At 47.5% G+C, this 53,648-nt stretch overlaps 3 protein-coding genes and 1 pseudogene across 3 annotated transcripts in view; all 4 read left to right on the top strand.

Moving 5' to 3' along the window:
* The first annotated feature begins 1,888 nt into the window (after nucleotides 1-1,888).
* LOC119237669 (signal-regulatory protein beta-1-like) lies at nucleotides 1,889-6,472 on the top strand. Its single transcript, XM_037501620.2, has 5 exons — nucleotides 1,889-2,285; nucleotides 4,095-4,412; nucleotides 4,956-5,285; nucleotides 5,689-5,796; nucleotides 6,359-6,472. Exons 1-5 carry the CDS (start codon nucleotides 1,889-1,891, stop codon nucleotides 6,427-6,429), a joined length of 1,224 nt encoding a protein of 407 aa, XP_037357517.1. The 3' UTR covers nucleotides 6,430-6,472.
* A 4,138-nt stretch (nucleotides 6,473-10,610) lies between these two features.
* Nucleotides 10,611-19,192, top strand: LOC119234803 (signal-regulatory protein beta-1-like). Its single transcript, XM_037497824.2, has 6 exons — nucleotides 10,611-10,694; nucleotides 14,511-14,873; nucleotides 16,670-16,987; nucleotides 17,531-17,881; nucleotides 18,281-18,373; nucleotides 19,100-19,192. The coding sequence occupies exons 1-6, from the start codon at nucleotides 10,625-10,627 to the stop codon at nucleotides 19,102-19,104; spliced, it is 1,200 nt and encodes a 399-aa protein (XP_037353721.1). The 5' UTR covers nucleotides 10,611-10,624; the 3' UTR covers nucleotides 19,105-19,192.
* Nucleotides 19,193-21,495: 2,303 nt separating this feature from the next.
* LOC119237668 (signal-regulatory protein beta-1-like) lies at nucleotides 21,496-30,253 on the top strand (annotated as a pseudogene).
* Nucleotides 30,254-42,817: 12,564 nt separating this feature from the next.
* LOC119237667 (signal-regulatory protein delta-like) overlaps nucleotides 42,818-53,648 on the top strand; it is a 10,978-nt gene continuing 147 nt past the window's right edge. The window contains exons 1-3 of the mRNA XM_037501619.2: nucleotides 42,818-43,044; nucleotides 43,848-44,010; nucleotides 49,193-49,543. Of these exons, the coding sequence (XP_037357516.1) occupies nucleotides 42,970-43,044; nucleotides 43,848-44,010; nucleotides 49,193-49,543 (589 nt within the window). The 5' untranslated portion in view covers nucleotides 42,818-42,969. The remainder of the gene's footprint in view (nucleotides 43,045-43,847; nucleotides 44,011-49,192; nucleotides 49,544-53,648) is intronic.

Below are 53,648 nucleotides of genomic sequence, written 5' to 3'. Positions count from 1 at the left end.
GACAAGGGTGTGGACCTGAGACTCTGGAAGAATAAGGGGCCTCAGGGGACTCAGACCTGTTAACTGTGAGCTGTGTTTTCCATCAAAGCACCATGTCCAGGGTGCTTTGGCTGTACAAGTCCAGCTTTCAGGGGAAAGGTTGGGCAGAGAGGAAAATGCAAGAGCCACAGAGACATGAATGACAGCTTTCCCATCCCGTGGCTCCCGCTGACTGATCTTTCCCTCCTCCATTTCTCCCTTCAGATTCATTCTTATTTCTTCCTATTTTTCTACCCCAAACCCCCCAAATCTCCTTGAAATTAACCACCTCGTCCACTATCGAGACACACTAACAGTCGCGCCCTCTACAGCCTGTGTCTCCTTAGGCGTGTTGTAACAAAGGGTGCGAGGTGGGTGGGTCTTCCCAGCTCACACTCTGCAAGGTGCAAATTTTCTTCTAAAAATTAAAAAAAATTCAGGGGATTTATTTGAGTCCAACAGCAGCTTGCTCCTCTGATTTATAGTCTTTGCCCTGCCACCTGAGCCCATGCCTGTTTAAGGACAGTTTCAACACAAAGGAATGTTCTCTCATTTCTCTGGTGTCTCCAGAAACCGGCTAGTGCAGCTGCAGTGAAGTGAACTGCAAAGTCCTGCACCTGCAGGTAGATGACCACGGGCCCCTCCTGTCCCTGAAGCTCACGACCCAGGGTCCCAACATGAGCACCCCACATGGTTCTTTTCAAACACAAGTGGAAGTTGACTCCCTCCTTGCTGTCTTGCCAGCTGGTTCCATCTCCACCTTCTAGAGCAAGTCCCCAGCCTTGAGCCACTTAGTCCAGCTCAAAGGAATGAGTCAAGGTAGTCACCTTGCCTGACCACATATTTTTTATTGTGGCAAAACATATATAACATAAAACACACCATTGAACCATTTTTTAGGTTATAATTCACATTCACAATATTTCAAACTGTTACCACGATATACTTCAGAATACTTTGAACATACTGGGAGAAAATGCTGTACCTATTAAACAATAAATTCCCTATTAATCTTCCCCAGCAGCCCAAGGTCACCCCTACACTCTACTTGTCTCTATGAATTTGCCTGTTTTAACTCCTTCCCATAATTAGAACTGTATATCAGCCCTTTCCTTTCTGGCTCATTTCAATTAGTAAAACGCTGTCAAGGTTTATCTACGTCAGAGGACATATTGTGATCTCATTACTCTTTGGGGTTGAGTACTATTCCATTATTTATGACACATTCTGTTTATGCCTTCATTTGTTAATGGAAATTTGTTATTTTAAGCCATTGACTTTTAGAAAAACATTTATAGCAGTAATAGACACTAATGTACCATCATCACGGAATTGGAAAATATTCCACACTTGAGACTGTGTTTTCCTTCTTTTTAAATACCTCGTTCATTGCACGTAGGGAACTCAACACCTCATGGTCATTCAAACACCCAGGCCAGGCAACAGCCCGTTTCAGAGCACATGATCTCTGGAAGAGGTTGCTTCACCGACAGAGTTTCTTGCAATTCAATCACATCCTACAAACACACCCATCACCTCTGCTCACAAACTGATGGTCTCAAGACTCTCATGGCCCATCAAGGTAAAAGACTGAAAATGCAACATCTCCTGAAACCCAAAGTATCCACAAAGTATCGGTTAAGCATGACCCTTCCAGAGAGGCCTCAGGCACCAAGCCTGCCGCCTCAACCTCCTCGTGCCTCAGTTTCCTCATTTGGAATCTCCCTGTACCTCAGTTTCTTCATTACAGGCTCATTGTGGGGATTCCAGGTGATGATACCCCATATACAGACCTCAGGGACCTCCAAGGGGAGCACTTGTCAGCGGGTCCTTGCAATAGTGCTTGAGAAAGCCCGCTGGGTCCCGCAGGATGAATGAGGAACCACTTTGCTTCCCTGCAGGAGCAGCCTGCGAGGAGCTGCAGGTGATCCAGCCTGACAAGTCCGTGTCGGTGGCAGCCGGAGAGACGGCCACTCTGCGCTGCACCATGACCTCCCTGCTCCCTGTGGGGCCTGTTAAGTGGTTCAGGGGGTCGGGTCTAGGCCGGCAGTTAGTCTACAGTTTCAGAGGAGGAGCAAAAGACGAAGGCCCCTTCCCCCGAGTAACCATTGTCTCAGATGTCACAATCAGAGACAACAAGGACTTTTCCATCCGCATCAGTAGCATGACCACAGCAGACACTGGGGCCTACTACTGTGTGAAGTTCCAGAAAGGGAGCCCTGACACAGAAGTGAAGTCGGGACCAGGCACGCAGGTCACCGTGAGTGGTGAGTACCATGGGGGCCCCCCGCCCGCGTGTGGCAGCAGGTCACTGTCTCGCCCTCCTTTCTGTGAGCAACAGCTAAGAGTCAGGCGTGGATGTGGGTGCTGGTCTACATGGCTTGATTCACCCCCTTCTACAGACTGGGAAAGTAGAGGTTCAAGGTTGTATGGCTAAGAAATGGGGGTGAGGTCTGGAACCTCAGACTTTCCAGTTCCACAGTTCAGGTGACTGAAGAAAAGTTGCATTTTTCCCCCTACAAGTGCTTGCTGGGCTCCTGTGTCCGTGAGCAACTTTTCTGGGTGTGCTGCTTCTGAACCCATGTGCTGGCAGCTCATGGAGGCCCTGTGAGCCCCACAGAGCTCATCTCACTGGGGTTGGAGTCCTACCCTCTGGGCCCGAGGAGGATGCCCAGGCACCCAGTTTAGGTCCCAGCTTCATTGCTGGGAAGACCTCAAACCTCTAAACAATTAAATGGGAGCTGAGGTGGCTGCCATAGGAGCTGGCATCCCCAGAGCCCTTCCGCCTGACCCCCAAGATGTCACTGAGAACGTCTGTCCCCCTTCCTTTCAAAGTGCTGCAGCTTTCAGAAAGAGAAATCTCCATGAAAACACCTTGGATCTCATTTATGTGTTGGTGTCATTCCCCAAACGGCTTCCTAGCGGGCCTGTAACAACTAGAGGCAGAGAATCACCATCGGTGGTTTCCGCTGCTTTCCTCAATGGGGTTCTTCAGAGCAGCTGCAGGACTTGCCACTTCCTTGGGTGTGTCCCCTACTGCTTCCCCCAACCCCAGACAGTCTCTGTTGGGTGGTGACCAGGACAGGGACAGCAGCCACAGGAGCTGGTTGTCAGCACCTGCTGTGAACCCGCCCATGCTGGGCACATCCTCACTCCTCTGCCCAGGTGGGGCTTTGAGCACTTTGCACAGAAACACACACGAGGCTCAAGGATGCAGAACAGAGACCAAAGTGGTCACTCACGTGGGATGTCCTGCCTGCGGCCCCCTGCACTCTGTCCTTCCCCAGGATGAGGGAGGCACTTCTACCACTTTCTAGGCCTGTGTATGTGTCTCTTATTTAAAGACCACTGAGAGATGACCCCCCACCCCCGTGGCATCCTCAGTGTAAGGGATCCTTGTTTCAAACCCAAAACGGACCCTGAGGAGACGGAGAACCCTATTCTGTGCACTCGCTTCATAATCAGAGCTGGGCACAGATGAGACCTACTTGAGAAATTGTTTAAAGAATGGAAAGTTTGGAGTAAATCCCTCCCATGGGAGGGAGAGCTGGGATATTAGGTCTTTGCTCATCATGATGTGTGTTTCTTTATCTTGTGTAACTTGCCTCCTCAGCCTGCTTCCCTCATGCACCCGGGAGCCACAGCCTGCGTCCCGCTTCACAGATGAGGAAAGGAGGTGCCCGGCCCCCTCTCCTGGGCTGGCAGCCTGGTTCCAGCCTCCACGGGGTCCCCTTTGCCCCTGCGTTCCTTCTGTGAACGCTTCTCTGACCTTGGAAAGGCTCCCGGGGTGACATGCCAGGAACAGCTATAGAGACCAAGGCCATGTTGTTCCTGAGCCCAGACTGATGGGAAATCCCCCAGAGCTAGAGAGGGGGACTCTGAACCCAGGCCTGCAACCCTTTCATACCCCCTGATCCTGTTCACCTCTGGGAAACTGGGTGTCCCTAAATGAGGGTGATGACACCCCAGCACCACTACAGACTAAACAATAATGAAGTGAAGTTATAAACAGTGTCACCCGCTTATCCTTGGTGAGAGTCACAGTCACGCTTATTGTTACAAATGCTTCTTCGTAGCCAAACCCTCTCACCCTGTGGTATCGGGACCCACAGAGAGGGCCACCCATGGACAGACGGTGACCTTCACCTGCAAGTCCCACGGCTTCTCCCCCAGAGACATCAGTCTGAAGTGGTTCAAAAATAGGAAAGAGCTGCCAGCCCCCTGGCCCAACGTGGACCCCCCAGGAGAGGCCGTTTCCTACAGCGTCTTCAGCACAGCCATGGTGCAGCTGGCGCCGGGGGACGTCCGCTCCCAGGTCATCTGCGAGGTGGCCCACGTCACCCTGCAGGGTGGCAGTCTTTGCGGGACAGCCAACTTGTCTGAGACCATCCGAGGTATGAACCCCCCCAGCCCAGCCCTGCCTGAGATCCAGAGTGCTCCTGCCCACTCGCTCCAGGCTCAGATGTCCCGGAGTCCAGTCCCGCCATCCTTGGCCATCACTAGCCCTGCATGTGCAGGTCACTCCCCCAGTCTTCCAGGCATCTGCAGGGCAGCACCTCCCACTGCCTGGCAGTGAGTAGATAGTTTCCCGAACTTTCCCCAGAGCAACCCCATGACAGGGCACGGCCTGCGTCCCTGCCCGAGGTGCTTGGGGATGGCATTTATTTGCCACAGTGATTATGATCCCACTGCTGCCTGCAGAGGTGGGACCTATTGATTTCCCATTTATTGCTCTCCAGTTCTTGTGCACCTACTGTGTGCTGGGCACTGTGCTTAGTGATCACATGAACATGCAGAGAGAGCCTCAGTGTTGGAGGCCGGCTGCCTGCCCAGCATGTCCCAGGTGACCTCCCTGCTACGGTGGGGGGGGCAAGTGATGGGGCCCTCCCCTGGGATCTGTGCCATAAGGTCAGAGCTTCTGCCCTGTGCTGTTACAGTCCCGCCCACCTTGGAGGTTTCCCAGTATCCCGCGCCAGGGAACCAGGTGATTGTCACCTGCCAGGTGAAGGAGTTCTACCCCCGGAACCTACAGCTGACCTGGTTGGAGAACGGACACGTGTCCCGAACAGAGAAGCCCTCGATTCTCCTGGAGAACAAGGATGGAACCTTCACCTACAGGAGTTGCCTCCTGGTGAACGCTTTTGCCCACAGGGGGAATGTGGTGCTCACCTGCCAGGTGGAGCATGACGGGAAGCCTGCAGTCTCCAAAGCCCTCACACTGGCGGCCTCTGCTCACCAGGGCAAGCAGGACACAGATGTAACTTCTGGTAAAGCCTGGGCTCCAACTGACCCAACCTTTTATATTTTATCTTGTTTTTATAATGTTACAGGTTACAATTCATGTTCTATTGATAATCTAGAATATATAGCTATAGACAGAATTTAAAGGAGCCGCCCCATACAATTTCCTGCACCCTGAGTGCCCACAGGTTAAGTGTCCAGAACCGAGCATTGCAGGTCATGGACGTAAGCATGAACGAGAGAAAGTGGGGGTGGGAAGTGTTGTTGCCACTCTCTATCCTGCTCTTACCATCTGCCTTAATCCCAGGAAGGATGCAGGTTTAAAGCTTCAGAGGGTTGACGGACCAGGGGAGCCCCAGTAGGTACTAGAGACCCAGGGAAGGGCTCCCGTGTGGCCCCTAATCGCACCTCCTGTGGCTTGAATTCCAGGCAAAGAGCAGTCCATGCCACTCCTCATCGCTCTCCTCCTGAGCCCCAAGGTGCTGCTGCTGGTGGGTGTCTCTGCCTCCTACATGCACAGGAAGCAAAGGCCTGACTGTAAGTCCTGGGGAGGGAGGGCAGGCCAAGGTCTGTCCTGGGAGGGGCAAGGTCAGCAGGAGGGCAGCCCCCAGGTCACACGTGGTCAGGGCCCCCGGGAAATAAGAGAAGCTGACACACCTCCCTCAACACCCTCAGGAGGCTTAGGTCCCTCTAAACATCCCAGCATCCAGAAAGTGTTTGGGGAACTGCAGAGGGTGTTCCAGAGTGACTGGGGAACCCTGAGTGCTGTGGAAGAAACAGGCAAGGGCCTGAATGGAGGCCTGAGTGGGGGGTTCCCTTGGAGACCATCTTTAGATCATTTGAACATGAGGGCTCCATGGGTGGAAAGGTTCCACAATGAGGGGAGTGTTGAGCAGTCCCAGGTTTGCTGTTCTGAGGTGTTTCTGAGGCTCTGTGTGATACGCGGAAGGGCTGGTGAGCACAAGGGAGAGAGCAAAGGCTGAGGTGCAGAGGCCTGTCTAGGGGACTGCCCAAGAGGGCAGCACCAGAGCCATGAGAGACACACAGGGAGTGCGTCCTGAGCACTAGCAGGTCATTAAATGTGACATGTCTCCCGCAGCTTCCTCCCTCCTCCCTGCTGCCTGTGCCTCCAGCTCTGCAACCTCCTCCCTTCCTGAAGGACCCGCCTAGAGGAGGAGGGACAAGAACCTCCACAGACTCTGCTCTCCAGGCTGCTCCCCCAGAGACCTGCTGCCCCCACCCCCCACCCCCACCCCGCTGTCCCTTCTCACAGGCTGACCCCAGAGCTGGCTTCATGCAGGATCCTCTCAGGAATGCACACCTGCAGAATTCCCAGTCAGCAGCTTTTGGTTCTCATCACATGGCCAAAGTGCAGTGGGATGGGAATAAGGGGCTGCTTGGAGTGAGACCCAGAGAGGGACGACGCCAGTCACTGCATCAGAGCTGGTTCCACCATCATCGGCCACAAGCCAGGGAAGAAAACGGAAAGGAGGGCAGGTCGTGCAATTTGCTCTAATGAGAAAACCACTGTACAATTCACTTGGACTCAATAACAAGCATGCCTTTATCTCATCCCGTGTAGCCCTTTAAGGACATTGTATAACTGAGGTGTGATAATTTCAAGTAAGTTGAGAATTCCTGAAGTGACATTTCAACTAGGAGCGGGTTCAAGAGGGGCCCTCTGTGTGGCTGATCCACCCGTGACTGAGGACGCATCCAAGACATTCGTAAAAAGAAGCCATCTGGCTAAAGGTGAATATTCAGAGAAAAGAAAGACTCCATGTAACATCCTCACTCACACGACAGTGGACTCTCACACGAAGTGAGCCCCACGTTAGCAGAGGGAGGGGCTGACAGGCATCAAGCAGAAATACTGAAATGAGGATTCTAGAGACATTTTCAAAATCTGTGACAAGTCTGTTCTTTAAAAGATAAAAATAATAATTAATGAAAACCTTTAACTAGACTCAACAAGAAATAGGGAGAGGACTCAAGTAACTACCATATAAATGGAAGAGGAGAAATTACAACAGGAACCACAGAAACACAGAGGCACATGGAGACTGCTATCAGCTACACATGCCACAGACTGGACAACCAAGATGAAAGAGATATATTCCTGCAAGCACACAGCCTATCTTGACTGGACTCTCAAGAAGTTTTCATACATATGTACTGAGATCACAGGTTGAATACGCATTATTCTATTCTGAAATATGTAAGGATTTCTCTATAATTATTCATGGAGTTTCTGGTCTATCTTTGCAAAATACTAATATCATGTTCTTTTTTTTTAAGATGTATTTATTAATGCATATAAGAGTTGGGTATAAGCCAGAAATGCGGGGGTGTTGAGTGGATCCACCAGAGACAGAGTGGGGAACAGAACAGGCGAAACACACTGCTGAGGGGAGCAGCTGGCGAGGCAAGAGAGGTCTGCCGCACCATGTGGGTTGCCCCTGGCCTGCTGGGGATTGAACTCATGCTGCAGAGGCTGCAGATTTCTTCATAGTGCTGTGCTTAACCCCTTGCGCCACGAGGGAGGCTCCCCAATATCGTGTTCTTTTGATCCTTTGAAGAAACACTACCCTGAATTTGGTGTTTCGTATCCTCAGATATGATTGTGCTTTTATAACATAGATACACATACTTAAGCAATATTTAATATTACGTTGCATATTCTAAATGTTTTATAAATGCAATTATCCAGTTTACAGCACTCGGGAAGTTCTCCTATAGTTTATTCCTTAACACAGTTTGTGGGATTTATTCATCTTGATACATGCAGCTCCATTGATTGATTTTTCCACTATTCTGTAGTCTTCAATAGAAGACTATGCCACACTTTATTAATTCTTCTCATTCTGGATATTGAAGCTTTACCTGGTGGTTTGAAGTACAACTTCCCAATAAGACTCTTACCTTGGTGTCCTCCCCCATCCGGGACAGCACCCCTCGCCCTTCTAGCGTGGCCTGCAGAGCTGGATGTTGTGTCATTTGGGGGCCTTGTTGTGCAGAAGAGTTTTCACTTTCTGATCAAGCGTTGCTTTTTTAATTCATGCTTTTGATCTAGCTACACTGATCCGCTGTGTGTGTGTGTGTGTGTATGCGCGTGCATGTGTTTGAGTGTGCAAGTGGTAGTCATGTTATAATTTATTACCAAGACTCACTGATCGTCACAGCCACCTTCACTTTATATCAAGTTTCCATATACTTGTGTGGTTCTTCTTTGAGATCTTTTTCCACTGAGCTACTCATCTCTTAGTCAAAGCTGCATGGACAAAAATAAGTCCACATAATAAGTTTTGAGACCATTTTGAGCAAAGTTTCCCACTTTTGTTATTTAAAACTGTCATGACACTTCAGGTCCAAGTGTTCTCAGAATCACGTTGTCAAGTTTCAAGAAAAACTCTTTTAGAGTTATTATTCGATTGCATTGAATTTACATATTATTTTAGTCAACTGACATCAATCCAGGATTGAGTTTTCCCAGTCATGATATATATCTATTTTAGTTTTGCTTTTATGACTTTTCAAGTCATAGTTCTAGAGTTTTCCCATGATGGTTTTATTAGCCTCTAGTTAGAGCTACCTTTAACAATTTCCAGGCTGTGGACATAATAAGTATTATTACTGTTCTCAATGATTCTTGAGTGTGGTTTGGGATCGTAATTGTGTTCAGAGTATTAGGGGGAAAAGGCTGTCCTGAGCTAATTCCATACAGGCTTTGTGGACCCCACTGCCACTCCAGACCAAAGCCATCAGGACATTGGGAAAGACAAATCCCATCACCACCAAAGGGAAGGTGGCTGGGACCTGAGGGTGGAGTTAAGCAGCCAGGTTGGGTATAAGACCAGACACGAGGGCCTTGGGGGGCTCCCTTTTGGCTCTCCACCAGCTTGCGGCTCTCGGCCAGCTCTCAGAGTGCCATTCGGTTTCCAAATAAGCGGATCGGGTAGGAAGCATTTACGACTTTATCTCCCTCTTTTCTCCCTGAGTTGTACATTCCCTCATTTCCCCTTCCCTTGTAAACCTTTTATTAACCTTTTGTGTGCACCTGCAGCGGAGTATTAATAAGTCCCTTTAAGCGCACGGGTGAGGACCCACAGCCAGGCAACCCATTTTATATCTGGGCTGCCTTGTAACAAGAGTATTGATCTTATATTCAGCAAGAGCACAGGACACCTACTAGTACTATTGGTATGTTTTCTTTGGGGGTAACTCTTGTAACATTAACCTAATGATCAAAAATATGTTTTTACCTACATCAAAGGCACATATGCACATGGTTTGAAAGTCAAGTAGTTCCTCAAGTTCTAATAGGAAAACTGGACTCACCTAACCTCCCACAATTTCCACCCCCTAGAAGCAACTCTTTTCAATGCTTTCAACTGAGTGTTTTAGATTTTACTGCCGTATCTCAGAGAGAATACACTTGCATTGCCATGTTTTGATTTCTCTCTTAGAAATTATTTATTGTCTCCCCTCTAGGGGTGATGAAGATACATTGTTCAGTTACCCCAACTCCATATCTCTCACATGCACACTTTTTGTCCTCATCACCCCAATATCACCCTGTTACATTTATTATGGCTCTTTTCAGTGTATTGCCTGAAGGGGTTACAATAGACCCAGTTAAAAACAGACCCCCCTGATATGATTACATTATATACCTTGAGGGGTTTTTGAATTTGTGTCAAGGGACTGAAGGGAAATTCTACTCACTGCAAGGAAATCCTCACCAAAACTTCAGTGAGCCACAAGCACATGAAACCCATGAACCTTAGCCAGTCAGCCTTGGCCAGTCCAGTCTCTCCAAGGACAGCTTGCGCTTGTCACCTGTAGTGATGACATCTCCGTGTTCTGGATGCTCAGTTACAGACCACTGCAGGCAAATGTCTTCTTAAACACCTTTCTTAGTTTCTCACTATTGTAATCCTCCCCTTGGACTGTGAGCAGCTCTTGGTGGAGGGGCACAAACTGGCTACCAGCCAGTTACATCCTAGGGCCCTGGGCATGGGCGTGTGGGGCACAGCTTCTATCCCTGTGTGTTTCTCTTTTCCTGGGGCTCCTGAATGGAAAATCACCGTGACCCGAAGAGGGGCTAACAAGCAAGTGGAAAGAGCACAGGCCCCGAGGGTGAGGCACTCTTTCTACAGGCTGCACAAGTCTCTGAACACATACGAGTAACCCCTGACCTTGAGGCTTCCCTCTCATCCCAGCTTCACAGTGGAAGTGTGTCAACACCTCATCATTTCACAGTGACGTGAGCTTCCTCTTGTATCACAGGTGGGGCTCCTCTCCACAGAGCAGAGTCTGGGCTCCCAGCACACACTTGGACAGAGCAGGCTCCTCCAGTTCCAGGATGCCTTCCCCTGCCTCCTGGACCCACCAGTCTCCTTGCCTGCTGCTGGCTTTACTGCTGGGACTCACAGGTGAGCATGGCCATGGGAAGTTTCCGCCTCCCTGCCCTGGATGCCTCTTTAACAGTGCAGTTTTAGGGCATTCAGATAAACAAGGGTAAGCCCCCTGGGGCTAGCACAGAGAGCCAAGGAATAGAAACAACTTAAGAGCACAGAATCAGGGATCTGAGCAACTTTTCTGTAGCTCTGTCACCTGCAACAGTTATCAGGGACATCAAACTGATGATGGTTTGACGAGTGTGTTAACTTGGCTGATCCTCACAGCATTAACTGTTTATAATGACAATTATTGTCCCTGCTTTGCAGAAGGGGAAACCGAGGCAGAGAACATAACTTGCCCCGTGCCATCTACCCAAGTCTGTGGAGAAGCCAGAACTCAAGTTAGGGCCAAGAACACCAGCATTCATTCTTTCTACCACATTATGCTGTTGGCTACTCAGTGGAGGCTCTTGCAGAAAAGTTAGACATATGGAGAAACAAGGGGTGTCTAGAGATAGGACAGAAAACAGGAGGTAGGATAGGATTGAAATTCTGCTGTGTGTGCTCCCAAACTTTGGTTAATGATGTGTTAGATGGTTACTATGTACCAATATTTTTATGAGCATTTACCATACACAATCCTCAAAACATACTCCTTGTATACTAGCAAGCCAGGACTTCACATGTATTTGCTAATGCATGTTGTGGTGTATGTGCATGTATGTACACATGTGAGAAGTGTGCAGACACACACGCACTCTCACTTGGGATTATTGAAAAGGTTTTTTCCATTGTTCTCTCCAATCATTCGTAGTCTGCATGAAGTGCACATTAACAAAAGTTTAGTTTTTAGAGTCTCTCTACTCTCTTCCTTCGTGTTCTACTTCTCTAAAATTTCCCTTTCTCCTTCCCTAAACTATTAGACAAAAAATTCTTCTCGCTTGAGTGTGACCCATCTCTACCCCAGGAGCTTTCTGCAGCTTCTGTGCACGGGTGGGGGAAGGGAGAGTGAGGGAAAGAGGGTTTGTGACTTTCCTCTCCTGGGTTCTTCCTCTTCCTGGAAGTTATATGTGTTTTTGACCAAGTCATCTCGATGGGAAACTCACGGGATTACCACTCAAAATAGATATTGGGGTCTCAGGAAGGTGTAGCACTGGACAGTCACATGATACAAACAATTATTGCACACCTACTATGTGTCAGAAGCTGTTACAGGAATGAGAGGTGTGTTGCTGAAGAAAAGAGACAAAGTTGTTGCCCTTTTGGAGTTATTCTTAGTGGCAGAAATGACAGCAGACAATAGACACACTAAGCACAAAATACAGTGTATTAGATAGGATCAGTGTTATGGGCAAAAAATGAATGTATTCCTAGATAAGAGAACTGCAAATATTTGAGTGGGATATATTTTAAACAAGGCAGTGTTGGTGGCATCACTGAGAGAGAAACTTGAGCAAAGGTTAAAGGTGGTGTGGGATGAGCTGGTGGATTTTGAGGGAAGAGCTTCCTGACAGGGCATGGCATGGGGAAAGGCCCTGTGGGAGGCTTTTCTGTGCTGCTCAAGGATTTGGGCTGCCCGTAAGTGGTGCCACTGCAAAGTCAAAGAAAGAAGTGATGATCTGACATTATTTTTAATCATTCTAGCCCTTGAACAGAGAAGCAACTAAAACATATAAGAGGAGATTCCATGGAGAAACAAGGAACACCGGTGCATGAGGACAGCTGCTGTAGAGACAGGAGAGGTCAGACCTTAGACATATGATGAAGCAGCAACAGATTCTCTGACCCACAGCCTTTGGATGGGAGAGAAAGAGCCCAGGGTGTGGACCTGAGCCTCTGCAAGAATAAGGTGCCTCAGGAGTCATAGAGAGACCTGTCAACTGTGAGCTGTGCTTTTCCATCCAGGCACCATGTCTGGGGTACTTTGGCCATAAAGTCCAGCTTACCGGGCAAAAGTCTGGGCAGAGATGTAAATTCAATGTACATTTACATGCAGAAAATGTTCTAGTTGCTTCTCTGTCCAGTGCTAGAATGATTAAAACTAATGTCAGATCATCACTTCTTTCTTTGACTTTGCAGTGGCAAAGAAATGAATGACAGCTTCCCCGTCCAGTGGTTCCCACTGACTATCTGACCTCCTTTCCTTGCACATCTATTTCTCCATTTCTCCCTCCAGATTCATTCATATTTCCTCTAATTGTTGTCTACCCCACACCCCCAAAATCCTCCTTGGAATTCACCACCCCCTCCATTCCCAGCATACAAAAGGACCCTCCCTCTAACAGCATGTGCCTCCTTAGGTATCCTGTCTGTGACAAAGGGTGCACGGTGGGTGGATCTTCCCAGCTCTCACTCTGCAAAGGTGAACTGCAAATTTTCTGCTAAGATATAAACAAAGAGACAGGATTTGTTTGCATCCACCAACAATGCTCCTTTGATTTATAGCCCTGCCACCTTAGCCCATGCCTGTTTTAGAACACTTTCAACACAAAGGAATGTTCTCTCATTTCTCTGGTGTCTCCAGAAGCCGGCTAGTGCTGCTGCAGTGAAGGAGAGCAAAGTCCTGCACCTGCAGGTAGATGACCACGGGCCCCTCCTGTCCCTGCAGCTCACGACCCAGGGTCACCACACCAACACCCCCGCTGCCACGGTTCTTTTCAAACACAGGCTGAAGTCGGCTCCCTCCTTGCTGTCTTGCCTGCTGGTTCCATCTCCACCTTCTAGAGCAGGGTTCTCAAGTCCCCAGCCTTGAGCCACTTAGTCCAACTCAAAGCTTGAATCAGGGTAGTCACCTTGTCTGACCACATATTTTACATTGTGGCAAAACACACATCACATAAAATGCATCATTGAACCATTTTTTTGGTTATAATTCAGTGGCACCAAGTACATTCACAGTATTTCAAACTGTCACCAAGACGCACTTCAGAATCTTCAATGCTAGGAGAAATCTCTGTACCCATTAACAGTAAATTCCCTATTAATCTCCCCCAGAAGCCCAAGATAACCCCTATGTTACTACTTGTCTCTATGAATTTGCCTATTCTAATGACTTCCTATAATTAGAACTGTATATCAGTCCTTTTCTTTCTGGTTCATTTTATTTAGCAAAATGTTTTCAAGCCTTATTTATGTTATAGGACAACTCATGATCTCATTAATCTTTAGGGCTGAGTAATATTCCATTGAATAAGCCACATTCTGTTTATGTCTTCATCTGTTAACGAAAATTTCTTATTTTAAGCATTTGACTTTCAGAAAAACATTTCTAGCAGCAATAGACACTATAATACCATGATCATGGAATTGGAAAAAATTCCCGACTTGAAACTATGTTTTCCTTCTAATTAAATCCCTCATTCATTGCATGTAGGGAACGCAACACCTATGGCCATTCAAGCACCCAGGCCAGGGAACTGCCCCTTTCATGAGCACATGACCTCTGCAAGAGGTTGCTTCACCACAGAGCTTCTTCCCATTCAGTGACATCCTACAAACACACCCATCACTTCTGCTCACAAATCCATGATCTCAAGACTCTCATGGCCCATCAAGGTAAAAGACTGAAATGCAACATCTCCTAAAACCCCAAAGTATTTCGTGAACCATGACCCTTCCGGAGAGGACTCAGGCACTAAACCTGCAACCTCAGCTCCTTTTGCCCCAGTTTCGTCATTTGGAACAGCCTCACATTACAGGTTTGTTGTAAGGGTTCCGAGTGATGATACCCCCATGTGCTGAGCTCAGGGCTCCTTGAATTGAGCACCTGTCAGCAGGTCCTTGTGATAACACTGAGAAAGCCCACAGGTTCACACAGGATAAACGAGGAACCACTTTGCTTCCCTGCAGGAGCGGCCAGCCAGGAGGAGCTGCAGGTGATCCAGCCTGACAAGTCCGTGTCGGTGGCAGCCGGAGAGACGGCCACTCTGCACTGCTCCCTGACCTCCCTGCTCCCTGTGGGGCCTGTTAAGTGGTTCAGGGGGTCGGGTCCAGGCCGGCAGTTAGCCTACAGTTTCAAAGGAGCAGGAGAAGGCCCCTTCCCCCGGGTAACCCATGTGTCAGATGTCACAATCAGAGACAACAAGGACTTTTCCATCCACATCAGTAACATCACCCCAGCAGACACTGGGGCCTACTACTGTGTGAAGTTCCAGAAAGGGAGCCCTGACACAGAAGTGAAGTCGGGACCAGGCACGCAGGTCACCGTGAGTGGTGAGTACCGTGGGGGCCCCCCGCCCGCGTGTGGCAGCAGGTCACTGTCACGCCCTCCTCTGTGAGCAACAGCTAAGAGTCAGGCGTGGATGTGGGTGCTGGTCTACATGGCTTGATTCACCCCTTCTACAGATTGGGAAAGTCTAGGCTCAAGGTTGGGTACCTCGGAAATAGGGGGTGATGTCTGGAAACTCAGACTTCCCAGTTCCACAGTTCAGGTGACTGAAGAAAAGCTGAGGTTTTTTCTCCTAACAAGTGGATCCTGGGCTGCTGTGTCCGTGAGAACAACGTTTCGGGGTGTGCTGCTTCTGAACCCATGAGCTGGCAGCTCATCGAGGCTCCGGTCGCCCCACAGAGCTCACCTCACTGGGGTTGGATTCCCACCCTCTGGGACTAAGGAAGACACTGAGACACCCTCTTTAGGTCCCAGCTTCATTGCTGAGAAAACCTCCCACCTCTGTATTTAAATGGGAGCTGAGGTGGCTGCTATAGGGGCTGGCATCCCTAGAGCCCTTCCGCCTAACCCGCAAGATGTCCCTGAGAAAGTCTGTCCTCCCTCTTTTCAAAGTCTGCAGCTTCCCATAAAGAGAAATCTCCGTGAAAACACCTTGGATCTCATTTATGTGTGGGTGTCATTCCCCAAAATGGCTTCCTAGCGGGCCTGTAACAAGAGGCAGAGAATCACCATCAGTGGTTTCTGCTGCTTTCCTCAAAGGGGTTCTTCAGAGGAACTGTAGGACTTACCAATTTCCTGGGTGTGTCCCCTACATGCTTCCCCCCACCCCAGACAGTCTCAGGTAGGTGGTGACCAGGGCTGGGGCAGCATCCACAGGAGCTGATTGTCAGCACCTGCTATGAACCCGCCCATGCTGGGCACATCCTCACTCCTCTGCCAGGGTGGGGCTTTGATCACTTTGCACAGAAACACACTCAGAGGCTCAAGGATGCAGAACAGAGACCAAAGCGGTCACTCATGAGGTCTGTCCTACATGGGGAGATGTGGGCTCTGCCCTTCCCCAGGATGAGGGAGGCACTTCTGCCTCTTTCCAGGTCTGTGTCTGAGTCTCTTGTTTAGTGACCACGAGAGATGCCCACCTTGGCTTCCTCGGGCTCAGGGATCCTTGTTTCCAACCCAAAACTGACCCCGGGAGGAGAACCCCAATTCAGCCTCCCTCTGTCCCCTCCCTCCAAAATCAGAGCTGAACACAGATGAGACCTACTTGAGAAATTGTTTAAAGAAGGAAAAATTTGGAGTAAATCCCTCCCCGCCTGCAGGGAGAGATGGGAGACCAGGCCTGGGCTCATCACTGATCTGAGTTTCTTTATCTTATGAAACTTGCCTCTGTGGCCTGCTTCCCTCATGCACATTGGAGAGAGAGCTTCCTCATCCGAGGAAGGGAGGTGCCTGGTCCCTTCCCTGGGCTGGCAGCCTGGTTCCTGCCTCCACGGGGTCCCCAGTGCTCCTGCGTTCCTTCTGTGAATGCTTCTCTGACCTTAGAAAGGCTCCCGGGGTGACAGGCCAGGAACAGCTGTAGAGACTGAGGTCATGTTGTTCCTGAGCCCAGACTGATGGGAAATCAGAAAGAAGGGGCACTCTGAACCCAGGCCTGCAATCCTGCCACCTTGCCCCTGATCCTGGTTCACCTCTGGGAAACTACGTGTCCCTAAATGAAGGTGATGACACCCCAGCACTACTAGAGACTAAAGAATAATCAGGTGAAGATATAAACAGTGTCACCCGCTTATCCTTGGTGGGAGTCACAGTCACGCTTATTGTTACAAATGCTCCTTCGTAGCCAAACCCTCTCGCCCTGTGGTATCGGGACCCGCAGAGAGGGCCACCCCTGGGCAGACGGTGACCTTCACCTGCCAGTCCCACGGCTTCTCCCCCAGAGACATCAGCCTGAAGTGGTTCATAAATGGGAATGAGCTGCCAGCCCCCCGGCCCCACGTGGACCCCCCAGGAGAGGCCGTTTCCTACAACATCTCCAGCACAGCCACGGTGCCGCTGGCGCCGGGGGACATCCGCTCCCAGGTCATCTGCGAGGTGGCCCACGTCACCCTGCAGGGCGGCCGTCTTTGCGGGACAGCCAATTTATCTGAGACCATCCGAGGTGTGAACCCCCCAGCCCAGCCCTGCCCGAGACACAGCCTGCTCCTCCCCACTTGCTCCAGGCGCTGATGTCCCGGAGTCCAGTCCCACCATCCTTGGCCATCACCAGCCCTGCATGTGCGGGTCACTCCCCCAGTCTCCCCAGCAGCTGGCAGAGCAGCACCTTGCACGTGCCTGGCAGTGAGTGGGCTGTTTCCCGAACTTTCCCCACAGCCACCCCATCACCGGGCACCCCGTACAGCCCTGCCCGAGGTGCTTGGGGATGGCATTTATTTGCCACAGTGATTGTGATCACACTACTGCCTGCAGGGGCAGGGCCTATTGATTTCCTACCTGTTGCCCTCCAGTCCTTGTGCACCTACTGTGTGCAGGGCACTGTGCTTAGTGATCACACACACATGCAGAGAAAGCCTCAGTGTTGGAGGCCGCCTGCCTGCCCAGCATGTCCCGGGTGACCCCCATGCTGAGGTGGGGGGCCAGTGACGGGGCACCTCCCCTGGGATCTGTGCCATCAGGTCAGAGCTTCTGCCCTGTGCTGTTACAGTTCCGCCCACCTTGGAGGTTTCCCAGTATCCCGCGGCAGGGAACCAGGTGAATGTCACCTGCCAGGTGAAGGAGTTCTACCCCCGGAACCTACAGCTGACCTGGTTGGAGAACGGAAACGTGTCCCGAACAGAAAAGCCCTCGAGTCTCCTGGAGAACAAGGATGGGACCTTTACCTACAGGAGCTGGCTCCTGGTGAACGCTTCTGCCCACAGGGGGAATGTGGTGCTCACCTGCCAGGTGGAGCATGACGGGCAGCCTGTGGTCTCCAAAGCCCACACCTTGGGGGCCTCAGCTTACCAGGACAAGCAGGACACAGATGTTACTTCGGATAAGGCCTCGGCTCCAACTGACCCAATCTTTTACATTTTATCTTATTTTTTTAATGTTATAGGTAACAATTCATGTTTTATTGATAATCTAGAATGTATAGCTATAGACAGCATTTAAAGGAGCCGCCTCATCTCATTTCCTCCACCCTGAGTGCCTACGGGTCAAGTGTTTAGAGCCAACCATTGCACGTCATGGACATAAGCATGAAAGAGAGAAGTGGGGAAGGGAGGTGATTCTCCCACTCTTGGTCCTGCTCTTAACATCTGCCTTAATCCCAGGAAGGACGCAGGTTCACACTTCAGAGTTTTGACAGACCAGGGGAGCCCCAGCAGCTAAGTAGTGGAGGCCCATGGAAGGGCTCTGGTGTGGCCCCTGATGGCGCCTCCTGTGGCTTGAGTTCCAGGCAAAGAGCAGTCCATGCCACTCCTCATCGCTCTGCTCCTGGGCCCCAAGGTGCTGCTGCTGGTGGGTGTCTCTGCCTCCTACATGCACAGGAAGCAGAGGCCTGACTGTAAGTCCTGGGGAGGGAGGGCAGGCCAAGGTCTGTCCCGGGAGGGGCAAGGTCAGGTGGAGGGCAGCCCCCAGGTCACACGTGGTCAGGGCCCCCGGGAAATAAGAGAAGCTGACACACCTCCCTCAACACCCTCAGGAGGCTTAGGTCCCTCTAAACATCCCAGCATCCAGAAAGTGTTTGGGGAACTGCAGAGGGTGTTCCAGAGTGACTGGGGAGCCCTGGGTGTTGTGGAAGATACAGGCAAGGGCCTGAATGGAGGGCCTGGGTGGGGGGCTCCCTTGGAGACCATCTCTAGGTCATTTGAACATAGGGACTCAGTGGGTGGAACAGAATCCACAATGAGGGGAGTGTTGAGCAGTCCCAGGTTTGCTGTTCTGAGGTGTTTCTGAGGCTCTGTGTGATGCGCTGAAGGGCTGGGCATGAGCACAAGGGCGAGAATAAAGGCTGAGGTACAGAGGCCTGTGGCAGGGACTGCCCAAGAGAGCAGCACCAGAGCCATGAGAGACACACAGGGAGTGCGTCCTGAGCACAGGCAGGTCATTAAATGTGACATGTCTCCTGCAGCTTCTTCCCTCCTCCCTGCTGCCTGTGCCTCAGCTCTGCAGCCTCCTCCCTTCCTGAAGGACCCGCCTAGAGGAGGAGGGACAAGAGCCTCCACAGACTCTGCTCCCCAGGCTGCTCCCCCAGAGATCTGCTGCCCCACCCCGCTGTCCCTCCTCACAGGCTGACCCCAGAGCTGGCTTCATCCAGGGTCCGCTCAGGAATGCACACCCGCAGAATTCCAAATCACCCACTTTCGGTTCTCATCACATGGCCAAAGTGCAGTGGGGCTGCTGGGAGTGAGACCCAGAGAGGCACGACGCCAGTCACTGCATCAGAGCTGGTTCCCCCATCGTCAGCCACAAGCCAGGGAAGAAAACAGAAACTAGGGCAGGTCGTGCGATTTGCTCTAATGAGAAAACCACATTAAAAGCCGCTTTGACTCTACAACAAGCATACCTTCATCTCATCCCGCGTAGCCCTTGAAGGATATTATATAACTGCTTTTTCCACTGCTCTGTAGTCTCCTATTGAGGAATATGCCACAATTTATTATTTCTTCTCATACTGGATATTGAAACTGTACTTGGTGCTTTGAAGTACAAATTCCCAATAAGACTCTTATCTTGGTGTTCTCCCCCCATCCAGGACAGCACCCCTCGCCCTTCTAGCGTGGCCTGCAGAGCTGCATGTTGTGTCAATTGGGGGCCTGGTTGTGCAAAAAAGTTCTCACTTTCTAATCAAGTGTTTCCTTTTTAATTTTGATCTAGCTATACTGCTCGGCTGTCTGTGTGTGTGTGTGTGTGTGTGTGTGTGTGTGTGTGTGTGCGCGCGCGCACGCACATTGGTAGTCATGTTATAATTTATTACCAAGCTTAAATGATCTTCACAGCCACCTTCACTTTCTATCAAGTTTCCATATACACATGTGGTTGTTTTGATGCAGACTTTGTTCCATTGAGCTACTCATTTCTCAAGAAGAATGCCCTTGTAATAAGTTTTGAGACCACCTTGAGCAAAGTTTCTGACTTTTCTTATTTAAAATTGTCGTAACTCTTCAGGTAAAAGTGATCTTAGAACTCCTTGTCAAGTTTCATGAAAAATCCCTTCAGAATTATTATTTGATCGCATTGAATTTACAGATTATTTTAGTCAACTGACGTCTTTCATGCACTGACTTTTACCATTCATCATATGCATCTATTTTAGTTTTGCTTTCATGAATTTCTATTCATAATTTTAGAGTTTTCCTATGATGGTTTTATGAGTCTCTAGTTAGAGGTATCTTTATCAATTTCTAGTCTGTGGACATAAATAAGTATTACTACTGTTTTCAATGATTCTTGACTGTGGTATGGGATTGCAATTGTGTTCAGAGCATCAACCTTATATTCAGCAAGAGCACAGGACACCAACTAGCACTATTAGTATGTTTTCTTTGGGTAACTTTTGTAACATTAACCTAATGATCGAAAATCAATTTTTACCTACATCTTAGGCTCATATGCACATGGTTTGAAAGTCAAGTAGTTCCACAAGTTCTAACAGGAAAGCTGGAGTCACCTAATTTCACACCATGTCCACCTCCCAGAAGCAACTCTTTTCAATGCTTTGGGGGTTTTAGACTCTACTGCCGCATCTCAGAGAGGATATACTTGTATTGATATGTTTTGATTTCTCTCTCAGGAAATATTTATTGTCTCCCCACTATGGTTGAGGAAGATATACTGTTCAGTTACCCCAATCCCATATCTCTCACATGCACATTTTCTGTCCTCATCACCATGATATCACCCTGTTACATTTTTTATGGCCCATTTAGGTATATTGCCTGAAGGGGTTACACTAGACCCAGTTAAAAGCAGGCCCTGCATTGATTACATTATAACACTGAGGTTTTTGAACTTGTGTCAAGCAACTGAAGGGAAATTCTACTCACTGCAAGGAAATCCTTACCTAAGCTTCAGGGAGCCACAGCACTTGAAACCCACAAAACTTAGCCTGTGAGCCCTAGCCAGTCCAGTATCTCCCAGGACAGCTTGTGTGGAGCACCTGTAGTGATGACATCTCTGTGTTCTGGATGCTCAGTTACAGAGCACTGCAGGCAAATATCTTCTTAAACACCTTTCCTAGTTCCTCACTATCACAGTCTTCAGCAGGCCCTAGGACTGTGAGCAGCTCTTGGTGGAGGCAGCACAGACTTGCTCAAGTTAGTCACATCCTAGGGCCCTGGGCATGGGCATGTGAGACACAGCTTTTATCCCTGTGGGTTTCCTGGGGCTCCTGAATGGAGAATCCTGGAGACTCTAAGGGGAGTAGCAAGCAAGGGGAGAGTGCACAGGCCCCGAGGGTGAGGCACTATTTCCACGAGGCTACACAAGTCTCTGAACACATATGAGTAACCCCTGACCTTGAGGCTTCCCTCTCATCCCAGCTTCACAGTGGAAGTGTGTCAACACCTTGTCATTTCCCCAATGATGTGAGCTTCCTCTTGCATCGCAGGCGGGGGCTCCTCTCCACAGAGCAGATTCTGGGCTCCGAGCATACACCCAGACAGAGCAGGCTCCTCCAGTTCCAGGATGCCTGCCCCTGCCTCCTGGACCCCCCAGTCTCCATGCCTGCTGCTGGTTTTACTGCTGGGACTCACAGGTGAGCATGTCCATGGGAAGATTCCCCCCTCCCTGCCTTGGATGCCTCTTTAGCAGTGAGGTTTTAGGGCATTCAGGTAAACAAATGTAAGCCCTCCCCACCCCTCCCCCGCCGGCTACCACAGAGAGCCAAGGACTAGACACTATTTGAGAGCACAGAATCAGGGATCTGAGCAACTTTTCTGTGGCTCTGTCACCTGCAACTGTTATCAGGGACATGAAAACAGATGATGGTTTGACGAGTGTGTTAACTTGGCTGATCCTCACAACATAACTGTAATGACAATTAGAGTCCCTGCTTTGCAGAAGGGGAAACCGAGGCAGAGAGCATAACTTGCCCAGTGCCATCTACCCAAGTCTGTGGAGAAGCCAGAATTCAAGTCTAGGGCCAAGAACTCCAGAATTCATTCTTTTTACTACGTTATGCTGTTGGCTACTCAGTGGAGGCTCTTGCAGAAAAGTTAGACATATGGAGAAATTAGTAGAATAGAGATAGAACAGGCAAACAGGAGGCAGGACAGGGCTAAAATTCTGCTGTGTGTGCTTCCAAATTTTTGTTAATGATGTGTTAGATGGTTACTATGTACCAATATTTTTAATGAGCATTTAACATACACAATCCTCAAAACCTACTCCTTGTATACTAGCAAGCCAGGACAGCACTTCACATGTATTTGCAAATGCATGTTGTGGTGTATTTGCCTGTATGTGCAGGTGTGAGAAGTGTGCAGACACACACACTCGTGGGATTTTTGAAAAGTTTTTTCCATTGTTCTCCCCAATCATTTCAGTCTGCATGAAGTGCACATTAACAAAAGTTTAGTTCTCAGAGTCTCTCTACTCTCTTCCTTCCTCTTCTTCTCTAAAATATCCCCTTCTCCTTTCCAAAACTATTAGACAAAAAGAATCTTTTCCCTGGTAAGAGAGTAAAGTGTGTGCATGATTTTCTTGGAGTCCTGCCCTCGTGCTGCAAGGGGGTGAGGAGGAAAGAAGGGGATGGAAACACAGAGCCTCACCTAGACCGTCTCCATCTGTCCTTGCGCCCACATCTGGGTTTGCACCTCTCCCCATGCGCTGTCATCCAGCGTCCGTTCAGGCCTCAGGAAATCTGGGAGTGGAATTCTGTGCATTCCTCCTTGGAGGCCTCCTCCAGGCTGGATGGGCTGAGGAGACAAGAAGGGGGAGGTGCAGGTTCCTGAAGGATACAGAGCAATGATCCCCGTGTGTGATTCTAGCTGCACTCCTATCTCTGTCATCTATGTCCCCAGAAGCCTCTCAGCCTCAGGAAATCCGATGAGTAAAATCATTTCAATTTCTTGAACCCTCACCATGTACCAGACACAGCGGGAAAGGCCTGGAGGTGTCATCTCCTGTGACCATTATCTCTGAGGGAGCTAACTTATGCCCTCCTTACAGATGGAATAACAGAAGCACAGAGAGGTTCAAGGTCACTCACCCTAACTGGTAGAGCTGTGATCTGAACTCACACGGTCTGACTGTAGAGTTCCCAGGTTAACCACCACCCTTCTTGGATGCGTGTGACCCGTCTCCTCCCCAGGAGATTTCTGCAGCTTCTGTGTGCAGGTGAGGGAAGGGAGAGTGAGAGAAAGAGGGTTCGTGACTTTTTCTCCTCTTCCTAGAAGTTAGGTTCTTCCTCTTCCTAGAAGTTATATATGTCTTTGACCAAGTCATCTCATGAGAAACTCACAGGATTACCACTCAAAATAGACATTGGGATCTCAGGAAGGTGTAGCACTGGACAGTCACATGATAGAAACAATTATTGAATACCTAATATGTGTCAGAAACTGTTACAGGAACGAGAGGTGTGTTGCTGGAGAAAAGAGACAAAGTTGTTGCCCTTTTGGAGTTATTCTTAGTGGCAGAAATGACAGCAGACAATAGACACACTAAGCACAAAATATAGTGTATTAGATAGGATCAGAGTTAAGGGCAAAAAAAGAAAGCATTCCTAGAAATGCAAATATCTACAGTGGGATATATTTTAAACAATCCAGTATAGGTGGGCATCACTGAGAGAGAAACTTGAGCGAAGGTTAAAGGTGGTGTGGGATGAGCCTGTGGATTTTGGGGAAGAGCTTCCTGACAGGGAGCAGCATGGGCAGAGGCCCTGCGTGAAGGCTTTTCTGTTCTGTTCAAGGATGTGGGCTCCCGTGAGTGGTGCCACTTCAGTCTAAAGAAGTGATGATCTGACATTAGTTTTAATCATCTAGCACTTGGACAGAGGCAACTAGAACATTTAAGAGGTGACTCCTTGGAGAAACAAGGAACACCGGTGCTCGAGGACAATTGCTGTAGAGACAGGCGAGGTCAGACCTTAGATGCATGTTGAAGTGCAGCAATGAATTTTCTGACCCACAGGATTTGGATGGGAGAGAAGGAGCCAACAGTGTGGACCTGAGCCTCTGGAAGAATAAGGGGCCTCAGGAGACAGACAGACCTGTTAACTGTGAGCTGTGCTTTTCCATCCAGGCACCACGTCCAGGGTGCTTTGGCCGTACAAGTCCAGCTTTCAGGACAGAAGTCTGGGCAGAGATGTAAATGCAATGTACATTTACATTTACATGAGAAAGCCTGCAGGGTCACACTGGATGAATGAGTAACCACTTTGCTTCCCTGCAGGAGTAGCCTGCGAGGAGGAGCTGCAGGTGATCCAGCCTGACAAGTTCCTGTCGGTGGCAGCCGGAGAGAGGCCACTCTGCACTGCTCCCTGACCTCCCTGCTCCCTGTGGGGACAGTCAGGTGGTTCAGGGGGTCGGGGCCAGGCCGGCAGTTAGTCTACAGTCTGCAAGGAAGCGAAGGCCCCTTCCCCTGGTTAACCAGTGTCTCAGATGTCACAATCAGAGACAACAAGGACTTTTCCATCCGCATCAGTAACATCACCAGCAGACACTGGGGTCTACTACTGTGTGAAGTTCCAGAAAGGGAGCCCTGACACAGAAGTGAAGTCGGGACCAGGCACCCAGGTCACCGTGAGTGGTGAGTACCGTGGGGGCCCCCCGCCTGCATGTGGCAGCAGGTCACTGTCACGCCCTCCTTTCTGTAAACAACTGCTGGGAGCCAGCCTCTGCAAACTGGGTGTCAGGGGTTCCTGAAAGATGGGATGGCGTGGGTGCAATTGAGGAGTGAAGCAGACACGCACAATGTCTTGTGTTAGTATCTCCTGCTGAGGGTCTCAGCAGGTCTTTGTTTATACACTAAGGCAAGCAGTGAGATGACATTATCATATGCATGGAAGCAAAGCAGAAGCAATCAGTGCATTCTTTTCCCATAGACTTTTGGCTGCTACGTGCTCTCAGCAAGAAGGCAACCTTCAAGGTTAATAGATAAAAAACTAAACCTTACACTAAAACTCATTATTTCAGCTTAGACAATTACCCAAGACAGTTGATAGCCGTCGGTACACCCCTATCAGCTGAAGCCTAAGCATCAAAAGATTCTTCTTATTCACATGGCCTTCAGCAGGAGACCAGCTGCTTTCTGGTTATCAGCTAACAGGGTTTTCTACCTAGAAACTTCTTAACGCAATTAACTTCATTTAAAAACTTTTCTAAGAAACTTCTAAAAAAGGCAAAAGAAGGACTTACTATAATTGTCCTGGATTGCTTGTCAGTCATGCTCATGTATAACAAATTCTTTCCCATTGTCAGGCAGGCCAAATTTACAGTGTTTAATTTTTAAGCTGGTATTTCTGTGTGCCAATTACTTACAGTATTCTTACACACATAATTTATTGCCCAATGTATTTTCCGAGAAGTTTTTTCTTATATGACCAAGAACTAAAAACAAGGGGATGTTTGCGGGTTGCAGATTAATCTTCGGCCCCATGGTGTGGGGTGCAGGGAATCTTCAGCCCCATGGTGTGAGGCCCTTTGAAGTCTTCGGCCCCATGGTGTGAGGCCCTATCTTTTGTTTATCAGCATCTTAGCTGGTTGGGGCAGCAAGACCCACCACAAGCAACAGCTAAGAATCAGGTGTGGCTGTGTGTGCTGATCTACATGGCTTGATTCACCCCCCTTCTACAGATCAGGAAAGTCGAGGCTGAAGGTTGCATCGCTCAGAAATGGGAGTGAGGTCTGGTACCTCAGACTTCCCGGTTCCACAGTTCAGGTGACTGAAGAAAAGTTGCATTTTTCCCTCTAACAAGTGGTTCCTGGGCTCCTGTGTCCGTGTGAACAACTTTTTGGGTGTGCTGCTTCTGAAAGAGACATGTGCTGACAGCTCATGGCAGCCCTGGTCGCCTCACAGAGCTCACCTCACTGGGGTTGGATTCCTACACTCTGGGCCCGAGGAGGACACCGAGACCCAATTTAGGTCCCAGCTTCATTGCTGAGAAAACCTCCCACCTCTACATTTAAACGGGAGCTGAGGTGGCTGCCATAGGAGCTGGCATCTCCAGAGCCCTTCCGCCTGACACCCAAGATGTCCCTGAGAAAGTCTGTCCTCCTTCCTTTCAAAGTGCTGCAGCTTTCCGGAAAGAGAAGTCTTCATGTAATCACCTCTGATCTCATTTATGTGTTGGTGTCATTCCCCCAAACAGCTACCAAGTGGGCCTGTAACAACAAGAGGCAGAGAATCACCATCAGTAGTTTCCGCTGCATTCCTCAATGGGTCCTTCAGAGCAGCTGCAGGACTTGCCACTTCCCTGGGTGTGTCCCCCACTGCTTCCCCCAACCCCAGACAGTCTCAGGTGGGTGGTGACCAGGACTGAGACAGCAGCCACAGGAGCTGGTTGTCAGCACCTGCTGTGAACCCGCCCATGCTGGGCATGTCCTCACTCCTCTGCCCGGGTGGGGCTTTGATCACTTTGCACAGAAACACACACTTAGGCTCAAGGATGCAGAACAGAGAAGCAAAGTGGTGACTTATGTGGTCCGTCCTGCCTGCGGTCAGCTGGGCTCTGCCCCTCCCCAGGGTGAGGGAGGCGCTTCTACTACTTTCTAGGCCTGTGTCTGTGTCTCTTACTTAAAGACCACTGAGAGACACCTCCCATGGCTTCCTCAGTGTCAGGGATCCTTGTTTCCAAGCCAAAACTGACCCCGAGGAGATGGAGAACCCCAATTCAGCTTCCCTCTGTCCCCTCACTTCAAAATCAGAGCTGGGCACAGATGAGACCTAATTGAGAATTTGTTTCAAGAATGAAGTTTGGAGTAAACCCCTCCCCACCCACGGGGAGAGCTGGGATATTTGGTCTAGGCTCATCCTGATTGCATTTCTTTATTTTATGAAACTTGTCTCTGCGGCCTGCTTCCCCACTGCGTCCCTTCATGGGAGCCACAGCATGCGTCCCACTCCACAGATGAGGAAGGGAGGTGCCGACCCCTCTCCTGGGCCGGCAGCCTGGTTCCAGCCTCCACGGGGTCCCCTGTGCCCCAGCGTTCCTTCTGTGAATGCTTCTCTGACCTTGAAAAGTTTCCCAGGGTGACAGCCCAGGAATAGCTATAGAGACCAAGGCCATGTGGTTCCTGAGCCCAGACTGATGGGAAATCCCCTGGAGAGAGAGAAGGGGCACTCTGAACCCAGGCCTGCAACCTGTCTCCATCCCCTGATCCTGGTTCGCCTCTGGGAACCTGGGTGTCCCTAAATGAGGGTGATGACCCCCCAGCACTAGTAGAGACGAAACAATAACCATGTGAAGTTATAAACAGCGTCACCTACTTATCCTTGGTGGGAGTCACAGTCACGCTTATTGTTACAAATGCTCCTTCGCAGCCAAACCCTCTCGCCCTGTGGTATCGGGACCCGCAGAGAGGGCCACCCCTGGGCAGACGGTGACCTTCACCTGCCAGTCCCACGGCTTCTCCCCAGAGACATCAGCCTGAAGTGGTTCAAAAATGGGAATGAGCTGCCAGCCCCCGGCCCAACGTGGACCCCCCAGGAGAGGCCGTTTCCTCCAGTATCTCCAGCACAGCCACGGTGCCGCTGGCGCCAGGGGATGTCCGCTCCCAGGTCATCTGCAAGGTGTCCCACGTCACCCTGCAGGGCGGCGGTCTTCACGGGTCAGCCAACTTGTCTGAGACCATCCGAGGTGTCAACCCCGCACAGCCCATCCCTGCCCAAGTCTCAGCCTGCTCCTGCCTACTTGCTCCAGGCGCAGATGTCCCGGAGTCCAGTTCCACCATCCTTGGCCATCACCAGCCCTGCATGTGCGGGTCACTCCCCCAGTCTCCATGGCAGCTGCCAGGGCAGCACCTCCCAGTGCCCAGGAGTGAGTGGGCAGCTTCCTGAATTTTACAAACAGCTATCCCAACACTGGGCACCTCCTACACCCCTGCCCGAGGTGCTTGGGTATTGCATTTATTTGCCGCAGTGATTATGATCCCACTGCTGGCTGCAGGGGCAGGGCCTGTTGATTTCCCTCCTATTGTCCTCCATTCCTTGCGCACCTACTATGTGCAGGGCACTGTGTTTAGTGGTCACACGTACATGCAGAGAGAGCCTCAGTGTTGGAGGCTGGCTACCTGCCCAGCATGTCCCGAGTGACCCCCCCCCTTCTGTGGTGGGGGCATGTGATGGGGCCCTCCCCTGGGATCTGTCTGTGCCCTAGGTCAGAGCTTCTGCCCTGTGCTGTTACAGTCCCGCCCACCTTGGAGGTTTCCCAGTATCCCGCGGCAGGGAACCAGGTGAATGTCACCTGCCAGGTGAAGGCGTTCTACCCCCGGAACCTACAGCTGACCTGGTTGGAGAACGGAAACGTGTCCCGAACAGAAAAGCCCTCGACTATCCTGGAGGACAAGGATGGGACTTTCACCTGCACGAGCTGGCTCTTGGTGAACCTTGCCGCCTAAAGGGGGAATGTGGTGCTCACCTGCCAGGTGGAGCATGACAGGCAGCCTGCGGTCTCCAAAGCCCACACCCTGGAGGCCTCAGCTCACCAGGGCAAGCAGGACACAGATATAACTTCAGGTAATGCCTCAGCTCCAACTGACCCAACCTTTTATATTTTATCTTATCTTTTTAATGTTACAGGTAACAATTCATGTATTATTGAAAATCTAGAATGTATGGGTATAAACAGAATTTAAGGGAGCTGCCCCATCCAATTTCCTGCACCCTGAGTGCCCACAGGTCAAGTGTTTAGAACCGAGCATTGTAGGTCATGGACATAAGCATGAATGAGAGAAAGTGGGGGTGGGAGGTGATGCTCCCACTCTTGGTCCTGTTCTTACCGTCTGCCTTAATCCCAGGAAGGGTGCAGGTTTAAAACTCAGAGGGTTGATGGACCAAGGGAGCCCCAGTAGGTCCTAGAGGCCCAGGGAAGGGCTCCGGTGTGGCCCCTAATGGCACCTCCTGTGGCTTGAATTCCAGGCAAAGAGCAGTCCATGCCACTCCTCATCGCTCTGCTCCTGGGCCCCAAGGTGCTGCTGCTGGTGGGTGTCTCTGCCTCCTACATGCACAGGAAGCAGAGGCCTGACTGTAAGTCCTGGGGAGGGAGGGCAGGCCAAGGTCTGTCCCGGGAGGGGCAAGGTCAGGTGGAGGGCAGCCCCCAGGTCACATGTGGTCAGGGCCCCCGGGAGATAAGAGAAGCTGACACACCTCCCTCAACACCCTCAGGAGGCTTAGGTCCCTCTAAACATCCCAGCATCCAGAAAGTGTTTGGGGAACTGCAAAGGGTGTTCCAGAGTGACTGGGGAGCCCTGGGTGGTTGGAAGATACAGGCAAGGGCCTGAATGGAGGGCCTGAGTGGGGGGCTCCTTTGGAGACCATCTCTAGGTCATTTGAACATAGGGACTCAGTGGGTGGAACAGAATCCACAATGAGGGGAGTGTTGAGCAGTCCCACGTTTGCTGCTCTGAGGTGTTTCTGAGGCTCTGTGTGATGCGCGGAAGGGCTGGGCATGAGCACAAAGGCTAGAGCAAAGGCTGAGGTGCAGAGGCCTATCTCGGGGACTGCCCAAGAGAGCAGCTCCAGAGCCATGAGAGACACACAGGGAGTGCGCCTTAAGCACGGGCAGGTCATTAAATGTGACATGTCTCCCGCAGCTTCTTCCCTCCTCCCTGCTGCCTGCGCCTCCAGCTCTGCAGCCTCCTCCCTTCCTGAAGGGCCCACCTAAAGGAGGAGGGACAAGAGCCTCCACAGACTCTGCTCCCCAGGCCTCTCCCCCAGAGACCTGCTGCCCCCTCCCCCGCTGTCCCTTCTCACAGGCTGACCCCAGAGCTGGCTTCATCCAGGGGCCTCTCAGGAATGCACACCCGCAGAATTCCCAGTCAGCAGCTATCATGTTCTCATCACATGGCCAAAATGCAGCCATATGGGAACAAGGGGCTGCTGGGAGTGAGAACCAGAAATGGACGACGCCATTAACTACAGGCAAAGCTGCTTCCATCATCATGGGCCACAAGCCAGGGAAGAAAATGGAAACTATGGTAGGTCATACATTGCTCTAAGGAGAAAACTGCAGTACAATTTGCTTTGACTCAATAACAAGCATGCCTTTATCTCATCCCGTGGTAGCCCTTTAAGGACATTGTATAACTGAGGTGTGATAATTTCAAGTAAGTTGAGAATTCCTGAAGTGACATTTCAACTAGGAGCGGGTTCAGGAGGTGCCCTCTGTGTGGCTGAACCCCCCATGATTGAGGATGCATCCAATTCATTCTTAAAAAGATGCCATATAGCAGAGAAAATAAAGATTCCATGTAACATCCTCAGTCACACGACAGTGGACTCTCAGACGAAGTGAGCCCCACGTTAGCAGAGGGATGGGCTGACAGGTATCAAGCAGAAATACTGAAATGGGGATTCTAAGAGACTTTAAAAAAAAAAAAAGTTTTTATTTATTTATTTATTTATTTATTTATTTATACAAGCACTGGGTACAGTCAGAAGCGCGGGAGGGAGAGAGAATTCACCAGAGCCAGAATGGAGAGCAGAGCAGGCAGACTGACGAAACACACTGCTGAGGGGAGCAGCAGGCAGCAGGAGAGGTCTGCCGTGCCATGTGGGACCCTCACCCGGTGGCCGGGGATTGAACCGGCGCTGCAGAGGCTGCGGGCAGCCTCGCAACCCAGCGCTCAACCGCTGCACCATCGGGGAGGCCCTCTAAGAGACATTTTTAAAAATCAGTGAAAAGTCTCTTTTTTTTTTTAAGAAATGAATTGTTTTTTTAAAGATTTGTTTATTTATACAAGAACGAGGGTACAGGCCAGAGGCATGGGAGGGTGAAAGAATTCACCAGAGACCTAGCAGGGAGCAGAACAGGCATTGCTGAGGGGAGCAACGGGAGAGACAGGAGAGGTCTGCCACACCATGTGGGAATCTCCCTGGCCGGCCAGGAATCAAACCGGTGCTGCACAGTCTGCAGACAGCTTCGTAGCACTGCACTCAACCCGCTGCACCACCAGGGAGGACCAAGAGTCTGTTTTTTAAAACATAAAAATAATAATTAATAAAAACCTTTAACTAGACTCAACAAGAAATAGGGAGAGGACCAAGTAACTACAATATAAATGGAAGAGGAGAAATTACAACTGAATCCACAGAAACACAGAGGCACATGGAGACTGCTATTAGTAACATATGCCACAGACTGGACAACAAAGATGAAAGAGATGTATTCATGCAAGCATATGCCTATCTTGACTGAACTATGAAGTAGAAAATCTGAACAGGCCAATTAACAGCAAGAATATTGAATCAACAATAAAATTAATAGTAAGGAGATTGAATCAGTAATAAAAACCTCTAGAGACAAACGAAAATCTGGGACCAGATGGCTTCAGCAGGTGGTGGATTCTACAAACATTCAAAGAAGAAATAATATCAACCCTTCTCAACTCTTCCAAGAAAATTGAAGAGAGAACACTACTAAGCTCATTGTTTGAAGCCAATATCACCCGGATAACAAAACAAAAACAGAGAAAGAAACAAAAGGAGAATAAAATTACAGGCAATATCCTGATGAAAATAGATTCAAAAGACCTCAGCATTTCATAATAAACCAAATTCAACAATATATAAAGGAAGATATGCCATAACCGTGTTGGATTTATTTCAGGGATGCAAGATGGTGCAACGTCCACAAATCAATCAATGTGACACACCCCATTGACAAAGGAAGGACAAAAGTCCTGTGATTATCTCAATGAATGCAGAAAAAACATTTGAAAAAAATTTAGAATCCATTCATAAAACACTTTTCACAAACTGAGTGTAGACAGAAGGAATCTCAACAGAATATGACACAAGGTTGCACTAAAATCACAGCCGATGGTGAAAAAAAAAAAAACTTTTCCAGAAGGTCAGGAACAGAAAAGGATGCTGTTCTTGCTATTTTATTCAACATAGTGCTGGAAGTCTCTGCCAGAGCAAGTGGGAAAGGAAAATAAATAAAAGACATCCAAATCAAAGGGGAGAAGCACTACTCTATTTGCAATAAGTTATTACATATAGAAATTCAAAAAGTTTCCATCAAATAAAAGTTGCTTTTCAGCTACAAGAGGGAAGCAGTAAGGAAAAGTCACGCTGTTCCATTCCACGGACTCTGCTCTGAGGAAGAGGCCCTGCCTCGCGGGGCATGAACTCACGGTGGCAGATGTCACGCTGTGGTCGGTGCTCCAGCAGACAGGAGCTGGCAGCATGGGGTGCCAGCCTGGGGTGCCAGCGTGCAGAAGTGAATGAGATCCTGTGAAAACCTTGCCCTTCTCAACACTGTCCTCAAGCTCCATAAGTAAATTTCAGTACCTGAGTTCAAAGGATTTAGACTTTAAGAAAGCTGCTATTTCCTGCCCCTTGATGGCAAAGGGACTTGTAATAATAATCTTTACTTAGGCCAGTTGCCAAGTATCAATAAAGCAGTATATTTAAAAAGAAAACACTGTTAGAACTAATAAACTAACTCAGTAAAGCTGCAGGATAGAACATCAACATAGAAAAAGCAGTTATGTTTCTGTCACTAACAATGACCATTAGTAGGAGAAATTAAGAAAGCAATGCTACAGACAACTGCATCAAGCAGAATAAAATACCTAGGAATAAATATAGCGAAGGAGTTCAAAGAGCTCCACATTAAAATCTATAAAACATTGATGAAAGAAATGAAGATGACACAAATAAATAGAAAGCTATTCCAAGCTCATACATTGGAAAAATTCACCTCATTAAAATGTCCATGCACCCAAAGCAATCTACACAATGAATGCAAAACCTGTAGTATCTCGACGACTTTTCACAGGATTTGTGTGGAAACAAAAAGACATCAAACCGACAAAGCAATCGTGAGAAAGGACAGCTGGAAGCATCATGTTTCCAGATTGCAGTCGTAGTAACCAAAAGTGCATGCACTGGCATAAAAACAGAGTCCTAGATCTGTGGCACAGAGTGGAAGGCTCAGGGACAGGTGGTATATGTAGTCCAATAATTTACAACAAAGGAGTCAAGAACACACACTGGGGAAAGAATATTCACTTCAATAAATGGTGTTGAGAGAAAACGGATTGCTGGCTCAGCAGCTATAGGAGCTGTACCTGCCTTGCCTTCCAAGAATGAAGCTATTCATTCTTGGGAGGAAAGCCGAGGTGGCAGAGGGCTGCCCATGCCCTCACGAGGGCCTTCCAGGACCGTAGCACTGGGCACAGAGGAAATATTTCTTGAATGATGAGCAGATCATTACATGTGAATATGACACCACAGCTTCTTCCTCCCTCCCATTCTACCTGCAACCCTCAATCTCTGCTACTTCCTCCATTCCCTGAGTGAACCAGCCTAAGAGGAAGAGCAACAAGAAGCTTCCATAGATTCTGCTCCAGATGCCTCCCCGCTGTGAAAACCTGCCTTCCCATATGCTCCTGCAGCTCCTCCTCAGTCTTGGTGTCCCCAGAGCTGGACTTCACACATAGTCCTCTTATATGTGTATGCATGTATGTGTGCATGCATGCATGCATGCAGTCTGCTGGAAGTTGAGAGTCAGGAATACAGCGAGACATTAGTCAGACCTTTTACCAGTCATCCCCAACCTATGAGCCAGAGGAAGCAAATGCAATATGATGACCAAGGAGTTGTAAAATTTGATACAATGAGATGGCCTCATTAAAATTGGCCTAGTTTCAATAATAAAGTTGACATTTTCTCATCAGTTTGGTGGTTCCTTAAGGTTATTATTAATATATAGCTGAGGTACAGTAGTTTCAAGTAAGCTAAGAATTCCTGAAGTGATATCTCAACTAGGATCTGGGTCTAGTGGGAGTGCTGTGTCCTTAGCTGAGCCAGTGTGGAGCAGAGGATGCATCCATCTGCTTTAAGAAGTCATGTTGAAAAATACCAATATTAAGAAAAAATAAAGAGTTCATGTAAACAATCTAGCTTCACATCTCAATGAACTAGAAAATGAAGTAAGCCCAAGGCTACAGAGTGAAGGGAGTGACAGAGATCGGAGCAGAAATAAATGAAATGGACACCATAAGGATGTTAGGTGAAAAATCAATGAAACTAAAGGTGTTTTTTAAGATATAAATAATCGGTCATTTTAGTCTCATACAAATATTTAGTAGCTGCCTACTATATGCCAGGAATGATGGGCACATTGCTGAATAAGAGGGGTTATTGCTGCCCTGGAGCTTAATCTGAGTGGGAGGAACAGCATTAAACAACAGACATAATAAATTAGTAAATAATGTAGCATGTTAGAAAGTGGTGTTAAGGAAAAATGAAAGTTTTGCAAGAGAACTGGGGGAAAGTGGGGGGTGGGATATATATATTTGCAGGGTAGTCTAGGTAGGCTCACTGAGAAGAGAAATTCGAGCCAAGATTAAAAGAAGGTGTGGGGTGAGCTGTGTGATTTTGTTGGGGAAAGAGCCTTGATAGGGAACAGCATGTGCAAAGGCCCTGAGAGAAAAGTCTTCCTGCTCTGCTCAAGGATTTGGGCTTTTGCTGAGTGAAATGATGACACTGACAGGTTCTGAAGACAGAAATGACATCACCTGATGTGTGTTTTAGATTATGTAGCGTTTGATTGAGAACAAACCACCACAGAACAGAGATAAAGGCAATTAGGTTTAAGAGAGCATTTCAATTACCCAAACAAGAAAGAGCCTGCACCGGGCAGTACCTAGGAGAAACAGGAAGGGAGAGCAGGTTAGACGCGTGCTGAGTGGAGCTGCAGGGGCTCCTGGAGCAGGACGTGGAGCGGAGAGAAAGACTCCAAGGTCATGGACCTGAGTGCCGGTAAGAATGAAAGGGGGATTGAGGACTTGCTCTCCGGACTTGTTAACCTCTCAGATGTTGACTTCCATGTTCGGTGGATAGTTAGGCCCACAAGCCCAGAGTTCAGGGGAAAGGCCCAGGCCAGAGGGTAAGTGTGAGCATTATAGTCACACACTTAATAGAGTTTCCCCGTTACCTGGCTCCTTTGAAACCTGCCCCCTCCCCGTCTTCTCTCCTCCTATAGGGTAAGGAAAAATGTCAGGCTTTTCTGCCCTCCCGCCATCAGGATAGATGATGGATCCTTGCAGTCCTGAATGCATGCCTGATGGCGGCCACCTGGAGTAGGGTGTGGGCGTAGGTAGATGGGATTCACCTAGGCTGAGACTGGGCTTTTAAGGGTGGCGTCACAGGGACGCCAGTAGAAGCCGAGCAGAAGCAGAAAGAGAAGCCGAAAGAGAAGCCGAGAAAGAAGTAGCAAAAGCCGAGAGAGAAGCCGAGAACACTGGAGAGCCCAGACAGAGTGTAGACTTGCTGGGGGCTGGGAGGCCTGCCAGCCTCCCAACCTCCCAGCACCCCTGCCTGCCATATGCTTGGTGAACCCCAATAAAAGACCTGCAAAAAACCACTGAGAACTCTGACTCCTCCTTTACCCGGTCTGCTGGATCTTAGAAAACCTGCACTGTGGTCATTCCTGCCTCTACAATTGGCGTAAATCAGCAAGATGATCCATGCAGATGGGTGTGGAGCCCTCCGAAGACCTGGAGGGACTAAGGAGTAACAGACTATGTTTCCCTGTGACGACAATGGAGGCGTCATGACAGCACAGGAGAGGGACAAGGTCCGAGAGCTGCGGGAGGAGGCCTCGCGTAGAGGAGACGCCCGAGAGGACCAGCCAACGACCCCCGAGGCAACAAGAATCGTCAGGAAGAGAGGACCACGATTCAGAGCTCGCCGGTGCTGATGGCAGGGAGAGGCCTAATGGACTTGGACTGATGGACTTGAACTGACAATCCCGCCAGAAGGCGGAGGACTTGGCAGGTTATGTCTTTTGGGAATCTGGGGGTGGCCAGTGGGCCTTGATGGCCAAAAGCAGCCTGTATATGCGCAGCAGCCAGGTGGAGGAGAAAAGCCAACTGAGAAGGCAAAAGCTGGTGCTGATGCTAAGTTGAGAAGCCCTGAGTGGCTGTTAAGCAGCCTTGGTATGCTGAAGACCTGAGAGTCTCGTAAAAGCACCTGTGGGTGATGCCCTGCTCGTTCTCGAGTGAGGGTGAGGCGCTGAGGAATCCGTCCTTGGGGGATGGGTGGGGAACCTGGCTTGGGGTGGAGCCCAAGCCGAATATAGAGTTTGGATCCCTGTCCCTTCTGCTTGTGCAGTGGGTTGGCCTGAGTGCAGGGGTCTGTGAGTCGCATGGGTGGCTGTGAAAGCCGAGTGCTGGAGCGACTGCAGACAGAAACCCTGAGGGTTGGCGATTACCCCCAACAGTATAGAATCGCCAATCCCAGAGTGAGTGCATCCTGGGGGTGGATGCGGTGTGTGGCTTGTAGCTGAGAAAAGGCCAGAAAGCCTGACGACTCCTGGTGTGTTACAGTAGATGCCGTGAGTGGTTCCCCTCCCTCAAGATAGATGATGGATCCTTGTGGTCCTGAATGCATGCCTGATGGCGGGCACCTGGAGTAGGGTGTGGGCATAGGTAGATGGGATTCACCTGGGCTAAGACTGGGCTTTTAAGGGCAGCGTCACAGGGACACCAATAGAAGCCGAGCAGAAGCAGAAAGAGAGGCCGAGAAAGAAGTAGCAGAAGCCAAGAAAGAAGCAGAGAATACCGGACAGCCCAGACAGAGTGAAGACTTGCTGGGGTCGGAGGCCAGCCAGCCTCCAGACCCCCCAGCACCCCTGCTTGCCATATGCCTGGTGAACCCCAATAAAAGACCTGCAAAAAACCACTGAGAACTCTGACTCCTCCTTTACCCGGTCTGCTGGATCTTAGAAAACCTGCACCATGTCTGTTCCTGGCCTCTACTCCTCCCCTCTCTATTTCCTCAGTTTCTCCCCACAACATTCGTTCACATTTCTTCCAATAGTTGTTCCATCATTCAATAACTCACCCCACCCCACCCCCCAAATACACCCCATCTTCTTCAGATTGAAAAACCAAACCACCTGACATCTTGGGCAGTGAAAAGGACCCGCCCTGCAAATGCACCATCCTCCTTACGAGGCTTGTTTGTGACAAAAGACGCTAATTGGGTGGCTTTTACTAGTTCATATTCTGCAAAGGTGAACCACAAATTTCCTCCCTGAGGAATACATAAGAAATAGAAAAGAATACAGGATTTATTCGAGTTCCAACAACAGCCTGCTCCTCTGATTTATAGTCCTGCCACCTGAGCTCTTGCCTGTTTCAAAGACTTCAAACCAGAAGGAATGTTCTCGGGCCTCCCCGGTGGCGCAGCAGTTGAGCGCTGGGTTGCCAAGCTGCCCTCAGCTTCTGCAACGCCAGTTCAATCCCCGGCCATCGGCGACGGTCCTAAATGGCGCACAGACCTCTCCTGCCGCCCGCTGCTCCCCTCAGCAGTGTACTTCGGTCCTGCCTTCTGCTCTCCCCTCTGGCTCTGGTGAATTCTCTCACCCTCCTTCACTTCTGACTGTACCCAGTGCTTGTATAAATAAATAAATAAATCTTTAAAAAAAAAAAAAAAAAAGTAGGGTCTCTCCAGTGGCGCAGCGGTTGAGCGCTGGGTTGCGAAGCTGCCCGCAGCCTCTGCAGCGCTGGTTCTATCCCTGGCTGCTCCCCAGCCACTGGAGGAGGGTCCCACATGGCGCGCAGACTTCTCCTGCCGCCCGCTGCTCCCCTCAGCAGTGTACTTTGGTCCCTCTGCCTGCTCTGCTCCCCACTCTGGTTCTGGTGAATTCTCTCACCCTTCCGTGCTTCTGACTGTACCCAGTGCTTGTATGAATAAATAAATAAATCTTTTTTTAAAAAAAATGTAGCCCTAAGCAAAAAAAAAAAAAAAAAAGGAATGTTCTCGCATTTCTCTGGTGTCTCCAGAAACCGGTAGTGCAGCTGCAGTGAACGTGAGCTGCAAAGTCCTGCACCTGCAGGTAGATGACCACGGGCTACTCCTGTCCCTGCAGCTCACAACCCAGGGTCCCAACAACAGCACACCCCACCGTTCTTTTCAAACACAGGCTGAAGTCGGCTCCCTTCTTGCTGTCTTGCCTGCTGGTTCCATCTCCACCTTCTAGAGCAGGGTCCTCAAGTCCCCAGCCTTGAGCCACTTAGTCCAGCTCAAAGGTATGAATCAGGGTAGTCACTTTGCCTGACCACATATTTTTTATTGCGGCAAAACACACATCACATAAAATGCACCATTGAACCATTTTTTAGGTTATAATTCAGTGGCATCAAGTACATTCACAGTATTGCGAACTGTCACAGATGCATTTCAGAATCTTTTTACATCCCAGGAAGAAACTCTGTACTGATGAGACAGTAAGTTCTTTATCCGCCTTCCCCGGCAGCCCCAGGTAACCTCTATCCTACTACTTGTCTCTAAGAATTTGCCTATTCTAAGTACTTCCTATAATTAGAATTGTATATTAGTCCTTTTCTATCTGGCTCATTTCACTTAGTAAAATGCTTTTAAAATTCATCCATGTTATAGGACATGGAAGCTCATTACTTTTTAAGGCTGATAATATTCCACTGTATAGATACATGTTACGTTTATGTAATCATGTGTTGATAGAAATTTCTATTATTCTAAGTCACAAAGGAGTTGTTTGTTTTTTTTTTTTTTTAATTTGCTATAGTAGAAATAGACGCTAACAAACCATGATCATGGAACTGGAAAATTCTAATTTGAAACCATGTTTTCCTCTTTATTAAACTCTATGGTAGGGGCCTCCCTGGTAGCCTAGGGGTTAAGTCTCAACTCTATCAATACTACAACCTGAGTTCGATTCCCAGGCAGGGAACTGACCCACATGGTGCAGCAGACCTCTCCTGTCTCGCCCGCTGCTCCCCTCAGCAGTGGATTTCAGTAGATCCATCTGTTCTGCTTCCCACTCTGTCTCTGGTGAATCCTCTCACCCTCTGTGCCTCTGGCCTGTACCCCAGTTCTTCTACATACACACAAAAAATAAAATTAAAAAAATAAAATTAACTCTGTAGTTATTGTGTGTTTTGGGTGTTCAACACCTCACAGACCCTCAAATGTCCAACTGAAGGAGCAAATCCTATCATGAGTTTGTGGAATCAGGGCCCACAAAGAGATAAGAGGAGGCAACATACCTCCCTCAGCACTTTCAGGAATCTCTGTTGCCTCTTAAACACAAATAAATGCCCATTTTGGTTTTAAGAAAAAAAATCATTCTCCTTCCTCTTTGCTAAACGTCCCTCTCTCGGCCCCAGCGGGTCTACCCCCCTGTCCCCACGAGGGCCATCCTTCCCAACTTGGTGGTCATGATAGAAATGCTGTTAGTCCACAAGCCCAGAAGCATTCTTGATTTCTTTCTCTTATAGCCCACAATTTCGCAATTCCACCTTCAAAATGCCGGTGACCAGTGACTAGATGGTAAATGTTTCAACACTGAGTCTCAAAAGAGAAAAGGGAAGACCTTATTTGTAGGGCTTTCCAATTTCCCTGGTAAAAGCACCCTCAATGTGGCCAACTGCAAGCTACCAACAGTTTCACAACCAGTTTGCACAGTTCCCCCAAATGGAACCACTGGCCCCCTGCTCCCGCACAGCACCACTACAGTCACCATCTGCCCAGGCCTCAGCCCTGCCCTCCCCTGTCACGGGACCATCATTTCTTCCTGTCACCTCTAACTGGCTTTCCTGTTTCAACCACAGTGAAGATTTGGAAATTAAGTCAAATCATAGCACTCCCCACTTCTCCCCTGGCTATGTCTGTCTGGCTTTCTCTCTCTCTTCTTTCAAGTCTTCATTCAAACGACACTTGATAAAAGACACCTGTACCACCCCATATAAAATAGTGATTCCTGTCTCCTGGCATTCCCGTTCCTCTTCACTGGACTCATTTGTTTCCTTAGCACTTATTATCATCCGACACACTGAACAGAGGCGCTGCTCACTTCGCACCATAATACAGTACCTGACATGCTGGAGCAAACTGAAGCCAAGAGAGCAATCTAAATAATCAACAGGAAAATGATTATTCTGTGACCTTTAAAATTTTCTTGAAACATTAAAAACCCTCTTACTGTCAGCTAGAAATGTACAGGGAAATGAAAAAAAATCTTAAAATGAATATTTATTTTATATGCTGTAATGTGCAACAGAGACTTTGAGAATGAAAATGTTTTCTTTGTAAAAACTTATTAAGAGTATTTGAATAGTGCTTGCCGCCTTCTTGTATAATTTATGATACAGAGCAGGCCTCTTTTCTGTGTCTTGGTGAATCATCATACTCATTTTCAATTTTGTCATGCTTTGCACTTGGCACTGTTGAGAAATCTTTGCAAAAGTTCCTTTAATTTGAAGTACATGCTGGTGTCACTTCCTCTGGAGTATTTTTACCCTTCTCTTCACCACCACTTTGCTCATGTGTGTGGTGACTTTTCCCTCACTCAGTTCCTCAGGCCCAGTATTCTAGAATCTTCCTAATAGTATCAGTGTCAATATTCCCCGGGTATACTACTTCTTCTAAAACTCCATTTCCATTCTATCTGGATTCCACTTCCAACATGATCATTTTTTTTTCCATTGTATTTCATCTTTGCTGCCAATTCCCTTTTGCAATTATTCCTTTTGTAAAATGTCAAGAGGATTTATCGCTGGGAGACAAAGACAGCACAACCGCATGCTCTGCTGTCTGTTTCTCATGAGAGTCACAATGATCAATCACTATAGACTTTGAAAGAAGTGATGTGCAGATGAGCAGGATGACCATCTGTTAGTTACTTAAGTGATTTGTGGGCTCAAGGAAATCTGGCAGCCAAGTTTGTACTTTATGCAACTGCTCTTGGTAAATTTACTATGGTAACTGAAATTTGAACCATGAGTTGGAGGGCTGATGTTATTTAACTAAACTACTCCAAGTGGGGTAACTAAAATCCATGAAGATCTGTCTTTGCGGAGTGAAAACGGTCTGTACATGTCTGTCTCTTCCTCAAAGAGAATATCAGTTCTAACAGAAAAGGGACTATCTCAGCTGCCAGAACAGTGACTGCCATAGAGAGTATTTATATATTTTTTCTTTAAAAAAATAAATAAATACTTCAATGAGGTCATTCATTTCTCCAAGATGCTAAATTTCTGAAGAAGACCTGTATTTCATTAGCTGGCTCTTGCATTCTAAACTCTTTTTGTTAAAGACCACTCTCTTTTTGGTATTTAAAAAAATCACAGCAAAGGGCCTCCCTGGTGGTGCAGGGATTAATGTCTCAGCACTATCAAATTCTCTCCAGCCACTGCAACATTAGTTCAGTCCCCAGCCAGGGAGGTGACCCACATTGCACAGCAGACTTCTCCTGTTTCACCCGCTGTTCTCCTCAGCAGTGTATCTCAGTAGATCCACCTGTTCTGCTCCCCACTCTGTCTCTGGTGAATCCTCTCATCCCCCACACCTCTGGCCTAGACCCCAGTTCTTGTATGCATAAATAAATCTTTTTTAAAAATCACAACAAAAATTCAGCATCCTCTAGAAAATAAGGAAATACCAAAATATACACACACACAGAGAGAGAGAGAGAGATTTGGATTTGAGTATGTCAAAGAGGCACAGGCACCAACAAAAAGAGTTGCCAATATCCAAAGCAGAAACTATTTCATCAACAACAGCAGTGAAAAATAAAGTTCTATTGGGTTATGCTATGGTGTGAATGTTTGTGTCCCCTGAAACTAACACGTTAGAATCCTAATACCCAATATTTTGGGGCCTTTAGAAAGTGAGGGTGGCGCCTTCATGAGTGGGATTAGTGCTCTTATAAAAGAAACCCCACAGAACTCCCCAACTCTTCAACTATGTGAGGATACAATGAGAAACGTATAACCCAGAAGAGAGCCCCTCACCCAACCATGCTGATCTTGACCTTCACCATCCACAATTATAGAGAATAACTTTCCATTGTTTACAAAGCATCCTGGTTGTGGTTCCTTTTTATAGGAAGGAAGAAAAGTTTCCAAGACTCTTCCGAGAGATCAGACTCTTCTTTCTGAATAGACACAGGGAAGATCTTGGAAGTGCTCCCTGAAAAATGACTTGCTTGTGAATCCTCATCAGTCTGCATCCCAGGGATCCCAACCTGGGAAGAGGATGTGCTGGGTGCCAAGAAAGGTAGGGACTGCTTTGTCTCTGGAGACCGAGTCAGCCATGGATGAATTTCTTCTACTACCATGTACAGTGCAGTCTTACTATGATAAATGAGAATACACAAAAGTGTTTATACAAGAGAAAGGCATGATCAGGTTTATGTTGTAAAAGATCTCTCTGGTTGAAGAGGAAGAAATGAAAGGGGGCAAAAGGAAGTGAGGGTAGCCTTGTTAGGAAGTGCTTGTTTTCATTTAGACAAGAGAGGATGGTGGAGATACATAGATTTAAGTGGGATTTAGGAGGCAACACTAACAGGGCCTGGTAGGCAATGAATGAGTAAACGAGTGAGTGAGGGTTTAGTACTTTGTTGGTTTGACCAAATGGGCACATCATCACCACATACTGAACAGAGTGGGGTGGGGAAGGAGGGTGTGGAACACACATCTTGAGCTTGGTTTTTGATAACTGATGTGTACAAATGAAGATTTCAAGGCCAAAGATATATTACTGATCTGGGTGAGAGCCTCAAGATGACTCAGCTACTAGGAAGTGGTTGAAGGATTTGAACTTAGGTTGTATCTGGTTCTTAAGCTGGTGCTCTTGACCATGATGGCACTGAAAATCCCAGCCTCTGAAGAGTTTAGAGTTTGATGTAAGGAGTGAAGTTTCCAAGAGGTGGAGGGGTAGATAATGGAGGCTGAAGGAAGTTGTCTGTCCAGTCTTCAGTGGGGATCCTGGATGGCCTCCTAGCATGGCCGTCACTATTCCAGAACAGTGGGATAGGATGTGACATCACAAGGGGATGGGCATCTTGTCATCTCACAGAGGGTGTTTGGGCCCTGCTCTACATTCTCCTGTTGCTCTAGCACCTCCCCTGGCCTCCACGTTCAGCCAGTCCCCAAGGAGAAGGCAGGGGTCACAAGGAAGTGATGGGGAAAGAGCCACAGCAGTCAGTGCCTGGCTATGGGTGCTTGGACAGTAAATAGTCACCCTGAGTGTGGTCACTACCTTCGTGCTGGGGGAGAGCCCATACCAGAGGTGAGAGAGGGGAGGTAAGAGAGGAGGAGGTGAGAGAGGAGGAGGTGAGAGGGGAAGAGGTGAGAGAGGAGGAGGTGAGAAAAGAGGAGGTCAATGTCCTGGCTCGTTTCTCTCTCTAAGAATGCTGCTTCTGCCCCTCCATCCCCCAGAGATGGTCCCACCTTCTGAGGTATATTTGTAGGTGTGCTACTTTTCCTCTTAGAGGATGGTTTCCCACCTTCCCTGGATGCCTCCATCGTCTAAGGCACAAATCATCACCATTGCCAAACTCAAAAAAAATTTGAGTCAGATACAATTCACCTGCAGGGAGGGGAAGGACGCAGCTTCCTGTATCATACAGGGGTCCACAGCAAAGCTAAGAGTCCACAGCATAAGTCGCTTTAAGGGCTCATTTTATACCTCTGGAGTAGAAGGGAGAGGTCTCTTACAAAGGTCAAGAGGACAAGCTTCTCAGGACTCAGTCTCCTCCCTGCAATTGTGCAGTTAGTGAGGACCAGATGTTGGGTTTCCGCAGGAGCTGGACCATAGCTGCCTATCACAAGGTTCTAGAAAACTCTGGCCCAGACGACACCTCTGGAGCCTCTGGACAAGCCAGACTCTGTACTTGGATGTGACGATAGACAGAGAGCTGGGAAGGAGCACAAGCCTGCAGCTGTACCCTGCTGGGCAATGGAAACCCTGAACTTTTTCAGTAGCAGCTTCATAGCGTAGCCATCAGCCTGTCCAATTTTTAATGGTAAAGAAAAAGTGTCACAATCCTAGGCCTTTCCTCTCATCACAATCCCCTTCCTCTGACATCACAGAGGAAGGAGCTATCCTCTCTCTTCAGAACACAGAGCCCCGGGCCTGTCCAGACCAAAGTCAAGACAGAGCAGGCTCCCCGGGCACCCACAATGCCTGTCGCTGCCGCCCCGCCCCACCTGCCCCTGCCATCCCTGTTGCTGTCTCTGCTTCTGGGACTCACAGGTGAGTGAGGCGTCAGGTGTGTATGGTGTCCACTCCCCTCTGCCTGTTCACTGCATCTTCCTTCTTTGTTTCCCTAGAAATCTCTTCACAGGGGTTTTTTGGTCCTATGCCAGAACAGGCGGGATTTAGAGACCTAGATTAGGATGGCCCCCAGGTTGCAACACCTCCCAGTGACCCTGTCTGTTCCACACCTTTTTGTTCAGGTAATGACCCCCTTCTCCCATGGCCATAGGACTGAGCAGTACACATCGCAGCTCTCAGCCCCAGTCCCTGGGAAAAAAGATCTGTCTTTTAAATTTATTTTCACCACACAAATGTGACATGATCAATGGAGAAAAATATCTCAGAAAATATGAAATGATAAAACAAGAAAAGAATACACAGTGCCTCTATCCAGGAAAAATCAACTGTTCAAATTTGGCACACGTCTGAGTGTTATTGGAACACGGGCAAGAAATGGCCACTAGCCGTCTCCTCGGACCAGTGATTGAAGCCGAGTCCCACATTCTCCCCAAAGAAAACTGCATCCTGCCTCTACTTGCTGAAAAAGGTAAACAAGTACACAGTGTCTTCCCCAGGCCACTGGCCCATGTTGGTAAAACTTTGAGTCCCAATTGCCACAGCAGATGGGGGTAGGGGGTGGAGGCCAGACAAAGGAAGCAAGGCCATTACCTGAGTAGGAAGCAGGAGAAGTAAGGCTTGATATTGAAGAGAGAACAAAAGACTTGACACCCAGGCCCATTGGAAACTTTTAGCAAGCACTTAAAGACGAATTCACACCAATTTTATACAATTGCTTCAGCAAAACCGCTCTAGGAGGCCATTATTACTTTGATAGCAAAAGCAGATAAATAAAGGCTGTACATAAACATACATACAATGGAATACTACTCAACTATTTTTTAAAAGATAAAATCCTACCATAGTCAATAATATGGATGGATCTAGAAGACATTAAACTTAGTGACATAATCCAGACAAAAACAAACATCTATGATTTCACTCATATGTAGTAGATAGAGCAGCCAAACAAACGAATGAACTAAATAAAACAAACAAAAAAGCTTTTAGACTATGAGAGCAAGTTAGTGATCATCAGAGGGAAGGCAGGAAGGGGCATAGGTAAACTGGCTATCAGGGGTCCATTGTATGGTAAAGGATAGAATTAGTTTTAGTGGTAAACCTCAGTAGTTAACACATGTTGATTCATAATGATGCACAGTTTATATAATATAATGCAATGTTACTTCAATTTAAAAAACTTTTAAAAGACCACATTAAAAAAAACTACAGACCGGGCCTCCCCTGGTGGCGCAGTGGTTGAGCACTGGGTTGCGAGGCTGCCCACAGCCTCTGCAGCGCCAGTTCGATCCCCGGCCACCAGCGAGGGTCCCACAAAAAAAAAAAAAAAAAAAAAACTACAGACCAATATCTGTCATGACCTTAGATGCAAAAATCTTTAACAAAGTATTAGCAAGTAGAAGGTAACAATGTGTAAAGTTATATTCCATGACAATATCAGCTTTATTCTAGGTATGCAAAGTCATTTCAATATCTAAAATTGTAACAGGGTGGTCCCCAGGAAAGGGGGAGGTTCCCTGCCCCACCCAAGGGAGGGTGGAGCTGAGCAGGAAGAGGAGAAGCTGCAGAAGAGACTGAGGAAGGAAGCAGGATGGAGCCAGAAGGAGACCTGGAGGAGGCACATGGAGCCTAGAGACACGTGAAGAAACTGCGCTTGTCTTTTGGTCGTGGACTGGGTGACACAGATGTGGGTGAGACCCATGGGGAGGTGACCATGGCAGCTTTTATCTTGATGTTGATTTTGCTCCTTTCCTTCCGGGCTTGTCTGGTTGTTTCTGGCCCTTTTCTGTGGGTCCCCACTGGAAGATGCTTTAGACTTGTGGCAGGCTTTGGGGCCTTGCTCTGGGCCAGTCCCATTTGGATGGACTTTTACCCACGAGGGGACGGGTAACTTTGGGTGCTTCATTTAGAAACTAGACTCTTTGCCTTACCTGTATTGTTTCCTAGTTTTATTAAAGTTCCTTCCCCTTAAAGTCTCCTATGTTTTCTGTTGATGCGGCGGATGGCAGAACCCATGTAGAATAGGCAGGTTTGCGGGGTTTGGGCTGCCCCTCTCCCTGTCCTATAACAAAATCACTATAATCCATCACATTCATAGACTGAAGAACAAAAACTGCATGAGCATATCAATGATGCTGAAAGAGCATTTGACAAAATTCAACACATATACAAGATGAAAACTCTCTGCAAACTAGAAACTGCAAGGAATATGCCCAACTTGATAAAGAACATCTACAGAAACCCTACGACTACCATGATGTTAATGGTGAAAGACTATTTTCTTCCTGATATAAGGAACCAGGTATGGATGTAGTCTCACAACTCTTATTCAATATAGTACTGGAAGTTGTAGAAGAGAGAGAAAGAGAGGAAGAAAGGAGAAAAAAAAGAGGCAGGGAAGGAGGGAGGCAAGGCATATAGATTTGCATGGAAGAAATAAAACTGTCTACAGATGACATGATTATTTACATAGGAAATCCCAATGGAGCTATTAAAAAAGAAAAAAAAAAAAACCTTCCTAGAGCTGAGAGAGCTCAGCAAGGCAGCAAGATACAAGATCAACATGCAAAATTAATTATGTTTCTGCATACTAAAAACAAATATGTGGCCATTGACATTATTACCCAAAAATGAAATATTTAGGTACAAATCTAAGTACAAAATCTTTATGAAGAAAGCTGCACCCTGACCCCCGAAAACACACAGCATTCACTAGCCCTGACCCCACCAGCCCCCTCTGACACCCCCCCCCCCCCGAAGAGACTACTGCAGGGTAGTTCTCCCTGACATGCAGCGCCATCTACCGGGAAAATGGAAGCTCTGCACCCTAAGGACAATTGAACAACGAATAACTTGAAGAAACTAATAATGGGGAAATAGAAAAATGCAAAAAATGCCGCCTTCAGCCTCGGGGGAACACTTCACCACACAGAGAGAACACATCTTCAGAAACCAACCGCAAAGATAATGAGACACAGGGCAAGCTAGGAATTAGACAATTTTAGGGACAGTGCAGGAGGGGACCTCTGAAGAATTTAGGGAGGCTTCAGAGATTAGGACAACGAAGGGAAAGTAACCCATTCCACTAGGAAAAACAAACATCCCAGGACCAAAGACAACATTGTTAACGCTGGTCCTGTTTTTTTTCAGGTGGTAAAGGGAGGCAGAGATTGGAGAAATGGAGAGTGGTTTAATTTATGGACAACTTAGAAGGGCAGCTGTTTAACTTCAATGCAGGGATGCCCATCCAGAGGACTGGGCCATAAAGATAAAGATGCAACAAATGGGGAAAGAGAAAGCTGTTAGATGAGGAATGTGAAGATCCCCCACTCAGTAGCAAATTAAGTGAGACAGCCGAGAACTAACCAATCACAAGGAGACTGGTGGGGCTTTAGAATAATGAGGGAGAGAAGGTATATATTCCCTGAGACACGACTCCACTTTGGCTTCCTTGCCCCTCCCAGGCCTGGTTTTCTGGCCTGGAGTCCCACTTTATCTCTGTTCTTTTTCTCCTCAAAAAACTTTTTCTTTCTCTAAACAAACCTGCCTCTTCTCGTTTGCTTGCCTGAACGTCTGCGAAGTTCCTGCTGCGGCTTCGGCTTCGTGAGACACCAACCCATGGGGAGTCTAGTGGCTGGGACTCAGCGCTGCCCCTGCAGCCTGGGATCTGTTCCTGGCTGAGAGACTAGGCCTGACAATTCCGATATCAATAAGATACAGGTTCAAAACTGACATGATGAAGAAATTCAAAAAAATGAAAGAAAATGCAGATTTATAACTACTCTTGCTGAATGTGGTGCAAAGACCCAAAAAGTGACACCCCAACAATCCTTTGTTACATGCTGCCACCCCTATATGTCATCCCCACTGAGGATGGGCAGGATCTGTGATATGCTTCTCACCAAGAGAGAATGGAGAAGGTGACAGGGAATAACTCTATGGTTATATAAGATCCATTACCTAGAGTCATTCCCACTCTCCTGTTGGTCTCAAAATAGCAAGGAGCCTCAGTGGGGCTGCCTATATAGATGTCCACGTGGCAAGGAACTGTGGGCAGAGCATAGAAACTAAGGGAGCTGAGTCACACAAGCACAAAGAAATGAATTCTGCCAGCAATCTAAACACTCCCAAAATGAAGCCAGTGTTTCCATCTCCTCACCACTCTGAATAAATGTCACAAATGCAGTGAGACTGGGGTGTCCCTCTGTTCTGCCAGGAGAACTGTTCTGCCTTCATAATGTTTTCTTCAAATCCAGATATAGTCTATGGTCTTCAACTGACCATGGAAAATACACAAGTTTCTCTCAAGCTGGGAAATATGAGTACAGGCATCTTGACCCCCCATTCTCTCTGGCCTTGCCAGCCAAGCATCCCCTCTTTCTCCCCAATCTGCATCCAGGCCCTCTGTGCCTTTGACGGTTCACCAACCTGAAAGGGGAGATTTCTACCAGGTCCTGACACAGTGTGGGGTATAATGTTGATGGTAGTGGGCACTGAGGGGTGGTGGTGGATCCTCCAAAATGGATGAGGGCCCATGACATTTTTACTGTCACTTTGCTAAAGAGGAAATGTCCCCCTCTTCCTGCTGGGCGAGGTAAGTGGAGAAACCATGCCTGTTGTCATGGTCCCATAGGCCCACCTGGCCCGTTAGGTGCACTATTCCTTGACTTCCCATCTCCACACCTCTCAGCACTGATCTCTCCCCACGGTCAGCAGTGGATCATTTTTCAGAGAGCTGGAGACCAATCTCAAACTCACCAGAGGTATGGGTGGCATTTAGATAGGTAGAGGGACTAGTCTCTCTATGAAGACTACTCACTCATAATCCCAGACCTCTTCCTCCGTGTCCTCCTCCTACCTTGGTTGGAGACTGAGATATGAAACTGCAAGGCGATGCGTGTGTCCTCTGGACTACTTGCCTCTGTCAGCACTCAGGGCAGGAACTGCCTCCACTTAGAGTCCTCAACCTAAGTGTGTGGGTATTTATACCTGTCATTAAAAGAATTAATGAATGAGTCCCAACCTGATGTGGATCCAAGTTCCTTAATCCTGCATAGACCAAAGCAGAAGAAATTGGAGATGATTTTAAATTTCTTTCCAGGAACCACAGATGACACACCCCAGGTGCAACAACCCGAGATAACACAGACCGTATCGACCGGGGACACAGTGACCTTGAGCTGCAGTGTGCCAGATTCATTCCCAAAGGGACCCGTCCTGTGGTTCAAAGGAAACGGCCCACACCGGGAATTAATCTACAATTTCAAACAAGGTGTCTTTCCCAGAGTTAAAGAAATTAAAAGCAACATCGAAGGTGGCAGCACAGACTTTTCCATCAGTATCAGTGGAGTCACTCTTGAAGATACGGGCATTTACTACTGCGTGAAGTTCAAGAAGGGGAAACCTGACAAAGAGTACCAGTCAGGACGGGGCACCCACGTGTCTGTTCTTGGTGAGTATGGGCTCCTCTACCCCGTGGTGCGTGACAGCTTCTCGGTCGTGATACCTTCCGTTCATTTACAGCTGGCATGCCGAGTAGCACTGAGAGTATTATATATACTTCATCTTCCTTTCTGTCAGCAACTTGTGATCTAAGTATTCATAGCAGAGGAAACTGAGCCTCAGAAAGGTTAATGGAGGGCTGATGGCTATTTTGGTTGACATCTAACATTCAACCCACTTGAGTAGCCTCACTAAGCTAATTCAGATACATTGGTTTCTTGCTAGTGGTTGACGCAAATGTGGAACTGGCTTAAGTTAATGTGGGACTATGAGAGACAGGGACAGGCTAGCAGAGAAATCTGGAAAGCGGGTGAATTCTCTTCTTATTGGATGAGAAGAAACAGTTCTTTTGCCCATTGCTCCAGATAGACATCCTATCATGAAAGGAATCGGTTGGAAAAACTACTCTAGGTGATGCAGAAAGAGTGGAGACCACAGCATTGCACAGCCATGTTTCCATGGCCCCCACTCTGCCTCTGGGCTTCCTGTTATCAGGGAACAATTGTTTTCTTAAGTCCATTTGCTTAAAGTCAGCTGTTTCCTAAGAGATGCCTGGTAATAAAGATCCCATATCTACTGGGTGAATCAATTTTTTCCACTCCAAAGCCTTAGTTTTTCTTAGTGTTTGGTTACTGGTGATGCCATCTAAACTCTGGACAATACTCACCCTGAAAAATTATAAAGCTGGTGAATCTAGAACACTACCATTTATTAGGCATCTACAAGTACTCTACCATTTATTAGGCAGCTACAAGTACTTTATCTGCATAGCAGCTTGAGTGAAAGGATGCTTGTCCTCATTGTGCAAATGAAGAAACTGAGACTCAAGGAAAAATAGGGGTACAGAAGAAGGGGGAAGAGGTGAGGTTGGCCTGGACTGTGTCCGGTACACTCTATATTAGGGGAGAAACTTTTCCTACAAAGGTACTTTGGTGTGTTGTTAAATATCTAAAGAGGTATGAACCTATACTTCTAAATTATATACAGTGTTATAAACCAACATTACTGCAATAAAAAATAATGTGGTAAAAAAAATCCTAAAGAACCCAATATATTAATTTAAGCCAAAAATAGGAGTTGAGTGATACTGTAGCTGAGGAGGATTCTAGCATCCTTGCAGCACCTAAAGCAGAGCTGTAGGAATCAAGGACTAAAGGTTCATACTCAGGGTCAGTGCCTCTGAGATGCTTACTCTTTGAAATTCTCTCCTCTCCATGCATCTCTGCCTGACTTGTCTCTTGTGCTGTACATAGAGCTTCTCCATATGAGGGGGAAGATAAATGAAGAAAATGTTACTCTTTCCTCCAGCTTAGCAATCAGGATGGAAAGAGCACTGCTTCTTCCCAATCACCACAAATGAATCTCAGAAAATCATTTGAATTTGCCTTTCCTGTGTTGAATGCCCAACATTTCACTCACTCTTTTTTGCAGGGAGTGGAGTTGCTGGGTGGGGTGTGGGGGTGTCCGTCAACACAATGAAACAAATCTTCAACAGACAGAAAACAGCAAACATCCAGCACAAAGTCCTCATTCAGTATATAAATAAGTTGAGACTCAGAGACTAGGTTTACCTGAAGCTACGTGGACTAAGGATACTAGGACCCAAACCACTTATTCCCAGAAATTTTGGGACTTACAGTTTTGTCTCTTTCCTAACAATATTCCAGTTAGAGATGTGAAAGTGAATCAAAATGAATCAAAAATGAAATACAGACATTACTACTGAACACAGAAATAAAAAGAGAGATAGAGGACCACTATGAATAATTAATGAAATGGATAAATTTCTAAAAAGACACAAAAACTACCAAAACTGGTCAAGAAGAAATAAGGAATTTGAACCTACCTAGAACAAGTATAAACAGGCTAAATTAGCAATCAACAAATTACCCTGATATCAAAACCAGGCAAAGATGTCACAAAGAAAAAATGCAGGCAAATATACCTTCTGTGTAGAAACACATATCATTATATCATTATAAATTTTATATTTTATTTCATAATAAAATATATCATGAAATTTTATATGTTTATAAAATATATCATTATAAAAATTATTAAAATATTCAACAAACTAGGACTCTAAGGCAACTTCTCAACCCAGTAAAGTGCAAGCAAGCAAAACCCACGCATAACAACATATTTAATGGTGAAAGACTGGACACTTTCCCCATTCAATGGAGAAAAATACAAGCAGGTCTACTGTCATCATTTCTGCTTAACACTATAATAAAGGTTCTGGCCAGGACAATTATTAAAAAAGAAAGAAAGAAAGAAAAAAATATCTATCTAAACTGGAAAAGGAAAAAGTAAAATTACTTCTAATTATAAATAACATTATCTTCTATTGAGGAAAATTCTAAGAACTTCATTAAAAAAAAAACTATTAGAATTTCAGCCTCCTTGGTGGTGCAGGGGTTAAAGTCTCAGCCACTCCAACCAGGAATCTGACCCACATGGCGCAGCAGATCTCTCCTGTCTCGCCTGCTGCTCCCCTCAGCAGTGTATTTCAGTAGATCCTCCTGTTCTGCTCCCTACTCTGTCTCTGGTGAATCCCCTTACCCTCCGCACCTCTGACCTACACCCCAGTTCTTGTATGCATAAATAAATAAAAATAAATCTTTTTTTTTAATCTATTAGAAATACTGAACAAGTTCAGCAAGGTTGAGCATACAAAGTATTGATGCAATGATAGAAAAAACAATTGTATTTCTATACTTAAGATGAACAATCTGAAAATATAAGAAAAACTCTTTTCTAATAATATCAAAAAGTAAAATATTTAGGAATAAATAACAAAAGAAGCATAATTTTAAGCTTTGAAGAATATAAAACATTCTTGAGAGAATTTAAGAACATCTAAATAAAATGGAAATTTTTCTAATTTTCATGAACCAGACTTATCATTGTTGACATAGCAAGAACCCCCAAACAGATTCAACACAATCCCAGTTGAATGCTTTCTAGAAATGGACAAGTTGATCTTGAAATGCATGTGGAATCAGAAAGGAGTCAAAATAGCCAAAATGATGCTTAAAAATAATAAATTTAAGTAATATTTAAAAAGAGGAAAGAAGGGTAGTTATGGTCCATAGATAAGTGAAGCTGTCCAAAGCCCATCTTTCACTTTCTGGCTTATTTCACTTATGGAACACCTCAAAGTCCATCCATTTTGCCCCCAAAGACACTACTTCATCTTTTTAAATAGATGTGTAATATTATATTTAGTACATATTCCACAATATCTTTACCCAAAATTATAATTAAAAAAAACAACAACAAAAGAATAAAGAAGGATTAGCTTCCTGGTTTCAAAACTTACCACAGGGCCTCCCCGGGGGCGCAGCGGTTGAGCGCTGGGTTGCGAAGCTGCCCGCAGCCTCTGCAGCACCTGTTTGATCCCCAGCTGCCGGGTGAGGGTCCCACATGGCAAGCAGACCTCTCCGGCCTCCCACTGCTCCTCTCAGCAGTGTACTTCGGTCCTTCTGCCTGTTCTGCTCCCATTGCTTGTATAAATAAATAAATAAATCTTAAAAAAAAAAAAAAAAAAAAAAAAAAAAACTTACCACAAAGCCAGAGTTATCAAAGCAGTGTGATACAGACACAAAGCAGGCATCCAGATCAGTGAAACAGAGTTCATTCAAAAATAAACCCACAAATCTATGGCCAACTGATTATTGACAAGTTTAACACCACCATTCAATGGGGAATTTTCCTTTTAACAAATGATTCTGTAACAAGTGAAACCTTAGCTCCTACCATATCCAAAATTAACTCAAAATGGTTCAAAGACGTAAAATCAACAGTTGACAGTATGAAACTCTCAGAAGAAAATATGGGACTATTTGTTTCCCCTACATTCTTCCAATAAGAGAAACAAAAATAATTATAATAAATTAAAAAACGAAATTAACAGGCAACTATAAATCAGAGACATTCTGCAGGGGAAGGGAAGGAGAGGGATCCTAACGGGAGGGAAGAGCACAAGGGACTATGGTGATGGTGCACGGGTGAACTAGTGGTGGGAATTTTACGGGGACTACACCTGAGAGGAG

This window comes from Talpa occidentalis, unplaced genomic scaffold (genome assembly GCF_014898055.3).
Source record: "Talpa occidentalis isolate TD23 unplaced genomic scaffold, MPIMG_talOcc4v2.1 talOcc4.10, whole genome shotgun sequence".
In the NCBI taxonomy this organism is placed as follows: domain Eukaryota; kingdom Metazoa; phylum Chordata; class Mammalia; order Eulipotyphla; family Talpidae; genus Talpa; species Talpa occidentalis.
The sequence above is the reverse complement of the archived record's forward strand: the minus strand, read 5'-3'. Positions and strand labels throughout refer to the sequence as shown.

Excerpts from the sequence above, each read along its gene's own strand:
- LOC119234803 (XM_037497824.2), top strand. The coding sequence starts at position 10,625 with ATGCCTTCCCCTGCCTCCTGGACCCACCAGTCTCCTTGCCTGCTGCTG. Across the intron at positions 10,695-14,510 it reads TTTACTGCTGGGACTCACAG|GAGCGGCCAGCCAGGAGGAG; the intron begins GTGAGCATGGCC and ends GCTTCCCTGCAG. Across the intron at positions 14,874-16,669 it reads CACGCAGGTCACCGTGAGTG|CCAAACCCTCTCGCCCTGTG; the intron begins GTGAGTACCGTG and ends GCTCCTTCGTAG.
- LOC119237669 (XM_037501620.2), top strand. The coding sequence starts at position 1,889 with ATGAATGAGGAACCACTTTGCTTCCCTGCAGGAGCAGCCTGCGAGGAG. Across the intron at positions 4,413-4,955 it reads CTTGTCTGAGACCATCCGAG|TCCCGCCCACCTTGGAGGTT; the intron begins GTATGAACCCCC and ends GTGCTGTTACAG. Across the intron at positions 5,797-6,358 it reads CAGGAAGCAAAGGCCTGACT|CTTCCTCCCTCCTCCCTGCT; the intron begins GTAAGTCCTGGG and ends TGTCTCCCGCAG.